The sequence below is a fragment of the Melanostigma gelatinosum genome, assembly GCF_949748355.1.
Source record: "Melanostigma gelatinosum genome assembly, chromosome: 5".
Lineage (NCBI taxonomy): Eukaryota > Metazoa > Chordata > Actinopteri > Perciformes > Zoarcidae > Melanostigma > Melanostigma gelatinosum.
The window spans coordinates 4,143,856-4,215,944 of NC_136638.1; the positions used below are offsets into that span (position 1 = coordinate 4,143,856).

Consider the following 72,089-nt stretch of genomic DNA (forward strand, 5'->3'; position numbering starts at 1 on the left):
TGGTTGAGCAGCATCCTTGCCAACCTCCAGACATCGAGTGGCGAAGAGCTGAGGGAGCTCAGGGGTTTTATAGTTTTGGGGGTATCCTGTTGTAAAACTGGAAGTCCCGCCTCGGCATCCCTGGGCTCGTCCAATGAGAACAGCGCTGCGTTTGGGTGCCGATTTCACAGGTGAGTGTGAAATCCTTTCAGGTGGGGGGGGGGGGGGGGGGGGGGCTTGCCTTGCCTGAGGAATCGGCAGGCCCAGATTCCTTTGTTTCAAAGCACATGGTCAGATCCCAACAACTGCCTCAGACCATGCACACACACACACACACACAAATGATAACGGCCCGGGCGGCTATGGTATTGTAAACACACACCTTTTAAATAAATGCCTCTCATATTAAAGCCGGATTCATTAATAACGGCTTCAATAGACAACATTTCAAACCGTTAGTTTACTTGCATCGGCCAAATGTATTAAATATCTATTCATCCTCGTCAAGTATTGTCATAATTCAAATATAATATATATTTCAAAGCTTCCATGTGTTTGAATGAAGCATTGAATATTTGTCGTCTTATTTTACTGTTATCACACAAAAAAAAAGAAGAAATCTGGACCCCAGCGACCCCCCCCCCCCCCCCCGTATTTCTCCCATTACTAATAATATTCCTGTATTCTGATCTTAATCTGTAATTATGCAGAAGTACAGAATTGGCAATAAGAATAGGTATGCATACAAAAAGCTGTGCTGCATTCAAATGTTGATTTAGAATTAAAATGTCAAGGTTATGAATGAAGCTTCTACTATTCGGTACAGCCCCAATACAATAATGAAATAAATGGCCTCTGGGTGAAAGTCCTTGCTGGAGGTCCTCTCTTTCAGCCTCATATCTCACTCTTATGGATGTTTCAACAATAACTGACTCGTCTCATCTCGACCTGAAAGATCAGGTGGTGCTCATCCTCCCCACCTGTTTCCTAATTCTTCTTATGGTCTTTTATTCTTTTTTTTCTTTCTTATTTTCCTGAACCACAGCCCATATCTCAGGGGACACGAGGACATTTCTGACATATCATTTTTACTTCCGTGGAAACAATTCAGAAAAGTCCGCTTTTTATGCCTTTCACTATTTTCTCAATTTCTTTAGTTGTGTTTTTTTGTTTGTTTGTCTCTTTCTTGGAAACACCTCTTTCTCAGTGATAAACTTCTCTGAAAACGTATTTCCTGACATAGAGAAATGGGGGCCTGGCAGTCATAGTTTATCCAGCATGTACATTTATTAAGGATTCTCATTCACGAACATACAAGCGGTGGGTAAAACTAAATTGGCTGGTGCCACATGTCATGAATCGGGTGGTAATTTTATGTCTGTGCACAAAAGAAGAACAATTCTACAGCCATAGTGAATGAGGCCGAATGTTTTTGGGGCCAACGAATAGGGAGTCTGTCCTTGAAGAGTACAAATCAAGCTCGAAACCTCCGTGTTATATTACAGTTCTAAATGTCACACGTAACATTCAGTCACTGACAGAATCAGCGTTGTACCGCCTTAACATACATAAGGATCAGAGACTTGATGTCAAAACGTGATCCAGAAAGACTTGTTCATGCTTTCATCTCCAGCAGGCTGGACTGTTCACAGGTCTGTCTAAGACAGCAATCAGACAGCTTCAGCTGATCCACAATACTGCTGCCAGGGTTCAAAAAGGCTCTGCATATATCTCCAGTTCTCAGATCCCTACATTCCTCATAGAATCAACTTCGAAATCCTTCTGCTTGTCCATAAATCACTCAAAGGTAGAGGTCCTGGATATGTATCAGAACTCCTGTCCCAGTATGAACCTTGCAGACCTCTCAGGTGGGCTGGCTCTGGATCACTGGCTGCTCCCCGAGTTAAAGCTCAACAAGTGTTCAAGCTTCTCAAATGTGGAAGAAATTGCCAGAAGAACTGAGACTTAGCTTAAGACCTCCCTGTTCTTTTGTGTGCTTTTATTGTATTTATTCCTTGTGATTTAGTTTGTTTGCTTTTATTGTTTTCATCATCTGTTTCTTGTGCAATCTATAAAGAACTAGGTTGCCTTCGGGTATGAAATGTGCTGTATCAACGCATTTCCCTTGCCTTTCATTATCAGAGACCGAACAGGGAGGGACTGACGGCTGATGGAAGCCAGACTGGAGACAGCGAGATGGGATGAGATGGAGTTCTAAACGGAGAGGACAGTGTCTACTGAGTCGAGGGACACCTTGCTGAGCTGTGAATGGTTGCTAAGATCTTTCTTAAACTGTTTTGCATTGCAACAGTGTGCTTTAAAAAAGCCTCTGCTGAATGCAAACAGCAAACAGTTTGCTTTGACACACTTTCAGACACACACATGTGACCAACATTTTACATGTTGGTCACATGTTTGAATGAGCACTCTGGTCATTTTTCAGTAAAAGTCAAGATGGTCAGACGCAACATTTCTGTAACATGTCAGGTCTGAATTGAATACCATCAGATTAATGTAAATTGTATATTTTGAGAAAAAAACTTACAATTTTGCTTGCAAAAAACTGTGTAAAATGGAATAAAGAGCTTGAATTCAGGTTTTTTTTCATACTTAAGATGAATTTAGTTGAATAAATTCTCAGAAACTGTCATTGAGTCAACTTCACCTTGTCGAGGAGATTTATTTCAGATGTAAAGAAATGTGTTTTCATCCATTCTTCTCCCTCACCCTGTGGAGCAAAGCAGGAACACCCCCACAGAAAAACAATGCAGTCATGTGTTCAATATCCTTTCATGCCAACTGTGCAGTAGGGATGTTAGACACACACTTAAATAAGAACTACAACCGTATGCCTTGTCATTTAACCTTTACATGAGTTCAAATACAATTGAAATGTGCTCTGTATAGTTCTTCTTCTTTGTATATTTGTAAGGGATTCATAAGGGAGGGCCGCAGACCCGCAGGACTCTCTGCAGTCCAGCTGCACACTGTGTAAACACTGTTGAGCAGGGAACCTGAGCAGTCGGGTCAGACTGGGTATTTATGTCTATTATGTGGTGCATTGACTTGTGTGCGAACAACCGAATCGGCAGAAGAAATTGTTGGCTATGTACGCTTCTGTAAACCACAGTGTACGTCATAGAAAATGCCACGTAGTTAAGGTTGTGAAACTATTGGTGAGCGACGGGCAACAGAACTGGTTAATGTTTGGAAAAACCTCATCTCCAACAGTTTCTGCATTGATATGCATTCACATGCAGAATCAGTGGAGTATTGATCAATCAAGTCCAATCAGGCTTTGGGTGAATGAAGGGCAACAGTCTGTGTGGAGAGTAAAAGAGGATAAACACATTCGCTGAAATCCAATCTTGGAGCCCACCATCTGCCATTTGACAATGATTTAACTTTTTATAGGTTTATATATTAGCTTGTCAACCGGCTGCTTGTGAAACAATACAGTTCTCTCAACTCCAGCAACGTTATGTGGAAAGACATCACATAGAAAAACATCAAGTAGAACGTTACGTAGAATAACATAATGTAGAACATTACGTGGAACAATGTTACGTAGAATAACATCACGTAGAACAATGTTACGTAGAATAACGTCAAGTAGAACAATGTTACGTAGAATAACGTCATGTAGAACAATGTTACGTAGAATAACGTCAAGTAGAACAATGTTACGTAGAATAACGTCATGTAGAACAATGTTACGTAGAATAACGTCATGTAGAACAATGTTACGTAGAATAACGTCACGTAGAACAATGTTACGTAGAATAACATCAAGTAGAACAATGTTACGTAGAATAACATCAAGTAGAACAATGTTACGTAGAATAGCGTCACATAGAACGTTATGTAGAATAACGTCACGTAGAACAATGTTACGTAGAACAACGTTACGTAGAACAACGTTATGCAAAATACATCATAAAACAACGTGACGTGAAACAACGTGACGTGAAACAACGTGACGTGAAACAACGTGACGTGAAACAACGTGACGTGAAACAACAAAGTAACTACCATGAGATAAACAACAACCGCCCTCAGCAGACTCATTTATGTAAGAAATGGGTCACAAAGAGGAGCAGCGGTGTCTCTGTGTTTGTTTGAAGCATCCCCACCATTTCCACCCGCCTTTGTGGACTGTCTTTCTTGTTACTCGTTATCACACCACATAGCTTTCAACAATGGTCACTCAATATACTACATCACTTGCTCTGCGTGCCGCTCATTCTACTACGTCATTTGCTCCGACCGCATCTGTGATTTACAGAAATGTTCACAACATTTCTTTCCTGACAACTGGGATGGTTTAATTTGGTATGAGACAGACCTCATACACCAAAAAAGAAGAATTCTTGGCAGTTATCCGGAATCTATTTGTGAACCCATTGAAATAAAGACAAACATAATGCTGACCAGTGTCTAATGTAGCATATCCAAACAAATTTTCAGCCAAATGCTGAAAATGAAATGATCCTTTTGAAGCTGAATAACCCCTTTCAAATCCCAATTGGATCGTCTCAGGAAGGCATTGTCATCGAGCTTAAGATCATCAACACTGATTGTCTTAGTTTGAGAGACGCTCAAATTGTACTTCAGCAAAGATCCCTGTGGATCTACGCAGAAGAGGGTCATTCAGGGAGCCACAGGTCACAAACTCCAAATGTTGGCCAAGCGTGTGAAGGGAAGCTTCTAGGTTGGTCCGATGTCTTGTTGAGAGGCAGGTATGAAATGGAACACTGGAATCACACGGGACAAGTTTGACGTCATACACAAATGCAAAAAAAAACAACTAATGTCTGTGAAAAGCGCTTTATAAATACATTTTACTTCTTACTTACAGTTAAGACAGAAAAATCGAAACTATTTTTGGTTATTGATTTGTCTTGCAGAAGCTCAAACGCTTCTGTGAATGAAACAAACCCTAACCCACTGCAGCCCAGAGCCAACAAACTCAATTAAAACCAAACTACAACATCAAGTCGTCCTTATCACTGATGTGTGTGTGCAGTCGGTGACACTAAGCAGCCTCCATGTGGGTGGCTCTGCTCTCCCACGCTCTCCCCCCTGAGGGCATGTGGGCTGGAGCCAGTGCAGACCGGGCATGTCGGGGCAGCAGGGAACACTCGGGGTCAGCGGAGAGAGTGTGTGTGGGTGTGTGTGTGTGTGTGTTTTCTTTTTAAGCTGGGGAGTGGGGAGGAGGGGTGGGAATGATCCACAGATATTATCAGCGCCGTGGGCTACAACTACTCTGGTCATCTGTACTGATTGCTGTGTGTGTGTGTGTGTGTGTGTGTGTGTGTGTGTGTGTGTGTGTGTGTGTGTGTGTGTGTGTGTGTGTGTGTGTGTGTGTGTGAGTGAGAGAGCTATGGCAGTTTCACAGATCCTCTTTTGTAACTTAGATGTTCAGATGGCAGCTGTGGAATGATGTATATATTTATAGGGAAAATGTATCATTGGTGGTCATTGATTGAGGTTTCAACAGCAAATACGTTTTAAATCCATCAGCAGCCGAAGAGAGAGAAGTGTTCCTCCTCTCTGTCAGAACATTCCTTCGTCTCTCTCTTTGCTGCACCAGGTGAGCGATGTCACACCAGCATCATGGTTCTTTCTGTAAATATCCTGTCATGTCCAAAGAGAATATGCCGTAAAGGCCACCCAATGACAGAGAGCCAACAATGAAGCCGTGTCACACCGTCTATCTATCTGAGATGGACTCTATAGAAGCTATTAGTTCAACGCCAGAAATAACAGAATTTAACTGCCAGCTGCACACATGTTTTTTTTAGAGAATGACAGGACTGTGAAAGGATCATTACCAATCTGCAAGACATTGACGACGATGAAAAAGAAAAATGAGGGAATTAGAACCCACTTTTCACTCTGGCTCCACCATGTAACATCTCTGATAACATCCTGCTTTTATTTTAGGCTCATCGGTTTATAATTTCCAATGACACAAACACACACACACACACACACACACACACACACACACACTGAGGAGCAAAGTAAACCCAGACCCAAGTGATAAGAGCCCAGGAGACAGGAGGTGGGGAGGGGGCAGCATGTGAGGAGAGGTCTGGGAGAATATCACATGTCTGACTCTTCAATTTTTCTGATATTTGAATCTTTTATCGGCCAGATTGTACTGCTGAAAAGGATAATAGAAGCTGCTCTGGATGATTTTGAACCAAAAACAAAAAGGTCCATTGAAGGGCTGCTGGTCATCAAAATGTTTAATAAGCAGCAACCTACGGAAGCCCTGCGAGGCAAGTGAGAGGAAACTAAATTCTGCTTCAGTCTGGTCTAAACTGTTTAGAACAGGGGGGACGGTTTTGCCAAGACAGTCTTTCTAAACTCGTGTGTTTTCATCTGTGAAAATCTGAAGAAGTTTGCCCAAGGCGTACAGAGTTACAGACAGACGGACAACCTGAAAACATAATGCCTCCTGCAGAGAAAACTATTGAGATCAGGAAATGTATCACCGGAATCAAAAGTGTTCCAACTTTCACCCCATCGCTCAGAGTGAGAAGGTGATGCAGAACGTTTGCTTTCAGGGACTTCAGGAAACCCGAATGACAGCAGAACAGTTTCCTGTCCTGTCTTTCTGAGATCTGTTCGAATCCCGTCACTCTTCATCGGAGGAGTCCAGAACCAGCCTCCACGCAGAGAGTCCACACCAGCAGCTGACTCTTCCAGTGTGCATCTGTAAAAGAGGAGAACTCTGACTCCTATAATCCGCTTTGCCTTTGTGAAGTGAGTGACTTTGAAAGTCACGATCACGGTCAGCCCCTCCCCCGGCTCCCCCGGCTCACCGCCAGTAGAACAAAAGACGCCGCGCTCTCCGTTTCACCGTCCGTCTCTCTTCAAATCCTCCCTTTTCTTTGTTCTTAAATAATCTTTCATTCTACTCTGTTGGTTTTTTTTCTCACTCGGAGCCTGGTGTGCATACATGGGAATGAAAACTTTTCGTTTCGTGACAGATATTAGCGTCGAGTGGAGGTCAAACGTAATGGCTTCCATTTAACAAGAAACCAGATATGATTGTTCTGCACTTCGCTCTCCGCTCCACTTTTTGTCCTCAATCTAAGCGGCGCTGCTCCGATAGGTCTGCCCTCATTACGCAGCAACAAAAGGACCACACCGCCGCGCCTCCCTGTTTGTCATCCTGAATTTTACATCACAATGACATTCTGAAGACAAACAGAGAAAGACTGAGACGTCTCCTCCCTCGCTGCTTGTAACGGTGTGCACCAACAACAGTGAGATAGTGTGCTTTTGTTGGCATCAGGTGAACAAATCAGAATGAATATCCAGCGTGTCCTGTGAGATTACGCAGGACTACAGATGGTTTAGCATGTGTATCTGAACTCCACGGCATTATTGGTTCACCAGCATGTGTAAATACCACAATCTACCTCGGATTACAGCCGCAGCATGGCTGTCAGACGGACGAGAACACACAACAAGAGTTCCTAAATGGACATGGCTGTTGTAAAGAGGAATGATTACAGATTACAGAATGTGTGTCGGTTATTTTTTTCTTCATTGGTGAATCACATACTGAACATATTGAGGTCACGTTTGCCGATCATCACATGTTTTTAGGGGATAGTAATCACAAGTGTTCATTTCATGGGCAGATTAGCGCGCCGGGAGCTTTTAATCACTCGGCACAATCAATACACTCTGGTGGCGCTGATGGAGAGAATAGAGTGTATTACTGGAGACCTCGTACGGGAAGCCGAAAGGCTCCTGACCTGCTGCTTGACAGGAAGGATACAAATATAATATCAATTTTAAAAACGTCTCGACAAGTCTGGGCCTGTAATAAAAGTCTGCCACGTGTTTGTCTCTCTGGTAAATGCTGCAGAACAGCACAATACCATCTGTAAATGAGGATCGGGGCATGAGGGAAGAAATGGAAGGAGGACTTTTTAAAGTCAAAATGTCAAGAATAAAGTAGATAAAGAGAAGAAATCATTTTCAAAGTAAAGTACAGGTTTGCCTCTTATGCCTGGCCCTAACACTCTGTAGTCATGCACATAGAGTGACTCACAGCCACCAAACTGCACACATTCCTCTGGTATCAGGAGTTCAGACTCACATAAAAGCTTTCTCCACATGACTGTCTGGGGAGTTGAACAGAGGAAGTCGGTGCTGTGCAGATTGGAAAGCCCTCCGAGCAGAATGTGTTAATTGTGATATTGGGCAAAACAAATCAAATGAGAAAATAGCACGAGTTACCGGCTGAAGAAGATACATCGAAGCGCTTGTGCTGAGATGCTGAAGAGTTTTCAAACTCAAACATCTAAAGGTCACACCGGCTGATGTGACCAGGACGGACAGTCCATTATAGAGACGAGGTGGTGAAGTGGAAACATGTCTGCGCTGGGCTGATCCAACTAATTAAAACACCTGACAACTTCCTCTTCATCACATTAATGGAAAAATCATTTCACGTATAAATGTGCTGCCCTTGAGCCGCCACAGGATTAACACGCTGCTTACGCGTTCATGCTTTTTATAAACATCAGAAAGAGAACTTTTCCTTCACCATGTCTGCATACATCCCTCACCACCAGTCTGCTTTCATGCATTATGTTTATTGAATGCTTGGCTGTAGAGTTTGGATTCTTACGTAAATACTTCATTTTCACTGATGCACAGTCCTCACAATGGAGTCTTAATCATGTTTTTAAACACTGAATATTGTATTGAAATCAATGAAAACTGCTGACGACACGAGATACTTTGTAGTATGTGCATCATGTTGGTCATTGTCCTGCCTGGGCCCGAGGCTGCCTCTGTGAGTCTCTTGGTAATCAGTTGCTTTATTTGCTTCTTAAACCGGTTCCCTCAATAGGATCACACAATTAGGTCACAATGCCTTCGTGATTATGCTTCAACCTCCCCGACAAATCTGCAAATAATCAAATGACTAAAAAGAAAAGATGGAAAGGAGAGTTCACGGGAAAAGACAGCAGAGCTCAAAGAGTCTGACTGTACTGACACTATGCAAAGGTGGACGTTTTTGAATCAACTTTATTTATAACACTTAGAAAACAACAAACTCCTTCCTGACTCATTCCATCCGAAACAGAGTCAGACCTCCAGTGTCCTTATCTCCTGTCCTTTCACAAAGGACGGGTCAGTGTCTCCTCTGCTAAAGGAGACAAGGCAGGAAGCGTGGAAGCACCTTTCCTTCGCCTTTAGAGGATTCCACCAGCTCTCACCACGCCTGACACTTCGATTCCTCCGGATCATTTCACGCAGTTAGGAGCCGTCCTTTTGACCGCAGCCGTCCTCTCTGGAGACATGCATCTCAATAAAAGCACACCAGACCCCACCGTTTCACCACTTCTCTTCAGTTTATTGTTGGCATTTTGGTGTGTTTGTGTTCGTAATGTGTGAGAAAGAAATGTGTGTATACTCCATTCCACTGCATTGTGTACAACACCACTTGCATTTAGCCATGTTTGAGTTGTTTCTTTATAAATGGACCCTTAAAGTTGGTTACAATGACACAGAATTACCATGGATTTCAATCTAAATTATTATTTCCTTTTTTATTTGTAGACATGGTCTTTATCGATATCCAAAAGTGGAAAAGAAATGGTGACATAATGTCGAACAATGAGAACTTGAGTTGAACATCTGCTAAGGCTGTTCTGTCTCTTTGTGTGGCTCCTCCTTCAGAGGCACTTCAACAAAACCTCTGAATCAGAATGTGGAACCCAGCAAACGATTAGAACGCCTTCAGAACAAGTAGATATAGATAGATTTATATATATAGAGTTTTATATTCAGCTCGGAACTTTAAAAGAGTACAGTAAACACTTCTCACACATGATAGAAAACTACTCCACGTCTCAGAATCAGAGTGCAGGTCAAAGGTTGTGAGGAACAAACCCAACCCAAAGCAAAAGGAAGAAAGAAAGTGAAAAGAAGTCATCAAATCAAACATATCCTGCCCACAATCTTTTCTTACAAATTTCCAAGTAGATCGGAATAGAGACACCTGACCGCACGAACAGAATAGAAAAGTCTAAAACAGTGGTATTGCATTTTGAAATGCACAAAGATTCTCCTGTACAATTCTGGCGTCTCTCTGCGAGTACAAACGCCTAAAGGGCTCAGTGGCGGGTGTCTGGGTGGCTCTGGTTTCGATTTGTCTCTCAGTACACGTATGTAGTCTTCATCTGGTTTTTCTTGCTCCGCTAAAGGCGCATCCATCAGTACTGTAAACAGGCACTCGCAGATTGGAAAAGGGTCGGAGAGATCAGTGTCCGCTTTGATCCCTTCCGTCACCGCTGTCCCCCCTCCTCCTCCGTCAGTTTCTCAGTCCCGCTGAGACAATGGGGTCCTCCCGGTAAGGCTTATCCGTCTACCTGCCTGCACCCATCCATCACCCCCCCCCCCCCCCTCCCACAACACACACTTGGTCGGACTGTCTCCTAATCCCGAGAGTGGGGCGCCCTCCAAAGCTCCAAAGAAATTCCATTGAGGCATTGAGGGGGTTGCTTCCTCCTTCTGTGTGTAGTGTAGTGTGTGTGTTTTTATATATTCTTGCCGGGTGAGGAGGGATGAGGGCGGGAGGGCAAATGGGTTGAAAAACATGATGCTCTTTTTGATATATATTTATATATATATATAGCCTTAGTCGTCGGGGGAGTGATTGTGCAAAGTCACGCCGTCTCCGGTACGTCCACGCGGAAGGAGCTAGCAAACCCTTTTCCTCGCTGCAAGAAGCAGAGAGAGACACACGGGGTGGTTAGCTGTGTGAGCCTGTGGCTTCTTCAAAAACAATGAAACAGAACATTTGCAGTAACATTCTGGAGAAACATGCTGGAAGTGGATTTGCTGTGTTTTTCTGTTTGTTGAAATGAGCGTAAGCAGAGGTTCATGTTAGTCTGAGAGGACAGCAGCGGCCTTTAAACAGCCTCATTCACACATTCAGGCTGTGAAATGGCTCATGGATAATGTGTGTGTGACTATGGATGTGAAGTGGGGGGGGGCGTTATGGGAATAGTGACATTGGAAGGGGGGGCAACAAAAAAAGAGGAATGCTCAGTCTAGCCTCTCAGTCATGCCCCACCTCCATGTTGTCTGAGTTCCATGATGGCTATCACCCCCCCCCCCCCCCCCCCTGACCCGACCCAGGCCTGACAAAAGAGTCTCTGTGTATCACTGGCTGACTTGATCAGATTAGGGAGCTTTAGCCTCTTGGCATGATCATTCCATCCCCTCCTCCCTCCCCTCCCAGCCTTCTCTCTGACTGTTGTTCCCTCTTTGCTATTATCCCCCCCCCCCCCCCCCCCCCCCCCTCCACCAGCTACACCCCCGGGCTCATCAGCATAAGGGCCACAGTGATCCACTTTGAGAGAGGAGTGAGCGGCGGCGTTGGTGGGAAAGGCAGCGCTGTATCGGGAGCCCTTCACCTTGGAGTGCAGCATCATCAGCGCATAACAAGCGCGTCCATGGAAAGGACCAGAAGCAGAGCGGCCACAGAGACCACCGGCTGACCAGCACAGACATCATCATCCTTTTCAAACTTCTTGGTTGTTGCTCGATGTTTGGTTGACATTATGTATTTCTTATATGCTGTATTTGAGCTGCTGCTCTCCGCTGTGGGAAACTGTTGGCAGTGTTCACACTGTTCTTTTCTTTGATGTTAAAAAACAGCCTTTTGTTGTCAAATATGCATGTTCTGTGCTTTTTACATTCCAGTTTTTGTCATTGCTGCATAAAGCTTTTTATCGCTTCTGTTGTATTTTTTTTTTACAGTTGTTTACAGTATTTGTTTTTTGACAGTTGATATTTGTGTTCTGTGTGAAAACGTTGCATATATATATATGTATATATATACACATATTTACATATATAGATATATATACATATACATATATATACGAATATATATACATATATATATATGTATACATATATATATGTATATATATATATACATATATATATGTATATATCTGTATGTACACAACTGTTCTGTAATACATGTATATGTTCAACAGTTCTAATAAATTGACATGTGAATTAATAGCAATAAAAGAATTGTCCCTGGTGTGTGAAGGACTCGTTGACAGATGAGGATCCCGATCGTTGGATCTGTGTTCTTACATTCTTTGGATATCGACATGATTTCTGAATTGCTTGGTCTTTATTCTACACGTGGTCGACACTGCTGAAGTACATTCCAGCTGTAATTCCTCATCGTAGTCACTCCAGTCTTCTTCAAACGAATTTAAATAAGCATCGCAAATGAATAAAACATGAATTAATTGGGGGGAAAAAGTATTTTCCCTGCTGTTTCCGAACATCACGCTGTGTTTGAAATGGTGGCGCTGTGGAAACAGCGGAGCTCTGACAGTTTGATAATTCCAGCTTGCTGTGTCGGAGGATGAGTGAGAGAGAGAGAGGGGCCTCTTCAGGCGCTGCTTGACAAAATTATAATTAAGCATTATCTCTAAATTGCAGTGATTGAGGATGTATCTCTTTGTGGCCTTTGAATGAGAGTTTAGAAACAGTAATTTGTTGGGAAAATATCTAAAAGTGGCTTTTGATCCGCGGCTCCGACACAAAGACGTCTGCCGAACGAGAGGAGACGTTAAGCTCTTCTTCGCTGATTGAAAACATCCACGGTTCACTGTGGGGGTCTTATATACAGCAGACCTTCTTTTTCTCCCGAACGAGACAGAGCTTCCTTCATGCTAACACCTCCACCCACATCAAAGACACCTTATAGATCATAATTGCTTTTGGCGTGTTTCATTTGGAAAGGCCCACAGGCCAATCGGTGCTGGAGGTTTGTAAATGTGTGTGTGTGTGTGTGTGTGTGAGAATGAATGGAAACGGAAGATAAGATCATCACAGTGGGAGATAATGGAGATGCCTGCGACAGAGGGAAGAGTGAGTTAAACAGTCTGACAGGAGCGCTTGGAGAACAGGGGTCAGACCTGAAATTCATTTTCTCACTTCCTTCCGCCAGCCAGTCCGGGGGGGGGGGGGGGATTTAATTTGGAATCACTTTTCTTTTTTCACCTAACTCGATCAGCGGTTCAGAGAAGCAGGACGGGCGCTGAGGCCGCAGCAATACTCACTTAAATAAGCCGGGTTATAAGGTGCTCGGGCAATGGGTGGAAATGCATCCAGCTCTTCCCTCTCTAGGCTGAGGTGATGGTGGTGCTGGTGGTTTTGGTGGAGGTGGAGATGTTGGTGACTGACAGGCGTCTCTTTGCCAAAGGTGGAGAATGACCTGTCGGCCGTTTGCTCGGGGGTTTCAAATACCTCTGTGTCCGGGACCGAGTCCATGCCGGGCACGTGGAGGTTGCTGCGGTAGTCCGGGCCCTGGCGCCCATCGGAGGCCACGAAGCTGGGCATCCAGCAGCGGTCGGAGTGGCCCAGGGCCTTGCACTCCTCCGTGCAGTTAGAGAAGAGATCGGCGCCTGTAGGCGGAGGGGGAGGGGGGGGGGGGGGTTTAGGTCTTGAGCGTTTCTTGAACAAGCAAGACAAACGGGAACCATGAGGCCCGTGCACGCACACATGCACACAAACGCACGCAACACCACCCGACGTACTTCTGCTCCTCTCTCACAATATGTATTTATGCATATTCCTCATGTCATATGCCCTTTCACCGTCGCTAGGATCAAAGACCCTCGGCTCAGATGAAACCTCGGGGAGAGCAGCAGAGCGATCCTCTCCCAGGATTTACATCCAACACAGGAACAACAGCAACACACAGTTCGAGTCCTGGTGACGAGAGGGGTGAGCCGTCAACACAGTCATCGGCATCGGATACCGACAAAGACCTTCGAGGTGTTTACAACACTAAAGCAGAGTACAACACATCGTTAAAGATACTGGTGACATGATCTGTTTTAATCAAAATACAATCTTTTATTTCCTAATCATTCGAAAGGATACAATATAAACAAAGTAAACATTTATCATATTTGATGGTTTCCTGACTTCAGAGCATTGAAATCATTTTTGGGATGGTGGCAGAAGAAAGCAAAGCATTGTAGAGCAGCTGCAACAACAAGAGGAACTGCATCCGCCAACACGCATCAGCGATCGACACCGAGTGTCGGTGGCAAAACAACGTGACCAGGGATCTCGAGGTGTGCTCCCCTTTCGTTTGTGCTGATCTGATCTGTGAGTTGTATGATCCGCTGCTGTGGTCTGGCATGGTAACGTACCAGTGCATCCTGCGTCATCTGACTTTGATTGGCTTTAACGTTAGACTGTTGGCACAGTCAGCCACCTAAAGCGCCGTTAGCCGCCATGTTGAGAGCCGTTGAAGAGGCAACAGATGTGCTCAGACTTCTGTATCGAGAAGCGTTAAGTAGAAAGCACGTAAGGATACTGCCCTCCTGTCTCCTGTGCCCTCCCTGTGTGTGTGTGTGTGTGTGTGCGTGTGTGTGCGTGCGGTCTAATCTAATCAACTGCTGAAGTAACCCTGGCTTTCCTCCCAGTCGAGGCCGTATCGTTCTGTCTACTGGCGTCGCTGAGTTCTCTCAGGCCGTAGAAGTGATTTTTTTTATTGTGTGTGTGTCGGGGGGGGGGGGGGGGGGGGGGGGGGGGGGGGGGGGGGGGTCCTGTATTTCTTGTCCTGAGTTGAAACTCTGCTTCCTTGTGCTGAGATCGGTCTCTGCCCGCCTGTGTGCCGTTGGGCTTGTATTGACCCTTTGAACCTGCTCTGAGTCCGTGTGTGCGCTCGGGGTTCCTGAACGCAGCACTGGAAGAGCAATGAGAGGTAATCCCTTCAGAGCCACAACCTTCCATTCCATATCAAAACCAGATTTTCTTTTCTTTTTCGATGATGCCAAAAAGGTGGTTAAAGAACAATGAAGAATGCAGTCATTCACTTTCATTTCATAAACCGTGATAAAGTAATTAAATCACACCTGCTGTGGGAACAGTGTGCATGCTGTGAGCGTGTGAGCAGTGAACACTATTTGATTATGCTTGTTGTATGGAATGGAGATGCTGTTTGTTTTATTGGGAGGAAAAACATAGCTTTAAGCGCTAAAATGCATCAGTATTGGAATCAGTCTGTTACACATAAATACAATTAACTTGTAAATTGTTGCCAACACATTTTCTGTCAGTGGATTAATGTACTCGTCCTTCAACCGTCACGATGCTTAGTTTGTGAAGTGATTGAAGTACAAAGCACGGAATAGCTCTGAGAGGTTGTGGACTAGAAGGAAACAACAAAGTAGGAATGCAGCCTTCAAAGCCCGGCCATTAGATTAACCACCAACTCAATAGTATTGGATTACCCAGCATGCCCCGGGCCGGGCCCTCAGCCTCGCCCCGATTGTCCCACATGAAAGGCATTGCTGCAGGTATGCCGCTGCAAGCTCGTCTCAGCGTGCTCGCTTTCATGTGGAGGAATTGTTTGCTTTTAAATCGCTGGAATTCTCCGTGACAAAATCACTTTTATTTCATTTAATTTATGAAGTTGTTTGTTGATGCACACCAATCAACAGTGCAACTGTAAGTGAGCCAGAGAGGCTGGTTTTCATCGGCCAGATGTTTGAAGGCAGCCTAAAATTACAAAAATCGAAATTAAAATGGAATTACAATTCATAGATGAACAGACAGTAACGTACAGACTAAACCGATACACGTACAAGCCAAAGACATGACGATGAGACACGAGAGCCGAGCAGACACCAGGCTGCAGCGTGCGGCGGTCACTTCTGTCAGAGAGCAAAAGGCTAACGTGAGCGAGCCGCTCGGCACAGCAGGCCGAGTGTAAGCCTTCAGCCAAAGTCTGTTCCATTGCCCCATATGCTTTTTTTTTCAGATCCCGTGTTTGCATGTATTTTCAAACCTAAATCCGCTTGTTGTGTGTGTGTGTGTGTGTGTGTGTGTGTGTGTGTGTGTGTGTGTGTGTGTGTGTGTGTGTGTGTGTGTGTCTGAGTCACTGTTTGGGGCTCCAATCTGAACTGTCCAGCTAGGACAATCTGCTACTAATCCCTCTGAATACAGACCGATTAGACCGAGGGCTGCTGCCGTCCCACTAAGCAGAGGGAGTGTGTGTGAGTGTGTGTGAGTGTGTGTGTGTGTGTGTGTGTGTGTGTGTGTCTAGCGGTCAGCAAAGGGGGAATTTGCTTTGTTAGTAAGCGGATTAATTTGGCCTGCCGTCACTAACAGCTTGGAAAAGTGCCCAGTCTCCAAACGACAGGGTTTCTTATTAAATATTAACCGCCGTGCCATAAATAACACAGCAGCACATTACGTTTTAATACGGCCGCTTACATGGCAGGCCAGGACCTGAACTGTGTCAGAGCACCTGGACATGCAGGGGAGCGCTGCATTGTGGGTACGGAAGCACCGATGCCGATATCAGGCCGACGCCGACAGCCTGATCGATGTCGGTTCAATTCAATATTCACACACTCTGAACGTTGTGAGGTGGACGTGTCTGTGTTGACCCGTTTGTTGCTGCATTAGAGAAGCTTTACACTGGTGCTGTGTACGCTGTATTATTGTAATGATGACGTTTATAGTTCAGCGTGTATTTCTTTTGAGGTAAAAAATAATACTGCTTCTCCAGTTGAGGGAAGGTGTTGCTATGAATCTGTGTGTCACAGATTCATTTCTGTATGCTGATCAGGCATCTGACGAACAGACTATTATTATGATCTAATATCTAATATGTTTCTTTATTTTTAAGAGACAATGACGACAAAACGTTTTGATATTCATGTTCGGTAAATGAATTGCTGAATTGATCAAGAATTAAAATAAAAAATGTCTAATTCTTACATTTGTTTTAAGATGATTGGATTAATATCCAAAAAGCCTTTACAGCTTATTGTTAAAGTCGCTGGAATCGGACTCCAGCAGATAGACTGATCCCAGGTATCAGTGTCGGACTGGAGAGGTGGATCAGTGCTTCCCTCAGTGTGGGCAGCAGAACAAACACGTGGAAGAGGACACAGAGCTCCGCTTCTATTACAAAATGGATGCTGTGTGGATTCTCAAAATGGGAACGGGAAATGTGGCATTTAGGCGCTCTCTCTCTCTCTCTGTCCCTCTCTCTCTCTCTCTCTCTCTGTCTCTCTCTCTCTCTCGCTCTCTCTCGCTCTCTCTCTGTCTGTATGTCTGTCTCTCTCTCTCTTACACACACACACACACACACACACACACACACAGACATTTCAGTCACCAGATTAAGACATCTTTCTTGACATTTTAGTAAAATGAGATGTTCCCCAGGTACATTAGACATTGTCCATTGAATCAAGAGGATAAGAACATTCCAGCAGTAAAATCAAACTCCTCACCACCCACCCATCCACACGCACACACACACACACACACGCACACACACACACGCACGCACGCACGCACGCACGCGCGCGCATGCACGCACACATGCACGCCCGCCCGCACACACACACACACACACACACACACACACGCACACTCCCACACACACACACGCACACACTCAGCCTGAGCTGTGTTTAAAATGTGAATACAAGTTGTGGGCGATGCCCTGATCTCTACCACTACGTAGCTCTCCAACAATCCTCAGAGCAAACATTCGCTGTGAATCGTGAGGCTCCGTCCAGGCGGAACGCAGTGCACCGCCCTCCACGCAGCGCGGCCAGCGAGGACTCGGGACAGAGGCCTTCTCGCAGCGCTCCGGCCCTCGTTACTGCCTCTTAGCATTCGGCACGCCGCTATGCGCAGGGCAAACGCAAAGTCTCCATAATAACCTTCATTTGGTAATTGCTATGCAGAGGTCTGAAAAATGAATTACTGATCAGCGAGCTGTTACCACGGCGATAACATGAACCGCAGGCCTAAGGAGGAATTCATCATGGCAGCGTTGGGGGGGTGTCGTGGATAAGAGCTATATTGATAATATGTACTTTACACATGTAGCCAGACTCAGAAGTGGTCCTGGAGGCCCATCCCGCACTTTAAAGAAGCGCCTTTAACTCGACACAAAGCCACAACCACAAGGGCCTGAAAGAGGTAAAGGAACAAGCTCCAGAGGGAGGTTTCACACTGAAACGTTGATCCATACCTTCTCCTGGGACTGAATGTGATTGAATCACATTTCATCAGACAGTTTTCATAATTAATCATTTCAATTGTTTAGTAAAAAAGGAGATTGTCGCAGTTCCTGCATGCTGTGTGAAGAGTTGCTGCTCATCTTTCATTAACTCTACTGCTGCTCTACTGCTCTCGTACTGCCACTCTACTTCATTACTGTACTTTTCAAATCGGCTGTGTATTGGCAAGAATACGTCTCATGATACAGGAATTACCATTCTATATACTGTATATATATATATATATATATATATGTAAAGCCCTCTGAGGCAAATTTGTGATTTTGGGCTATACAAAAATAAATTGAATTGAAATTGAATTGAATATATATATATATATATTAGTGCTGGACAACGATTTAAATATTTAATCGCGATTAATATTTGCATTGAAATCTTTTTGAGAATCAATACAGTATCGCAAAACATAACATTGCAACACTGAAAACATAATATCGCAATGCTAAAAACATAATATCGCAATACTGAACACATAATATCGCAATACTGAAAACATAATATCGCAACACCAAAAACATGATATCGTAATACTAAAAACATAATATTGCAATGCTAAAAACATAATATCGCAATACTGAACACATAATATCGCAATACTGAAAACATAATATCGCAACACCAAAAACATGATATCGTAATACTAAAAACATAATATTACAATGCTAAAAACATAATATTGCAACACTGAAAACATAATATCGTAATACTGAAAACATAATATCGTAATCCTAAAAACATAATATTGCAATGCTAAAAACATAATATCGCAATACTAAAAACATAATATCGCAATGCTAAAAACATAATATCGCAATACTAAAAACATAATATCGCAATACTAAAAACATAATATCGCAAAACTGAAAACACAATATCATAATACTGAAAACATAATATCGTAATCCTAAAAACATAATATTGCAATGCTAAAAACATAATATCACAATGCTAAAAACATAATATCGCAATACTAAAAACATAATATCGCAAAACTGAAAACACAATATCGTAATACTGAAAACATAATATCGCAATACTAAAAACATAATATCGTAATACTGAAAACATAATATCGCAATACTAAAAACATAATATCGTAATACTGAAAACATAATATCGCAATACTAAAAACACAATATCGTAATACTCAAGTGTGTCGATATTTTCTTCCACCCCTGCTTTGTACTCACTACAATTATATAATATATTATGATATATAATATTACATTTTATATTCTGCTGGTAGTGACATTGAGCGCCAATATTTTACATACTGGTGGAAACCTTGTAAATTCATATTTAGTCATTTAATTTTTCTTTCATAAATCAGTGCTATTGGTCACCCTTGACCTCTGTGTGTTCAAACACTGAACCAATGAACAGCATTAAGAAAGAGCTTGTGACTAGATCTCGTAACTCCATCGGATCTTTGCACAACCTCATATGTCCACCTCCTTCAGTTCACCTCAGTGGCTGAGCGGCTCTTCTAAATATATGATAAAATCATCAAATGAAACCTGCGAGTATGTGACCATATGTAAAGACACAATACCAACTGTGACGACGCCGTGTCAAAGTATTTCATTGGACATACATGGTTTCTGCACGACATAATTGCTATAAATCAAACTGATACACCAAAATGAGTTCCACTTCGACCAGCTACAAAATTAAAATGTTTACAATTCTGCTGCTCTGTTACGCATGTATGTTGTGTTATTTACAGATCATCCAATATATATGATGCAGAACCTCTCCCTGCTTCTTAGTCACTGACATCATACAGTTCATATACACTGTATATAAACAGAAAAGTGCTCTATATGAGATGGAACATAGTTCAAGTGAAAATATTTGCACATAAGGGTGAACATTCTGTAAAAGAAAAATAATATGCATAAAATACGGATTCATAATACTTTCTTTGGCATCCATATATTCATGCATGCATGCGTACATCTTCCATCCATATATTCTTCAGGCTATAAAGTCAGTGTGTCTGAAAGCAGGAACACGACAGTCAAAATCTATGTAAGTAATGAAAGATGTATGAATATATGTAAGAGGCCCTGAATAAGTGAGAAGAGTGGGTCGTCCTCAAACCACAAGGTTGACGGTTCGACTACCGTCTCCTGTCTACATGTCAAAGTGTTCCTGAGTGAGACACTGAACTGATTTCACTGCTTGTGGAGCATTTATACAATATGATATTTCTATTCTTACAAAAACTGATCTGAGTTTTTCCATTTCGGTCATTCATTAAAGTTTCTTTCTTTGGTTATGCAATTGGGAAGACACAACAACTAGTACTTGTGGCACAATTAACAAAATGACTAACTCAATAATCAATAACCTGCCCCCAGAATGCACCTGTGAAAATCACCAAGTAGATCACTTAGACATCCCAGCCTGGAGCCTATAAACAGGAGTTCAGGGTTGCTCTTTTTGATGTGAACAATGGAGGCCGAGTGAGAGGACTGTAAACACAATACACTGTATTGTGTTTACAGTAAAATACAGTTCCTATGTTCATATTGTCTTCAGTTAAAACACATTCCCTCTTTATTGATTTATACGAGTTATTTAGGAAAACTTGGAGCAATCTCCAATTTTCTTGTACTTTGTATTTTCTCACGATGCCTGATTGGTCCAGAAGTCGTAGCAGTCATGTGACATGACTCTGCTGTTATCCATCCTACGTGTTTTACTCACGGATTGTGTCATTACTTTGAGTTTGCGCTCTCATGTCCCCGGTCCTTTGTCTCCAGCAGGTCCCTCCACTCTGCTGCTGGCGCTGTTAAAACTTCCCTTCATGGATCTCTGAAGACAGGACTTCAATACGGGACACATGGGGCAGGACACGTTGCCTTGTACGGTGTTATTGGAGCGTTAATTATGCAAATGTTCAGTTCACATGAACGCACAGGTGTCATTCATCATTTTATCTCTGCTCGTTCACACGGTTATCAGAAGCCAGCAGCGTTTGCTGGATCTGACGTGGCTCACTCGTACGAAAAAAGAAAAGTTCAGATAAGAAAACCAGAATGTTCTATATTTACAGCGCGCTACGAAGGAAATGCCAAAAAACACCAGATAATGCCGTTTGGGATGACGTGCATGCTCTTGTTGGAGGTTTGAGATATTTTGTGTATGTGTCTTTGTGTTCCGACTGAGAGGGCCCGAGCTCCAGGAGTGTAAAGCGGATCGCTGTGGGCTGTTTTCCACAGATGTGTTGTGAAGTAGCACATTATGCATACATGACAACAGTATGTTACAGTAGGAGAGGCAGTTAGTATGTCTCATACCAAAGTACAACAGGCATCACAGCATCACCACATCATCACCACATCATCACCACATCATCACCACATCATCACCACATCATCACCACATCATCACCACATCATCACCACCGCGCCAACCCCACACATATCTGCACACGGCACTGTGTAATGACACCTAATGTGCAGTAATTGTTCATTTGATTCCTGCTTTTGACCTTTACTGCAAATCCTCCCCCCCCCCCCCCCTCTCTCTCTCTCGCTCCCTCTCTGTCACTCTCCAGCACACACTGAAAAGCCTGCACTATAATCTCGGCATCTTTGTCGAGTCTGTGTTATGTGTGTGTGTGTGTGTGTGTGTGTGTGTGTGTGTGTGTGTGTGTTTCATCCCGGTCATATGTCCTTAACAGCAGATTTTCTTCTGACTCTTTAAGTGCGTCCTTGAAGGATAAAAAACGGTTGGCACCACAACGCCGCCAGCTTCAGGAACAAGAACACAAACGGCTGCGTCGACAATCTCGTAGTGGTTGCTTGTCAAACACACTGTACCAACACCAACACGGTAAGAAAAAGAACGGGTGAACAGCAGCATCCTCCATCCAGCTGAAGTCAATGGGATATGTCAGTGTGTGATGCTCATGCTTTAATTCAACATATACAGCCCAAGATGAAAAAAAACAATCTGCTCCTATGAATCTGATTAAATGGACAAATACAACACCTCAGCACTAAAACAGATTGTTTCCCTTTCGAGCCGAGAGACGAGTGACATGGACACGTGTTTACTTAACATTAACATCGATTACACAGTGACGTGGCTGCAGCGGACCCTCGCCGCTGACAAAGCGCATTCGCACACGGAGCACAAGCCTGTGTTCACTCCGTCAGCATTGGTGGGACGCTATCAATTGTCCTCATCAAACAAAGACTCAATGCAGAGCAAATAATCTGTTTAAAAGCACGAAGCCCGGCTGATAACTCGGCGACAAAATAACCGTCTGCCATCGCCACACCAAGGGTACTGAAGGTCAGCAGTGAAGTGCTGGCGGGCCTGGACACAGCACACAGATACGCAGTGAGGCTGTGAAGAGGAAGAGCTTACGCACTCCAAATAGGACATCAAGCAGCTGGCTGCCTCAGAGTGAACATATGTGTCCAAAGCAACAAAGCCTCTCAAACTGTGCCAAATGTGGCGTTCGATTTTTATTCTTTCATCATCTTTGATAAGATACTTCCTCATGAGAGTTGCTGATGTCACTCGTTAACACTTCTTGTACGCTGCTCGTGTTTCGACGACATTAAAGGAAAGATATATTGTTGCTCTGCTTCCATGTCTTCTTTCAGACTCGTGGAAAGGAGACATTCTGTCTCTTTGTCGATTTGACGGGTAGATTTCTCCTGAAGCCACCAACAGTTACATCATGCCTCATTTGCATATTTAAACGTGCCATTCATTTTTATCCTATTCACCAATAATGTCCTGATATGAAAGATATCTTTAAAGGCTGTTTGTATGTTTTTATTCCTCTCTTTATTCTGAAGGTTTGTACTGATGTCATTCAGAGGCTGATTTATACAACATGTTATGACTGAAAACATGGAGAAAATATTGTCTGTTTTTGATTCATGGAGTGATACAAAGATTATTTTATATACATACATATATATATATATATATATATATATTCCCTTAGTAGAAATATGTGACTGTAATGTGTTAACACAACGAAAGAAGAATTTTAAACCTCGCTTCATCCAATGTTCAGATTTATGTTCTGAAATCACATTTAAAGTAAGTAATTAACCAGTGAAGTTTTGCGGTTCCATCTTTTAGTTCCGGTCTGCAGTGAAGAGGCTCTCTGTGCAGGTCTTGGTTTTGGACTGCAGGTTCTGAGACCTCCACAGACCGGTGAGTGTGGGGAGAGCTGGGACTCATGTGTGGACTTCCTGCAGCCCCGACACCACAGGTGCATATGGTAATGGCCTCATTTGCATATGATTCCAGAACATAAATCTGAACATTGGATTAAGGTCTGTCATAGTGTTAACACATTAAAGTCAAAGGTGTTTACTGGGGGAATATATATCTACATTATATATGTATATATAAATCACTCCATGAATCAAAAGCAGACAATATTTTCTCCATGTTGTTAGTAATAACATGTTGCATAAATCAGGCTCTGAATGAGATCTGAGCAAACCCTCAGTACAAACCTTCAGAATAAGTGGAGACTTTCGTGAATGTAAGAGCTCCTGAGTCTGAGAAGATAAAAACAGCCTTTAAAGATACGTTTTAACAAATGACAATGTTGGGGAATATGATCAAAATGAATGTGACGTTTAAATATGCAAATGAGGCATTATGTAATGGTAACTTTCGGTGAATTTCGTAGAAAGCTACAGGTCAAACAGACAGAGAGATCCATGTGTTCTTTCCACGAGTCTGAAACAAGACTGAAGCAGAGCACAAACCTCTGAAGTGATCATTTGAAATAACAATGTGTTTTGTCTAAAAAGGGTTAATATTCCTCAAAGTAAGCCGTCCATGAAGTCTCCCTTTGGCATCGACACCGGAAGCAGAAGCTGACGGCGCGCACATGAAATGCTGATGCACTCAAAATAGGACGAGTCCCTCCACACGGAGCAGCTGGGTGATTCGGGCCCACAGGAGGAGTGACAGTCTTCCACAGTGGGGAAAATAAAGACTCAAAGCTGAAGCGGTTGCGAGGGTTCTGACTCTGAGCTGGCTAGAGCTAATACATGGGGGCTGTTTCAGCTCACTGGGGTCTGTGTGAAGCCAGCCGGGGCCCAATGTGACCGGACACCACGACACACTCCTTTCCACAGAGGGCCCGAGGAGTCAGCGGGTCGCTTTAGGAAGGACGGGTGTGGAAGAATGTGGTCGGAGAAGGAGAGAGAGTAGCTGCACGAGTGAGCGCGTTAATTGTTCGAATGAACGGCTGAATCGTCTGTTTTGTTTCTGACGACGGAGCAGCGACCTATTTGGTCCGCTGCCCAGCGCCTCATTAAGAAGCCCGGCACGTCAAGCGGTCTGCAGCAAGCGAGTGAAGTGACCGAGCTCATGGGGAGTGGGCTCCTCATTAACACCACCACGTATTTACAAACTGCAGCGCCGGGGGGGGGGGGGCGCCCATCAGGGCTCACAGGGACCAGGATCAGGTTGTCAATAGCCAGGCTGAGCTTCTTCTTCTTCACCAGAGGGAAACCAGGAAGCCTCAGACGTACAACAGCACCGAGCTCAGATGAGCTTTCCCTTCCTCAGTGCATTTCACTGACGCTCATGCTGTTTCTCTTCTTTTTAAATCTCATATTTAAAAAGATTATTAAGGGAACGCATGTTTCACTTTACACTTCATCTCATTGAGCTTGACTTTGTCACGATGTTCCTACAGGCACAGCTGTGCAACGCCCTTTATTTAGTGATTAAAAACCATTCAAGTTGGCATTCTTTATGTCACATATTTTAGAAATCTAAAAACCTTGGAAAAATACAATTTGTTTCACTTTGAATTGTGAAATGAAATACATATCTCAGTTTATTAATGTCCATTACCCTGCAACTAAAAAAAGCTTTGTCCCAAAAACCCTGTGACTTACCCTGTGGTTAAGTTTTTAAATGATTTCAAATGATATTTCAAACATATGCTTTAATTCACCACCCTACCAACTGTCAGCTATGTTACCCAGAGTACTGGGATCACTGGGAAAAGTTCTTCATGTTTAAACTCTGCAACAATGGATACATGTACATACAGACTCCCATGTGCTGCAGCCCAGCAGGACAGACCCCCCCCCCCAATCAGCTAACTCCAGTCCGACAGAAGCCAGAGATCATCCATGTGTCCCGTTGACCCGAGTAAACCCAGCAAGCGGAGAAAGAGGCCGATCACGCACACTTCTGCAGCAGAAGCCGCTCCTTACCGGAGGAATGGCCTCTGTTGGTGGCGTCGTGGTCGCTGTCTCCCTGCTCGCTGTCTCCGTGGCCGCTGTCTTTGGAGCTCACCATGTCCGCCTCCTGGAACGCCGAGCTGAAAGACAAAAGAGAGCGTGAAATCGAAGCCGATATAGCAGTTTCTGGATGTTTTCATCCCCATCCTCATCCTCCGCAGCATCATCATCACAGTGACGAGACTTATCAACGGATGGAGCGGAGCAGTAGGCCCACGAGAGGTTCAATAAACATGGGGGGGTCAAGAGTGTCTTTCCATATTTACCTGTTGACACGTCTCGGCCTGTCAACCAGGTAGCTGAGTTCAGTTCGCTGGTGTTTGGTCTGAAAGAGAAGGGCCAGTTGTTAGTGTGACCACCTGGTGTTACATGATCACACACGCACACACACACGCACACACACACACACACACACACACACACACACACACACACACACACACACACACACACACACACAGCAACCAGCAGCCTCTGAGCCACCATACATGAATATACACAGATTTGATTGTATATTAACATCAAACATGCAGCCTGAATGTTTCAGCTCCCCCTCAGGGAGTCTCCTCTTAAGAAGTCAGTGCATGTTGTGTTGTTTAGCAGCCATGTAGTAGAGCAGACATGTCAGTGAGCTGAGGGTAAATGTTGAACTCTTGTATGAAAACACGTCTGTGGTGTAACAGAATGAGACCGGGTCTCCGCTGTGTGCGAGTGGCTTCAGACATGCTGAGGGTTTAAACTGTAGGTATGAGAGGGACTCTTACCTCGTTTGACAAAATGCTGCCGTTTGATATGATGTCGGGCTGCTGGTCTGTGTACCCTGTCACTATGGCCCCGCACGGCTTGTGATCGGTGTCTGTGCTCCGAGACGGACTACACGGCTTTAGGAACATGAGGTCGGTTTTGGCGGACTCCGGAGTCAGACATACCTGGTAGCAATAGTTCTGGTTTTGGTGGTGGGAGCCGAAGCTCCCCGACTCCTCCACAGGGACTTGAGCCGTGCCAGCGCCGCCGACGCTGCCGGCGCTCTGCACCAGCATGATATCCGACTTGCTGAGCTTTTTCTTGCGCGCCCGGCCCTGCCGCGAGCAGCAGGCGCTGCAGCCCAGGCAACACTCGCTGGTCAGGCAGGAGTAAATGTTGAGCTTTTTGTCCTTCTGGCAGCGCACGGCCAGCACGATCATGACCAGGAGGAAGATGAAGGAGACGGAGCCCAGGGCGATGATGAGGATGAGCGTGAGGTCCAGGGTCCCGTCTTTGGCCTTGGCAGTGCCTCCCCGGTCCCCGGCGCCGCGGCCCTCGGCCACGCTGTCCACCAGCACCACCAGCACGCTGGCGCTGGAGGAAAGCGGCGGCTGGCCGTGGTCCCTCACCTCGATCAGCAGGTCGTACAGCTGGTGGGGGTCGCGCTTGACCGACACCCGCCTCGCCGTGCGGAGCTCACCCGTCCTCCAGTCCATCCGGAACATGCCGTTCTCGTTCCCCCTCTGGATGCTGTATGACAGCCGGGCGTTCTCGCCGTCGTCCGCATCCATGGCCACGATGCGGGTCACCAGGTATCCCGGCTCGGCGGAGCGGGGCAGGGGCTCCTTGGCGGTGCCGTTCTTCCCCAGTGGGGCCAGCACCACGGGGGTGTTGTCGTTCTGGTCCACGATGATGACTTTGACCGTGGCGTTGGAAGAGAGCTCCAGGGCGCCCGCGTCTTCGGCCTGGACCATGAAGGTGAAATCCTTCAGCTGCTCATAATCAAAGGACCTGAGCGCGTACAGGTAGCCTGTCTCCTCGTTGATGGACACGTAGGTTTTGACCGACATGCCCTGGATGTCACACTCTAATATGGAGTAGCTGATGAGCGCGTTCTGCCCGACGTCCGGGTCCAGAGCGGTGACCGCGTGTATGTACGCCCCCGGCACGTTGTTCTCTGTCACATACACATCATATATGACCTGCGTAAACGTGGGCGCGTTGTCGTTTTCATCCGACACCCGGACTCGGATGGACTTACTGGCAGCGAGCGAGGGCGTCCCTTTATCCCGCGCGACCACGGTGACGGAGTAGGAGTCCGCCTGCTCCCGGTTCAGCGGGCCGTCGGTCAGGATGGTGAAATAATTCCTAAAGGACGTTTTTAATTTGAACGGCACGTCGCCGAGGATCTCCACGTGGATCTGCCCGTTCTCCTCCGCGTCCCGGTCCGTCACGCTCAGCAGCGCGATGACGGTACCGGGAGCCGCGTTTTCGCTCACCGACTCGGTGACGGTGCTGAAGGTAATCTCCGGTGCGTTGTCGTTCAGGTCGGTGACTTTGACGAGCACTTTGCAGTGCGCGGGCACGGCGTTCGGCCCCATATCCTTGGCCTGGACGAATATCTGATAGAGGCTGCTCTCCTCGAAATCCACCTCTGCGCGCACCTCGATGCGCCCGGTGCGCGGGTCGATGCTGAACAGGTCCTTTACGCGGTTGGATATGTGGTTACTGAAGGAATAAACGATCTCCCCGTTCAGCCCCTCGTCCAGGTCAGTGGCGTTCAGCTGTAGGACCAGCATGCCCACCGGCGCGTTCTCCGACAGGCTCACCGTGTACACGGGCTGGTCAAACACCGGCACGTTGTCATTAGAGTCCAGCACTTTGACCACCAGCAGCGCGGTGCCAGTCCGGGGAGGCTGACCACCGTCCACCGCGGTCAGCACGTACCTGTGCGCCGCTTGCTGCTCCCGGTCCAGCGGCTTTTCCAGGACCAGCTCGGCGAACTTGTTTCCGTCCGTTTGGGTCTGCACATCCAGGTAAAAGTAGTTGTTGGTGGTGATATCGTAAGTGCGCAAAGCGTTAGAGCCCACGTCCGGATCGAACGCGCTCTCCAGGGGGAAACGGGTGCCGGGAGTGGCGCTCTCCGAGATCTCCACCGTGATGTCTGTATCCGGGAAGCTGGGCGGGTTGTCGTTAATGTCCACCACCTCGATCTCGACCCGAAACAGCTCCAGCGGGTTCTCCAAGAACACCTCCATGTTGAGATGGCAGCTGGCGCTCTGCCTGCAGATCTGCTCCCGGTCGATTTTCTCGCTAACAAACAGGACGCCGTTCTCCAGGTTCACCTCCAGGTACGGCGTGCGAGAGCTGGGCACCACCTGGAAACGGCGTGAGGCCAGTTTGGTAAGGTCCAGTCCCAGGTCCTCGGCGATATTCCCCACCAAGGTGCCATGGTCCGCCTCCTCCGGCACAGAGTAGCGTATCTGAGAGAGCACCCCATCCGCGATGCACAGGACAATCAAAAGCACAATCATCGCAGGGAAACAAGTGCACTTAGGTAGAGAATATTATCAACCGTATTATCCTCTGTTAATAATGGGCAAAATATCCTGTCCCATCACCCATTTCCTTCGGCTGACAAAGTCTCCAAAAATGCGTAAAGGTCTCCTGGAATGTACAAGACGTCCGGAAAAAAATCTGTCCCATCAGAAGAGAGGCATTTATATTTCTGAAAGGAGTTTTAAAGACCGCGGAGCCTCTTTTCCTGTCCCTGCTCTGCTGTGTCGCTTCTCAGACGTGTCCGGAGAAGCTGCCGCGCGCATTCCAATGAAGCGCAGTGGAACCAGTCAGGAGCGCAGTTTGAAAACGAGGAAATCAAAATCCACATAAAAACAATAACTGATCTGTCTTGTGTTCTGTGATTGTCCTTATGATGGTAAATGTCCGACTTGTCCTCTCGCTTTCGGGCTCGGTTTCTCTCCTCTTGGCACTCTGCTCCCTCACTGCGGTCCCTTCCACTCCACTCTCCACTGACGCTGTTCACTCAACTCTTTTCTTTTTTCCTTCTCCCCCCCCCCCCCCCCCCCTCTTTGGCATCGCACCGCCCCCTCCCAGCCCCCGCGGCTGGAAATCACGCTGAGAGCTCTCTTCTGATTGGATAGCGGGGTTGCCCGTCAACGCCCCGCTCGGCCCCTTGGTCTCCCTCACTGCCGCTCTATCTCGCTCTGCCTTTCTCGGAGCGATTCGAGTGGCTTCTCATCTATCTCATCCCTGACGCCAAAGAGAAGAGGGGATGGAGGACGACAAGGCTGGACCACCCCCCCCCCCCCCCCCCCACACACACACACCTATCCGTAAAGTGCGTCCCATAATGAACCAACGTGTGATGAGCGCGAGTGGAGGACTTGTTGACTTGGTGGCCCCGGCCCGTCTGAGCCTGAGGACAGACCGGGTAATGCATGCAAATGCTGTGATATGTATGCAGGGAATCATCCGCCATTCGCGCGCTGTTTCTTAAGGCTGCGCGTTATAATTACAGCCGGTAGTTGAAACGATATTAACTCTCCTCCAGCCAGCCACACAAGCAGCGGGGCCGGAGAGGCAGGGAGAGCGGCTCTCATGCGCGGACCTCATACGACCCCTAGCGGAGTGCGCGCAAACCAGAGTGAGATTCAGAGCCGGCAGAAAAATGATGTTCAGCATCGTCTCTAGTGGACCAGCCCATGGAGTTGGAAGGGAAAACTGGACGATGTTTTCCTTCAACACACTCTGAGTATGAGTCTATTCCCTCTGTTACAAATATGTATTTGTATGTCACCTAATATCTTATTGTGTGTCTACTGTGGATCTTTGGACTGAGGCGGTGTGTTTACGTGTGATACACGTGGGGAGAGCAACATTGGCTCAGGCTGGACACCAACCACAGCAGTGGGGGCAGTATTGTCAAAAGGAGAGCATCTTATTGAAGCACAACAATAGACATATGCTTGTGTATGCGTATTATTTCACCTGAAAAGAAACCTGTTTTGCAAGGACAGCTGGCCGAACACTGCAGCGGCATACACGCTGGCAGAGAAAACAATAGAAAGTTGCATGAAACGAAATGAAAAGCATTCGGCACTGAAAGTAGGAACAGACGGGATTACTGAGAGGAGTCGTGCACTAAAGGCTCTCGTCTTGAATTGAGTCAGAGAATCACGTTCAGCTTTTTACATTTTCTTTGCAGACTCTTCTAAGCGGAGCAGGAAACATGACGTGCATTCGATCATGAGTGTTGCACAAAGGAAGGAAATGCACATGACATCAAAGGCATCGTCCTCTGACCCTGGTTATTCATAATCAGTTCATCACAAATGATGAAATGGGAACTAGTTGTGCAAGTTAGGGTTAGGATAACTCACTGTAACTACAAAGCTCAAATTAATCCTCTGATTGTGAATACTCTGAATGTTGCTGAAGAACTAAGACGACTCCTGCCCTCATCTTCCCTTCTTGTTCATGTAGCCAAACCCCACGCCCACGTATCAGCCACGCTGTGGAGCAGAAGTGTTTTTTTATTCATTTTGAATTATTGCTGGCCTCCATAAGATAAGTCATCCCCCCCACCCGCCCCTCCCCCTCTCCTCTCATTTCTGCGAACTGATCTTGACCTTTTCCGTAACAGGACATCTCCCGTGCCTTCAGTGTGAGATCAGTACTGTGTGTGAGTTCAGAGGAGTGGAAGGAGGAGAGCAGTAGAGCGAGTGCTCCCCCTAGTGAACCACTGCACTGCTGCACCCTGTAAGCGTGGTCCACAATGCCCACACGCTCACATCCACGAGCTGCACCCATAAAACACACACACACACATACACACGGCAGCGTAAGTGCATGTCTGCAAGCTGTCAGATGCTACACAGAACAGGCCACTGGAGGAGAAACATGAAGTGGCTCCGAGAAGAGATTTTCCGAAATCAAGCTCCATCAAGTCATCGGTGCAGTCACACATAGAGCGACATGAACAATCACTGATGCAACTGCATGAATATGATTATAGTGCTCTTCACCACTCGCACACCGAGATGGCAGCACACCGCCTTCTCGTCCTGATTAACGTGGTCATGACATTTTATTCTCAACTCGTTTTAAGGGATAAAAACAATAGAGCGACCAGTAATTGCTGGCTTTTTGTGGGTAAAAATAATGTCCGTCTCGTACATCACAAAGTGTCCACATTGTAGCGGTAAAATAGATTACACAAACATAAAAATAAAAAGGTGCCTTAAAGCAGCGCCATCCAGAAGATAATTAGAGCAGCAGAAAACAGCATCAAGTGTTATAGAGCTACAGGGACCAGAGAGCGCCGTCTAATGGGAAACCAAGCGCTGTCTCTCCTCCTGTTAGCTTTAACAAGCGCACCATCAATTACCGCGCAAGTGGAGTCTCTCCCGCCGTGTCACGTTTAGGCGTTGGGGAGGACAAACGACATTTAGCCGCGTTAAGGGACAAGAAAGTCTGCCAGAAGCCTCTGCACTGCTGTGGCAAATACACAAACTGGAAAGCGTCTGTGAGATCTGACATTTACCGCCGACTAACGGGCCTTTGGATAGGACAGGACTCTGACTCACCCACAGCACCTGCACATTTAGAGTTGTGGACTGCATCTCATAACTTGAACTCAACAAGCTCCACATGTCCCTGATGTGTATGTGCTTCATGTGTCTCATGGCAGCCTGTTACATTTCACAAGGAGGCAAAGGTTTGCTAATGCAGGCCGGCAAACTGATGATAGATCAGATCATCACATTTGATTGTTAAGGCTCTGCTGTGGTCACCGACATAAACAGCATTCTAAGACATGAGCGATGATTGATGCGGAATTATTTATGGCAAATGCAGCGAGGTGATGACAAACCTTGTGTTTGTTTCAGATCCTTTATACAAAACAATGTCCCTGACGGAAACTGCTGTAGAAGTACGATAATATTAACTAGAAAATGCATTTCCTGCTGAAAATGCGTTGGAATGCTGAAAGCTGAAATGAATCTCAAAAACATTGCTGAAAATAGATATCCAATTAAAAAAAATTGCAAAAAGCTGAATAATTCAAAAAGTTGAAAGATTACAAATATGAAGTTATGTCACCCCTCTCCTGAAAGAGCTGAACATTTTGATATTCGAACGGTTTCTGTAGCTTAAAAGAATTCCAGCAGTAGTGATATTTGTTGTAGTAGTAGTAGAAGTATTATTTGCAGTATAAGTATGAGTAGCATTTGAATAAGTACTAGTTGTAGCAGTAGTGATATTTGTAGTAGCAGTAGTAGTAGAAGTTGTCGTCGAAGTATTTGTAATTAGAAGAAGTAGTAGAAGTAGTAGTATCAGCAGTCGTACTAATAGCTGTAGTAGTATTAGTACTGGTTATTAGTACTGGTAGTAGCAGGAATAGCAGTATTAGCAGTTGTGGTATCAGTAATAATAGCAGTGGTAGTGGTAGTAATAGCAGTAGTGGTAGTAATAATATTTATGGTAGCAGTAATAGCAGTAGTAGTAATAGTAGCAACAGCAAAAGTTGTAGTAGTAGTGGTAATACTATAAATATTAGCAGTAGTAGTAGTTGTCGCAGTATTAGTAAGAGCATTCATTATTTCAACAAAAAAGCCTAATTTTGAGCGAAATGTTTAAATACAGTTAATCCATGAGGCTTTTATTTTGAAAGGGTGGGACTGGGTGGGGGAGGGAGGGGAGAGGAGACATAATCATCATGTTTGACACATAAACAGAGGTTATTAAATGACAGGCTTCATCATAAGCAGTTCAGTTAGAATTCACTCTCTGGGGCTTTTATTTTGAAATGGGGTGTGGGGTGTGGGGGAGAAGGGGAGAGGAGACAGAATCATAATGTTAGATAAACACAAACCGGTTATTAAATGACAGGCTCATCACAAGCATTTCAGTTAGGATTCATTCTGTGGGGCTTTTATTTTAAAACGGCGTGTGTGTGTATGTGTGTGTGTGTGTGGGGGGGGGAGGAGGGGGGAAAGACCTCTAAACATCCCTAAGACCTGAATGACTGTATGAGAGACACAGAGAGAGAGAGGGAGAGGAGTGAAAAGTCATTTCAACAAAAAAGCCAAATTTTGAGCTTGTTTAAATACAGTTAATTCATGGGGCTTTCATTTTGAAAGGGTGGTGCTGGGTGGGGGGGAGAGGGGGAGAGGAGACATAATCATCATGTTTGACACACAAACAGAGGTTATTAAATGCCTGACTTCATCACAAGCATTTCAATTAGAATTCACTCTTTGGGGCTTTTATTTTGAAATGGGGTGTGGTCCTCTAAAAGTCTCTAAGACCTGAATGACTGTATGAGAGAGAGCCATAGACAGGGAGAGAGAGAGAGAGAAGAAAGAATTAGTGAGAGAGAGAGAGAGAGAAGAAAGAAGTTGTGTGAGAGAGAGAGGGAGGGGAAAGAATTAGTGAGTGAGAAGGAAGAAAGAAAGAATGAGCGAGCGGCTCTGATATCTCTGGCAAACGTTCTCATTTGGAGATTGTCCGATGTTTTATCTTTTACAGCTTACATGAGTGTTGTCCTGCTCTGCCATGTCTTTCCTCACCTCTCCCTCTTGTGTCGCGGTGTGTGTAAATGTCACTCGAATCAGGAAACTTATCAGAATACTCATGTCTGATTGGCCGAGATGCAACACGTAACAGCTCATGTGTGTGCAATCATGTGTGTGCGGCTTTTATTTTCAAATGGGGTGGGTGTGTGTGTGTGTGTGGGGGGGGGGGTAGAGGAGGGGGAAAGACCTCTAAAGATCCCTAAGACCTGAATGACTGTATGAGAGACACAGAGAGAGAGAGGGAGAGGAGTGTATGTGCGCGTGTGTCTGTGAGTCTGTGTGTTTATCAACATCACTAATTGGCTCAATCGCGAACACCTGTGTGCCTGAAGCCATTTCATGGAGATAAAACAGGGAAACACCTCTCAAACAAATCCTCAAAACTCCCATAACCGTAGCTCCTATTGCTCCGATATTAATAATTGAGGGGAAGAATGAGTTGAAGAACAGATCCTGTAAAAATTGTGTCTGTAGTGTAAAAAATGTGGCTTAACTGGCGATCTAGAAATGGGGTACCGTGTTCTGTGGAAGATGTTTTTGAAGCAAAATTTAACATTGGTCTCTATGGAGCAGAAAGTTGGTTTTCCTCTCAATTAACGGCTTCCGTGTCAAATGTGGAAATCTGTGGGATTCCACAGTAACTTTTCTACGAAAAGGACAATATTAGCTACTTCTACATCCAGAAATTATGCATGAAGAGTGAAGATTGTGGACACAGTGACAAAATACAAATGTTTTTTTCACAAGAATCTCAAGCTGCTCTTCACTCTAGCGGTGACATCACGCACTCTAATGGTGCGTTCACACCGGTCGCGCTGATTTTTTGACGCGCGTCGAGATTACATACAAAGTCTATGCACAGACGCGATGAGACTGGCGCGCCTCGATTTTGCGATCCCGCGGCGCGTTGGACGCGTTATTGCAGTGCGGTGGACGCGGTGGACGCGTTGCACGCCGCAAAATCGCCAACGCGCGAGTTGAAATTTTTCAACTTCAGCGACATAATCGGGTGACGCTGTGGCGCGATAGCCTATCAGCGTTGAGTTGCTGCCCCCGTCATCAGTGCCGTAGCTCCTGCCGGTGCTGAACAATGGAGGACAAATTAATTGTGGCGGTTTGTGGCTTCCCCGAGCTCTACGATACGTCGTCATATCACTACCGCGACCGAACTATGAAAGATATGGCATGGAGGAAAGTAGGTGAGGACGTCGGACAACCTGGTAAGTTATTATGTCTTTGTTACTTGATTCTAGCTATCGGTTGTAATTTACTAACTAGCTATATGAACCATGTTAGCATGAAAGCTAGCCCAACCACCGGCTTTCACACTAAATACGTTATGCGTTCCTTGTCAGATGAGATTTGCCGACGGAAGTGGAAGACTCTCAGGGACACGTATTTGAGAAAGAGGAGAGAGGAGACAGAGAAAAAGAGTGGCTCAGGAGCAGGGCCATCAAAGAAGTGGAAGTACTCTGCGGTTATGTCTTTCCTCAACCCCTTCGTGACTCCCAGGAAGAGTAGCGGTAACATGGGGAGGGTCGAGGGAGACAGTACCGCAGAGTACTTCACAGATGCAGGACCAGACCAGGACGACATGTCAGAGGCAGCAGCAGGGCCATCTGAGATTGACAGGAGAGGTTTGTTGAAGTGAAGACACAAAAGCACAGCATAGTTAAGTCATACAGAAAATATTACTACAGCTGAAGTAGTAACGACAGGCCAAAGCAGTGCAAGAGGTTTGTTTTTTTCATTTGGCAAAGCCTGGGTCTGTATAGTCTTCATACTTATTAAAAAAAATGTTTCATGAGCAAAAATAAGTTATAATAAAGGAGCTTTGAACCCTGGGCTCCGGATCTTAAACCACTATACTGTCATAGCTTTGAAGGCAAATTACTATTTAATTAAAGCAGCACTTTTGAGTAATAAAATTGTTTTATTGTTCATGTTCAAAGATGAAACAGATTGGTCATCAGAGGACGGTGAGGAAGAACCTCAAGGTGCTGCTGCTCCTCCTCCTCCTGCTGCTCCTCCCGCTCCTGCTCCACCCATGGGTATGTACATCACAAAAGTTGGATTGCATTTTTTTGTATGAATACAATTTATGCATTCATGGTATGTTTTTCACAATTACAAATATTTACTTTACAAGCTATTGTAGTGATGGGATGCAATAGTTTCACGAAATATGTTGTTTCCATGTCATACAGGAAAAAGAAGGGCCCCAAAAACAGGGATCGAGAAGCAGCAGGAGATAGAGGAGCGCCTTCTGCAGGCATTGGAGAGAGACACCCCTGCTCCACCAGCTCCACCAGCTCCACAATCTGAGGATGAACTCTTCATGAGGAGCCTGGTTCCTTCCCTGGAAAGATTGCCACGCCAGCAAAAGGAATACATAAAATTGCAATTTCACAAAATACTTTATGATGCCAGCACTGTGGTGCTGAATTTGGAACATTTGGAACAGTTGGATTAGACATCTGGGGGACAATCTTTCCAGGGAACGAACCAGGAATTTAAAAAAAAACAATTAGTTTGTATTTTGTAAAAATTAGTTTGTTTTTTGTATATGTTTTTTGTATACGTTTTCTATACATTTGCAATAAATAAATGCACTTCATTTCATGTTACTTTGTCCATGTTCTTTATTGTAGTTTTACAAGAAATAAAGAAAGGATACAACTTTTATATATATATATATAGATATATATATATATAGATATATATCGATATAGATATATATAGATATAGATATATAGATAGATAGATATCTGTCTATCTATCTATATATCTATCTATATATAGATATATCTATCTATATATAGATATATATATAGTTATATAGTGAAGGACACACTGCTACAACATATATTAAGTAACATTGCAGGAAGTTTGCTCAGTAGTAATGTGTGGGTGGCTCTTAAAAGAGCCGTTTTGGATGTGCTTGGGCATTACACGGTGTCTTGCCATGGGACCGTTCCCTCAGCAGAGAAGTAGGATGTGAAGGCCTCCCTCACCCTGATGGCCTCTCTTGCAGAGTTGTTGGCAGCAATTCTTCCCAGATCTGGCAGTGGCTCCACCTCTCCAACCGGTATGGTCACTGCAGTTGTTGGGGTGGTTTTCCGCAGGAAGTTATGCAGAACACATGTAGCCTTCACACACTTCTCTGCAACTTCTGGGTGGACCTCAATGGCTCGCCTGTACATCCTCCACTGAGAAGAAAGGATCCCAAAGGCATTCTCCACAACCAACCGAGCTCGGGAGAGACGGTAATTGAAGATCCGGCGGTCCCTTGGAAGGATGCGGCCGGGGAATGGCCTCATGAGATTTTTCCTCAGTGGAAAGGCCTCGTCAGCAACAAAGACGTGCGGCTGAAGTCCTTGGTGGTCAGCTCCTGGTAGTGGCAGGTCAGCAGGCAGTTGGAGGGTGCCAGATTTAAGAGCTTGACCAAAAGCTGAGTTGGCCAGACTCCCACCATCGCTGGTTCTTCCGTAGCCTCCGACATCAATCAGCCGGAAACAACATTTCGCATCCACAACTGCCAGGAGAACTAATGAGAATGTTCCCTTGTAGTTGTAGAACTGAGATCCGGAATTAGCAGGGGCTTTGAGGACAACATGCTTTCCATCGAGTGCTCCACAGCAGAGAGGGAAATTCCACCGCTCCTCAAACTGCACAGCAATTGATCTCCACTCCTCTGTGGTGGGCACAGCCATGAACTCCTCCACAAGGCAGTCCCAAATAGCTGTGGCAACATCTGGGACAATACCGGCGACAGTGGAGACCCCGACACGGAAGCTGTTTGCGATGGTCCTAAAGGAGTCACCAGTAGCAAGATATCTGCAGCACAGAAGAACATTCAATTTAACAGAGTTATTGAACATACTGTAGCTGCTAATAGAAGTCGTTTTTTATTGATATGACTGCACAGCTGCTGTCATGAATAATAAACATCTTAAATGCTGGTGATTTTCGTAAGATTACGTTATTTTGAGTATTGTCGGACTTCGGATCAATCATGGATCCAAACTCCATTCAGAAAAACTATGTTAAAGTGGCTTCCTTGCCCTGTTGTGGACCGACAAAGCCTGAACTTATTTCATTCTTTCATTAATTCATTTTATGGAACTGCCACTCACCGGAGACAGACGGACAGGCGCTCCGCAGCTGAGATGGAACGCCTGTAGTAGGTGTCCAGACGACAAATCCTGGGACCGACCCGAGCCAACAGGTCATCAAACTGGCTAATGGTTAGCCTCATGTAGCGCTGGAAGCGGGAGTCATCCAGACGTAGTTCCTGGAGAAGTCGGTGAAATTCACCGAGCTGTGTTCGCCTACGGATGCTGTTATGGACCCAGAGACGACTGCGTTTGGCATTCCGACGTTTGAGGGACTTCCACAACACGTACAGAGCCGCAATTGTCCTTATTCCTGTCATGGTTGACGGCGGAAAACAATGGCGGCCAGATGGAGGCTTCCAGGACGATAAACCACGCCCCCTCTCCGGCGCTACGAGATTTTGCGGCGAGCGGTGTGAACACAACCGGCGGCGCGTTGGACGCTTTTTTGCAGTGCGTTGGACGCTTTTTTGCAGTGCGTCAAAAAATCAACGCGACCGGTGTGAACGCAGCATAAGCTGCGCAATACACACCCATTATAAAGTCAGAAAAGGGCTGAAAAATCATAAAAGTTCAATTGCTGCAGTTCAAAACGTTTAAAAGATATCAAAAAGCTGAATCATGTTGGCAATAGTTGAGGGTTTTCTCAACATTTGAAATGGTGTCTGTAGCTGAAAGTATGAGGAAGTTGAAGGATTTGAAAGTTGAAGAAGTTTAAGAGGATTTGAAAATCTTCTCCATTCAAAAAAAAGTTGCTAAAAGCTTAATAATTCAAAAAGTTTAAAGGTTAGAAATAGAAAAAGTCATAGCAGACATGAGCTGAAGACATGAGCTTAACAGCATTCCAACAATAAAGAAACAGGATAACAATAGTTATAATTTATTATTGTTGGAATGCTTAACAGCATTCCAAGAATAATATGTTCCACTTCCACCGAGGAACCAACAGTCCTGATCATAAATACATAATATTTATTCATGTAACCCTTTAAAAATCCCAGTTTTTGAGATGATGCCACAATGTTCTTAAATGGAAAGCCCCACAAAATCTGGATTATTTTTTGTATACTAAATAAAATTTAATTAAAATTTTTTTGTCGTCTGACATGTGTCCGTGATTTATTTTGTACTTTTATGTTCTGTGCAGAATTAGGTTCAAGAATCTCACCTGTTGATAGTGTAAAATGTCCATTATCCAAATCATCCAAATCCATTGTTACTTTTTTTATTTCTCCTATTAAACGTCAACGTTTTTAACCTGCTAATTATCATTACCATGTGTTTAATCTTCTAATGGCCTATTGCCTTTTTGTGCTCCAGAACAGAGCAGACGTAGCACACAAGATGACTTTGAACACGGCCATGAGAGCTCACATGGCCGTGTTCAACGATCACCAGCCTGTCCTGTCACTCACATACGGACGTGTACATTCTCCTCTGTTCTGTTGAGCTTGAAGGCCTGCGTGTGCATGTGTGTGTGAGAGAGACAGAGAAAGGGAGAGAGACAGGGAGGGTGGGGGAGTGTGACCTGAAAAACAAAATAATCCCTTCAGTTGCATATGCTAAATGAGCCTGCAGTGCTGCATAATACAGCAGCAACTTGTTCTTGGCTGGAGACCTGCTGGTTTCATTTGGACTTGGCTTTGAATTAGTTTGTCTTGACTTGACATGGTAAATGGACTTGTACTTGTGTTGTTCCTTCCTAGTCTTCACCCATTCAGCCATTCATACACTGATGACAGGGGCTACCATGCAAGGGGCCACCTGCACTTCCAAACTGTAGACACATCTACATGGACTAACGGAACCGGGGGTCTAACCTGAAGGACGACCCGCTCTACCGCTGAGCCACAACGACCAAACAAATCTGCAGTGCCAGCAAGTTAGCTTGAGAAAAAGGCGGGAATCTGGAGCTGGATGACCATTGTTTTTAGGAATGGCAATGTGGGTCAGCACGTTTGGAGTCAGACTGAAGTATCTCAACAACTATGTGTGATATGAAACTTTGGTGAAACTTGTCATGTAGTGCCATCATCAAGTCAAAAATTTGTATTTTGGCCAAATACCTGCAAAACTAATACAAATCGCTACTCTATGTTTATCGGTGACCAGGAAATGTTCTAATGTGTGCTAAACTGACACATTGTAAACATGATACCCACTAAACCTCGTCATGTTAGCATTGAATGCACGCTAGCACGATAGCCTTTGTTAGCCTTTAGCTGCAGCATGCTGGAGTTGTTCATCTAGTTGGAAGTCTGATATCGTATCATAAATATCGCAAGGTTCTTTCAACAGTCCCACTTCAGCCATGCTAATTCATTTCATGCTCGCAGTCACTATCATACAAACAGAACTAAACCGGCTGGAATTGTTTTGGGAACATTCAGTTTTGCCTCCGAAACATCGCAAGCAGACTTCAGTTGGAACTGAAGAATAAACTTCACACAGAGAATAGAAACAGCAGAGTAGTGTCTCTTTGGATGTCATCAGTTTACCCTCTCTCCATTTGCAGGGAATTTCACCCTTTCTCCACAACAGGTGTGTGTGTGTGTGTGTGTGTGTGTGTGTGTGTGTGTGTGCGTGCGTGCGTGTGTGTGTGTGTGTGTGCGGGTGTGTGTGTGTGTGTGTGTGTGTGTGTGTGTGTGTGCGTGCGTGCGTGCGTGCGTACGTGTGTGTGTGTGTGTGTTCGTGCGTGCGTGCGTGCGTGCATGCGTGTGTGTGTGTGTGACCTCCAGTCATTTCCAGAGAAGCTGGTAAGTTGAAGCGAGTCCAAGTAATCGCATAAAAAGCCCAGAGAGGAGCGAGGGCCAAAGTAATTCACACTTCAACCGACAGCCCGTTCTGAAGGTCTGAACAATTGAACAAATACCCGGGCAGCGTGTTGACACCTCTTGGATGTGTGCAGAGGTAAACAGGTGCTAACGTTCATCCGACTGACGGGTTTTAAAGCTGGAACACGGAGCCGCAGTCTGACAGCATCGTCTGGAAACGTTCACACATTTACCCCAATCAGCTGCTTTCATTTTAAAACAACGCAGACGCCAACGCCTCATATACACATATGTGCTGACTTTGCAAAAAAAAACTTCCCTTCATGCCTGCACACACACACACACACACACACACACACACACGCACACACACAGTGTCCAGAATGAAGCTATCATGGTGGTATCACTCAAGCAGAAGGAGCTTCAGTCAGGTGGCGAGAGGCAGACGGTGTGAGGCCAACACGAGCCTCCCTACAGCGACAGGGAGGAGTGGAAGAGACAGGGAGGAGTGGAGGAGACAGGGAGGAGTGGAGGAGAGACAGACAGGGAGGAGTGGAGGAGAGACAGACAGGGAGGAGTGGAGGAGAGACAGACAGGGAGGAGTGGAGGAGAGACAGACAGGGAGGAGTGGAGGAGAGACAGACAGGGAGGAGTGGAGGAGAGACAGACAGGGAGGAGTGGAGGAGAGACAGACAGGGAGGAGTTGAGGAGAGATAGACAGGGAGGAGTGGAGGAGAGACAGACAAGGAGGAGTGGAGGAAACACAGACATGTAGGAGTGGAGGAGAGACAGACAGGGAGGAGTGGAGGAGAGACAGACAGGGAGGAGTGGAGGAGAGATAGACAGGGAGGAGTGGAGGAGAGACAGACAAGGAGGAGTGGAGGAAACACAGACATGTAGGAGTGGAGGAGAGACAGACAGGGAGGAGTGGAGGAGAGACAGATATAGAGGAGTGGAGGAGAGACAGACAGGGAGGAGTGGAGGAGAGATAGACAGGGAGGAGTGGAGGAGAGACAGACAAGGAGGAGTGGAGGAAACACAGACATGGAGGAGTGGAGGAGAGACAGACAGGGAGGAGTGGAGGAGAGACAGACATGGAGGAGTGGAGGAGAGACAGACAGGGAGGAGTGGAGGAGAGACAGACAATGAGGAGTGGAGGAGAGATAGATATGGAGGAGTGGAGGAGAGACAGACAGGGAGGAGTGGAGGAGAGACAGACAGGGAGGAGTGGAGGAGAGACAGACATGGAGGAGTGGAGGAGAGACAGACAGGGAGGAGTGGAGGAGAGACAGACAATGAGGAGTGGAGGAGAGATAGATATGGAGGAGTGGAGGAGAGACAGACAGGGAGGAGTGGAGGAGAGACAGACAGGGAGGAGTGGAGGAGAGACAGACAGGGAGGAGTGGAGGAAACACAGACAAGGAGGAGTGGAGGAAACACAGACATGGAGGAGTGGAGGAGAGACAGACAGGGAGGAGTGGAGGAGAGACAGACATGGAGGAGTGGAGGAGAGACAGACAGGGAGGAGTGGAGGAGAGACAGACAAGGAGGAGTGGAGGAAACACAGACAAGGAGGAGTGGAGGAAACACAGACATGGAGGAGTGGAGGAGAGACAGACAGGGAGGAGTGGAGGAGAGACAGACATGGAGGAGTGGAGGAGAGACAGACATGGAGGAGTGGAGGAGAGACAGACAGGGAGGAGTGGAGGAGAGATAGACAGGGAGGAGTGGAGGAGAGACAGACAAGGAGGAGTGGAGGAAACACAGACATGTAGGAGTGGAGGAGAGACAGACAGGGAGGAGTGGAGGAGAGACAGATATAGAGGAGTGGAGGAGAGACAGACAGGGAGGAGTGGAGGAGAGATAGACAGGGAGGAGTGGAGGAGAGACAGACAAGGAGGAGTGGAGGAAACACAGACATGGAGGAGTGGAGGAGAGACAGACAGGGAGGAGTGGAGGAGAGACAGACATGGAGGAGTGGAGGAGAGACAGACAGGGAGGAGTGGAGGAGAGACAGACAATGAGGAGTGGAGGAGAGATAGATATGGAGGAGTGGAGGAGAGACAGACAGGGAGGAGTGGAGGAGAGACAGACAGGGAGGAGTGGAGGAGAGACAGACAGGGAGGAGTGGAGGAAACACAGACAAGGAGGAGTGGAGGAAACACAGACATGGAGGAGTGGAGGAGAGACAGATATGGAGGAGTGGAGGAGAGACTGACAGGGAGGAGTGGAGGAGAGACAGACAAGGAGGAGTGGAGGAAACACAGACAAGGAGGAGTGGAGGAAACACAGACATGGAGGAGTGGAGGAGAGACAGACAGGGAGGAGTGGAGGAGAGACAGACAAGGAGGAGTGGAGGAGAGACAGACAGGGAGGAGTGGAGGAGAGACAGACAGGGAGGAGTGGAGGAGAGACAGACATGGAGGAGTGGAGGAGAGACAGACATGGAGGAGTGGAGGAGAGACAGACAGGGAGGAGTGGAGGAGAGACAGACAGGGAGGAGTGGAGGAGAGACAGACAGGGAGGAGTGGAGGAGAGACAGACATGGAGGAGTGGAGGAGAGACAGACATGGAGGAGTGGAGGAGAGACAGACAGGGAGGAGTGGAGGAGAGACAGACAGGGAGGAGTGGAGGAGAGACAGACAGGGAGGAGTGGAGGAGAGACAGACAGGGAGGAGTGGAGGAGAGACAGACAGGGAGGAGTGGAGGAGAGACAGACATGGAGGAGTGGAGGAGAGACAGACAGGGAGGAGTGGAGGAGAGACAGACAGGGAGGAGTGGAGGAGAGACAGACAAGGAGGAGTGGAGGAGAGATAGATATGGACACAGATGGACTACTTTCACTTTACTCACCTCAGAGAGTTTAATCTGTGGGTGGGAGCTTCATGCGATGGGAGTCGTTGGGTTCCCACATTGAGACCCAACTCAAACTGCTCCAACACGTGATCTGGAATATGATCGTGGTTGAGTTTGGGATGAGATCAGAGTTTGGGTTCAATGTATGTTTGGTGCTTGCTCTATGTCATATATGTGTCTAATCATGTACATTTGGCACTTATCTGGGATCATTTCTGATATTTCAGCTGTTGTTGTGTTGTAACATACTGATATCTTTTGCTAGATATACAGTGAATTGTTCACATTCCCGGTGGTGTGGGATGGATACCAGATTGATTGATTTGTTGGTTATTACTATTCCCATCTAAAATAGATAGATATCCATGAACACAGAGCAGACGGGGCTTTCATGTGGAACACAGTGAATGTATGCGAGTGTCTGTGGACAGACAGAAGAGACAGACAGCTCACTGCTGAGCATCACAGTACACTGACGCTGCTGTGTCTCTCTTTAGAAGACACAACAATGTGATTGCAGTGACGTCTGCACAGCATGGAGGCACATTCAGATTGGTCGAAATTCCGTTTGAAACCAGCCAGGTATATATGAGCGGACGGGCATCTGCAGTGAGTCACACAAATAGAGTGACCTGCTGGAAGACTCCATCTGTGAGGCCTCATTATTTAAAGAAAACAAGACACGTGTGTGTGTGTGTGTGTGTGTGTGTGTGTGTGTGTGTGTGTGTGTGTGTTAAAGTCATTACTGGGAATGTCTTTCTGCGACAACATTTGATTCTATTCCGATCTCCGACGTTGAACAGGATGGTTTCATTTGTCATAATAAGCAGGTCCTGAAGCATCACTGTGTCCTCTCTCTTTAAATGCACACTTGTGTCTGCCTCCGTGTTCCATTTGTCCTCTGACACCATTGCAAGTGGCTTCACTTGCTCTAGTTCTTTCAGGGCAAGAGGGGTGGGTGGAAATTGCCTCCTTAATTGAGTTACCTTGCATATCTATTCCCTATTCCCAGCCGGTGTGATCACCCTCCCTCTCTCTCTCTCTCTCTCTCTCTCTCTCTCTCTCTCTCTCTCTCTCCACTCTCTCACTCCATCTCATTATCATTTGGCTTGTCAACAGATTTTGGAGGTGAAGCTGCCTTCTCCTCTCCTCATTTTCACTTGGACTCATGGTCTGCAAGAATAAACCTTCCGTGTCCATCAGCTGAGTCTCCAAAGGTCCAAATGAAGACCAGTTACCAGCAGCACACATCACATGAAACCTCTTCATTAAGGTGCATCTTCTCACGTGATGCTATTTGGGTCAGACTTGCCATATCAAGCTTTAAAAAACTAAAAACGAAATTCAACATTACATTGACTTTGAGACGAGGAAACAGGAAGTGTAAAAACGATGACTCATTTCTGCAGCACTGTGCATTGTACTTGTATTCATCAGGAGGACACAGACACAACAAGTGAATGATGATGTTGCTCAATAATGTTGAGCTGTAAAGAGCAACCGTAATCAACTTGAAAGGTGCTGATTCGTCAACGTTCACAGCTGGTCTCTGCTGCCTCCAAACGGGCCAATCAAACCAACCATTGCAGGTTTAAGGTGCTTTTAGTGAAGCTCTGTGTTTATTACTTGGTTTATTTAATACTCTGTGTTGTTGTTTTGTGCTTTGTGGACGGTGAAGTGGTCCTGTGTAGTATCTCATTCTGGAGGTCACAAGCCAGCCCGGCTTTCAATGGTGCGAAGATGTGGCCTCAGACTCTTCTGGTTCCTCGTGTCCTTGATGTTGAGAGAACGGCAGAAGTGTGTCTGCTCTCATTGTAATTATCAGCAGAAGTCCAGTGTTAACCAGTGAGTCAGTGCTCTGATGAGGAGCAGGTGAGCGGGGGGGGCAGAGGGTGGGCAGAGGGGCGAGACCGATCAATAGGAACTCATTAGTAAGATCACTGAGCACAGTCAACAGCTGAGGAGCAAGCAGTCTCTGAACAAGGCTTCTGAATACCCCCCCCCCCCTCCTCTGTCTCCCCCTGTCTCTCCATCCATCGTCCTCCATCTCTTTTTGGTCGCAGCCTGCGGATGACTTGAACAGCCACATGACAGCTCTGGCATCCTGTCTTTACATCATTATCATCATCATCATCATCACCTCGCTCCAAATCCTAACCTAATTACCAACACATTGAACATGTATCTTAATTATCCCCACACCCCCTCTTGCCCCCTCTGACTTAATTAATCCAATCAATAATTAATTTAAATATCAGATTTTTAATTAATTATTGTTGCATTGCGGCTAATTAGCCATGCTAATTACTCAAATGTGTCCGTATCCCCTCTGCGTATGTCACAGATCAAATTCATAAAGTGTTTCATTGTTTATAGGAGAGTCCTCATTGCCGACTCTCAGACTTCCTTCGTTTGTTTGTCGGGATGGAAACATTCGACGTTCCTGTCGCTCAGCTGCTCATCAGTTAGGAGCTTCAACCCCCCCGCGTGTCCAACTTCTTTATTATTTATAGGTCGCCACAGTTCGCACTGGCATTTCTTCATCATTCCTCTCACTTTTCTGTTTCATCCCATCATTCATTCCCTTTTGCATCATCTCACAGTTCTCTCTCTCTCCTCGAGTACTTCTTCCTCTGTTTCTCTCTCTGTCTTGACATTTAGCCATTCCACATTGAGAGCTGTTGCCTGCTTGTGTTCCATGGTATGATGGTATGATGGTATGAGGACAAGAGAAGAGTGTGCTGCTAAAGAGCCTGCCGTGGCCTGAGATGAAGTGAGAAAAGAAATGGTGATTCATCTAAGTCTGATATAAATGTCCTCTCCTGTGTTTATGAGCTAAGAACAGCCCACTACCCGTGTTATTGACATTTATTTCTTCCAGGTGAGTTTAAATTCATCCACTCTACATATATATATATATAGTGTGTAGTTATATAACATTGCTGTGAAAAGGTGTGCAGCCTAGCTGTGTCACCGATACCCCCTCCCAGTGAGTAAAGCACTGGAAGACGGCTTGTTCAATAACCTCTGACCTAGGTAACGAACGTACCTCCCAAAATCTACATGCGAGACCGTCTTAGTCTGCTGAGGGAGGCCAGGATAACTTGATAACACTAGCCACCGTCGTATCACTTATTTCAGGCTAAAAAACCGGCGTCCCCGACAGCCGGATATCAACGGATTCATGTGTGTGAGGACTGGAAGTACCCCAGGATGGACCCGCTCTAAAGGGCCACCGCTGGAGGAGGAACCCCGTGTGTTTGGGAACCTCACTCGGTTATTTAGGGCAGCTTTAAGACCCCGGCCCTAACACCCCCAATTTAGATGCCAGTCTGATCCCTATTGCGTCCTAATACACAACAGCTCATGTCTAAGCATTATAATCACACTGTGCAACATCACGTGATCAAAATCAATCTGAGCCAACCAAGTTAGTAAATCACATCATACTGAAGAACACCTTCTTAACCTCAGCTTGTAAGAGGAATGTCTAATTCATTTACGACTGTCAGCCTATCCCAGGGGAAGAGCACCTTCACCTCTAGGAGACTACGAAGGCCCCACCAGAGACCAGCAACACTGGACTTTAGTTGGAATGCACAAAATAAAAACCAGTTTTATTTGTTTTTTACAAAAAGTAAAGAAAAGCTTACAAAAATGAATAAAAGATGATACAAAATGTCAAATGCACCAACTTCCCAAAGAACCTAGTTTCCTAAAGAGCAAGAACCCCCCAGAAGCCCCGATCCTTTGTTGTCTCCATATATGTACCCTTCTCCTCCGTGCTTTCTGCCACCTCCGGCTCCATATAAGGTAGACAACAGATCATTCCTAAATCATTGGTCAGTTCTCATCGTCTTGTCACTTCTGACAGACATACACGTATTTGTTTAACCACTCAGAGTTCAGGGTTAACAAACAGTCTGAGAATAAGCCTTGAACGAATGGAAACTGTATGTTTCCTGTGTTATTATGCAAAGCTACAAATGACGGTGTCCAGTTTGGCATTTAACTCTACAAATAGCATAAGCTGCACAGTATGGTAAATTAATATTCATAAAAGATAACTTCAGTATTCCACAACATAGACACACAGGAATATCCTGGATAATGCAGTTTACATTTATTAACGACTGCCCTGATTTTCATGAAACCTGTTGGGAGGGTGTAGCATTGAGTAAAGGAGAATGCATTCGGATGAATGGCCTTAAAAGAGGTCTGCGCTTTTAGTTTGATCTCGTTTTACTTTCACCAATCAGCAGCATGATACATAACTGCCCCGCCATATGTTTACATTTCACACAGAAGGTGGTAGCAGCTGCTGAGAGCAGTTAAGACAAGTTCTTTACATCAGTCGAAGAAATAGTTCAGTTTGAGACCTGTTGTCTGTAAATTCACTTACAACAATCTGTACTGTTGCATCCATCTCATCCATGTTCATCAGTCACCATTTTCCTTTGCTGTTCTGTGAGGCTGCAGCTATGCCTTAACACACAGACACACAAGGCCAGAGCATGCAGATATCAGTGGCTGTGGACCCTTCCACATGAAGCCTGTGAAGCGCAGCCAAAAGCAGGCTGAATCTAATGACATGGAGGGCAATTATTGTGCATCCCGTGGAGACCGACACTAATTTAATAAGTTATGCGTTTGAGCGGTGTGCCTACCCTCCAGCCTCATCAGCGAGAGGCTTTCAGAGGGACCAGACTCCAGCAGACTCCATTTGTTTCTCTCTCCATCCCTCCATCATCACAAGCTGGGGCTTAATTAATTTAATAGGGTCAGGAGTTACTAACACCTCCACTGCACACACTTTGTAACCAGGAAGCATCACCTGCATTAGGAATTTTGCTTTTTCAGTGCACATTATGGAATACTTTGCTCTCGAGCCTCTTGAGGTCCACAGTGAGATGATGTCATATTATGTGTACAGTATGTACATGTATACTTGCCATAGGCTCAGACTGTGCATGTATGTATGTGTGTATGTGTTTAGGTGTGTGAGTATATATGCATATATCTATGTATGTGTGGATGTACGTGTGTGTGTGTATGTATGTATTTTGTATGTATGTATGTGTATATGTATGTGTTTAGGTGTGTGTGTAAGTGGAGCAGGGCTGTCCTTCAATCAGAGGATCGGCGGTTCGATCCCCGGCTCTGCTAGTTGCATGTCGATGTGTCCTTGAGCAAGACACTGAACCCCTAAATTGCTCGCGTAGCTGTGCCTACGGTGTGATAGAATCTGAATTGTAAGTCTCTTTGGATGAAAGTGTCTGCTAAATGACTGTTGTGTGGATAAGTAAAGGGATTTGTTTTGCTAAAGCAGCATTTATAGATACAGGTGTTTTAATTTTTAGTCTTCTTCCACTCTCTTCCTCTCTTCTGTTTTGTGTTTTGTTTAAGTGACAGTCAGTCAACTTTTTTTCAACTTTTCTCGTGGCTTATCTGCTCAGTTAAAGACGAAGAGGAGGAAATACAAACCTTCGGTATCGGCGATTTTAATGGGGAACATGAGGTCATTGGCCAATGAGACGGATGAGCTCGGCGCGCTGGTAAAGACCCAGAGGGAGAACAGAGAGTGTAGCATCATCTGTTTCACGGAGACTTGGCTGCACGCGGATTTCCCGGACCGCAGTGTGTCGGCTTCAGGACTGTTCGGGCGGACAGAGACGTTGTTCAGAGCGGGAAGAAGAAAGGTGGTGGGATTGCAATGTATGTGAACGAGAGGTGGTGCAATCCCGACCCTGTGTGTGTGAAGGAACGCTTCTGTAGCCCGGACGTTGGACTGTTAGCCGTGGGGATGCGTCCTTATTATTTGCCGAGGGTGTTCTCATCCGCCATTGTTGTCGCTGTGTACGTTCTTCCATCAGCTGACGCAGAGGCAGCACTGGACACCATCCACTCCACTGTGTCTGGACCGCTGAGTCAACATCCTGGTGCATTTCTGGCAATTACTGGTGACTTTAACCACACCACCCTGGATAAAGCTCTGCCAACTTTCCACCAATATGTTAACTGCCCCACACGGAACAATACAACTCTGGACCTACTGTATACTAAAGCCATGGATGCATGCAGTGACTCCAACTGTAGCAGCTAAAAATGGCGTCCACCAGACCACTGAAAGCCGCCGGGGCACTTCTGCCTCAGCACAATGATCGAGACCATGTGCATTCCTAACAGCAGACCGTAGAAAAGGGATAGGTCACACAAAATGTCCATGTGGACCTCTCCATAACCCCTTATGTGGACCATCTCCCGTGTGTTTAATAGATCACCTCTTCAGCTAGACTGTCTTTTCATGCACGTCAGCTTCTTCCTGTGCCATTGTCAGGGAAGACAGGGTTGTTAGGGGGTCGCACTCTTTGGCTACCAATAGTTGGCCTATAGTTTTTGCTGCAGCCACATGTTTTGCAGCCTCATCTGCTGAACTGTTGCCTCCACCAATTAACGGCTCAGTTTTCTGATGGACATTTAATGATGACTACAGCTGTGGGAAGACGCATAGCGTCTAACAACGCAGCAACAGCGCTCCCATGTCTTACAGAGGTGCCATCTGCTCTGAGGAAGCCTCTGCTTCCAAATGTTGCCATGACAAACGCCATATGCACATGCTGAATATGTATGGACGTTAAGGCGCTTTCCCCATGCTAATTGACATGCCGCTGTTAGGGCTTTGGTTTCAGCAAGTCGTGCTGAGCACGGTTGGGGTATTTTAGTTGCTTGTACATCCATGAAGGAGTTATCCATCTGTAACTGTACTACAGCATGACCTGCATGGTTACCTTTTGCATCCTTAAAGCACAACCCATCCACAAACAAATCCGCAGTGATTGGTTGATTACGTCATATCTTTACATGCTCACATGAAGGTGTCTGTTACTTGGACACAGTCATGTGGAGTTCCATCTACTGGCAGCACCAGCCTGGTAGCAGGGTTCACTGTGCTGCATCAGCGGATTGTGAGTTCAGGTGCCGTCAGTATAACTGGTGAGACGTGTACAGCACCACTGGGTGGCCCATTGTTCAAACTGAAGCTTTTTGGAACGCAAAAGCTGCTGCTGCCCATCGCTTACTGCATATCCCAATCTTTCAGAAACGTAGAGGTGAAAGGGCTTTGAATAATCTGGAGTTCCGAGTGCTGGGGCAGATCACAAGTCACTTGTAGTGCCTCAAATGTTAGCTCCGCCTCCTCCGTCCATTGCAGCTGGGTTGAGCTGTGCGTGTCCTGCTGCTCCTGCCATGGCTCGCAGGACTTTCCCCTCGCACCTTGCACGCACCCGTAGGTTTTGAGACTAAAAATAAAAAAACACCATAGCAGCCGACCAGTTGAAACAACAACAACAACAATGGAAATGAAGGTGAACTGAATGTGAAGATGTTGATTTTCAGGAACTGTGAACCTTGTTGAAAAGTGAACATTGTGAACTATGAACGCGAACAAGCTCATTTTAATCTGTGCGAGCTGAACTTTGAGCTCGTTCTTTTCTGAAGCATGGTGGACGAGCGGCCACCCCTATCGATTTCCACTCGGCTGGTAGCGGAGTGAAGTTTCCCTCCATGACTTGAATGCAGATTGAGTAGCTAGCTTAGGATCCCTTCATTCAGCCCTCGACTGTAGACGTGTCTAATCACAGCTGTAAGCTGATGCGCAGCCTATACGCACAGCCAGGTAACACAGGATGAGTGCACACTGTGTGCCTCTCCTCTCCTCTGTCTCCTGCTCACTGCAACATCTTAATCCTCTTAGCGTTCAACCTGCCGCTGTGCGGTGACACGACGTCAATACGCAGAGAGAAAATGCAAAGCAGGCTTCATACAACAGCTGTCGGAAGACCTGCGCTCACCACACAGCAAACGGTTCAATTAAAGAGTTGACGGCATTCATCCGGAAGCTTTAAAACACATAGAAGTGTCTGATCAATACGGCACATAATGGATTCTCCCTTTTATCTCGACACGCTCCATGAGGGGGGAAGAAAGTACACGTTCACCACTGAAGATTGCAGCGGCTTTCCAACAGTGGAGCATGCCATTATTTATTTCCAGCATCAATCGCTCAGAGAGTCCTCTGTTTCTCACCCGGTTACTTGTCCTTTGATGATACTCACAAGTCTCTCTTCTACACATGCACACATCTTTCAGCATGGGGTTCATGTTTTCCATGCTTGGTTCCCGGAAGTGAAAGCTCCATTCAATTTTCCCATTGATTACATGACATGACTTACAGTCCTGTCCTCACTCCTGGGTGAATGAGCATACACAAGATGAACGACTGTTTTCATAAAAGCTGAAGGAGAAACTTTGAGCAGCATTTTAGCAAGAAACATCTAATTGCTGAGCTTATGACTCTATCACATTCACAGCGGCCAGCGGAAGCTGACAGTTACAGCAGCTTATATTATTAAAGACGAAGATCACAAAATATTGAATACATATTGATGATGAGCAAAAAAAACCCTGTTCAATACTACACAACAATCGAAACAATGACAAATACAAAAAGTGGGAGAATGTTTTAATGTGCTTACAGTGCATATAAACATGTGTGGACACAGTGTACGGTAAAGTATAATGTAAAGATGTTGTGGATGAAGTGAAGATGATGGCGTATGAGTCCAGGGAGAGTGTATGAATCGAGCTCACACAGAATCCTGATGAAGTAGAGCCTGCTCTGTCCTTCCTGTGCACAGCCTCAGCGTTACACATCCAGTCCAGTCTGTGGTCAAGATCAACTCAAAGTACTTCTCCACCTCTTCGCCCACAATGTCGATGGGATCAGCAGCAGTGCTTGTTCTCCTGCAGTCTATTACCATCTCCTCGGTTTTGGTCACATCCATGAGAAGGTGGTTCCCTCTGCACCACTCAGTGAAGCGGGCCGCCATTTTCCCATTCCTGTCCATCTTTATTAATACAGCCAACTACTGCAAGGGTTATCAGAGAATGTCTGCAGACGAATGGACTCTGAGGCCACACTGTCCACACTACTACGTTTCCATTTGAAAACGCATATCTTTTGCTGCGTCTACACTGAGCGTCCAGACCATGCCGGAGTTTCAGAGCACCGAAAATGGAGAGTTAAAAAAACGCTCCCGAGGACAGAGAAGTTTGAAAACTTGTGGGTTTACCTCATACTGTGGACGAGTGCAAACGCATACGTTTGAAACGATGACGTAGAAACATCATTGGGTCTTAGCAATCACGTGAAGGAAACAAACAGCCTTTATTACCCATCAACTACCAGGCTAATTCAACATGGAAAACACATTACAGTCATTACTGACCTTGCTTTCTATACTAGCTGCTGTTGTTCAGTTAAATTCAGCATTTTATAATTCTACTACTGCCGACATAAGAAGGAAGCAGCTGTTATTGCAGCGATTAGCGAGCGGCGTGTCCCAAGTGGACGTCTGAAGTCACAGCTTTGAGGAGGACGGACACAAAACGGAGGACTTTCCTTTTCTTATTAATGCTAATTTTGTTCTGTACAACTTTTGTGAAGTCCACACAGAAACTGTAAATGAACAAAAGCAGTAATTGCCGTCATGTGCGAGAGAAACTTCACCCACCCGGCAGAGCTACGAGTGAGAAAACAGAAACCGAGGAAAAGAGTGAGAGATGTATTGATCCATAATCTACTAAACCTTGTTCATTTTGAAGTAAATTAAGAGAGCGCTAGAGCAAGCACGACCTTTCATGATGAAAGACTACTTCATTACTTTGCCCTATGTCTGTTTTTTTCTCCATTTCAACCAAGACCACAACTCTCTGACTGTCACCATTCAGTTTAACCTCCTGTGTGTGTGTGTGTGTGTGTGTGTGTGTGTGTGTGTGTGTGTGTGTGTGTGTGTGTGTGTGTGTGTGTGTGTGTGTGTGTGTGTGTGTGTGTTCCCAGTCAACCCAGCTGCCTCCCATCTACTAATCACCCAACAGTATATCTACCCCGGTTCCACATCAGCTCTCTGTCAGGTCATTCTTGCATTCACAGTGTTAGTTTGCTCGTTCTTGGCCACGCAGTGTCCGTGTCTTTCTTTTTGTCTGCCTGAACTTACCCTGTCTTCCTGTGGCCACACTGGATCATCCTCTCTGGTTCCCCAGCCTGCCTGTCTCGACAACGCTATCTATTCCCTGCCACGCTTACACCCCGATCTGGCTGCCCTGCCGTGCTCTGCCCGGGATCACCAGCCTTATTCCCTGGAAAATAAACCGTTTCACTTTATTTGAACCTTGTTCGTGTCTGCGTTTGGGTCCGCCACACCACCCCGTGACACTGACGTGTTACACCAGTAGGATCGCAACATTATCTGGTAGAGTCTTAGGTTTCTATGTTAAGTAAGATTGAGGATGTCCTCACCTGCTTCAGCTTTCTCTTTTTATTTCTTTAGGGTTGGATGCAATCACACGGTATAAATGACAACCTTTGGTGTTTCAGGAGACGCTATTACTTGTAATGTCATTATAATGACAAGTAAAATCATTCACTGTTCATTTGCTGAGGTGGAACAATCAATACCTCCGAGAAAACTCCCTGAGCTGTAATGGAGAGTCTGAAAGTGTGCACCGTTCTCCACATTTAAACATCCAACCTCACCATTGACACTCACTGTAGGACAATGGCTAAATAAGAGTGAAGAATGGGTTTGGATGTGCCCTTGCCATTCTCGGGTCATACATTTCCATCTTTCAGTGGCAGCCGGGGGATTGCTATGCATGCTACTCATGCATCAATGATTAGTAGCTTCAAGGTGCTCAGACTGAGGGCTATAGGATAAGAGAGGAAGTGCACACTACAAGAGAGAAGCCTTCTTTTTCTTTCTCCCTTCTTTGATTTTGCTTTAATTGCACATTTACTGATGATTTAAATGTTCAACACGACTCCTTACTCCCTTTCTCTTCGCCCTTTGCTCTCAAACATTAGTAAACATAAACTGCCGCAAACAATAAAACCTGAATCTGCATAACTGCTGTTTAATCATTGTGGCTTGGAGCTACTACTCTCTGCAAGAGCTTTATTCTCCTCTCCAGAGACTGTAAAGGTCCACATGAAATAAACGTATAACTCGGTTTGAAACCACAGACCAGTCCCTGGGCACCAGCTGCAAATTTTCCACCCAAATGGCAGCCCCACAAAAGCCACAGCCCTGGCTCCATCACCGCTGATTTGAATGGTATTTGACTAGGACCTTGATGGGTAGCCTTGTAGATCAGACAGCAGAGTGACCCAGAACTTTTGGAAAGAGAGAGAGAACCAACAACTCTCATAACACTCTCTGGTCTCAGGACATTCGAAGTGGAAGGACATACTTTCCCATACAACACAACTGCATCGTAAATTATCTCCCAGATTCATTTTTTCAAGTACTTTTGTTGCATTTTAGTTCAGTTTCAATTCACAGCGTTAAAACTGTGACTTAATCAGGAAGAGAATACATAATGAGCTGACGGCAAGAGCTAAATGATACTTGTCTCAGAATGTCTTTTATTCTTTACAGATATCCGCTCAGAAGTGCAATAGACCGGAATATTTTCAACCAATCCAGTGTGGGGTTGCCCTTGAAAAATACACTACATTTTGTCAGAAATGCGTTTTATGCTTTGATACATCTCTCAAGAGTGACAGAACATATGTTTTGGGCAGTGGGAACCACCGGTACTGTATCAGAAGCAGACAGGCCCGATGATACAGCATCCCTTTACACGGTGGCCAGCCTTATCACCAGTGTCTGTAGAGCAGACGGGGGCTTTGCAGTTTCTCCCCCGCTCCACTTGATCTTCATTGGTGAGAGCAGCTCAAAGGAATTTGTGAAGGCTGTGTTAGTCTTTGTTTTCCAGCTGGGACAGGTGGAAGTGGCTAGGGACAGGACCTGTCACTGGATCCATTAGCAGGCTGACATTAAGCAGAGGACTTCAGGCCTGGGAGGCCATCATGGCCCTCTCCCCCTGTCAGCTCTGCTTTTCTACCAACTTCATGACAGCCCACACTCACACACAACAAATAAACCCTGACACCAGGGCATGCTCTCCTTCTCTGTCCTGTGCGCGCGCACACACACACACACACACACACACACACAATCCCGAGCCCACAGTTTCTGCCATCCCACTGATGGACTGTGAATTTGTTCTTAGTTGGACACATATTAGGACAGATGGATGACCTTGGCCTTATACACAACAATAACTCTGCCTCCTGGACTGTGTGTGCGTGTGTGTGTGTGTGTGTGTGTGTGTGTGTGTGTGTGTGTGTGTGTGTGTGTGTGTTGTCAGCGGCAATCACAGCACACTCTAATGACACCCCAGCTGTGTGGACACAAGATGGGAGGCCACACACAAACAAATACACACACTGGCTTTTGTGGTGGTTGCTAATGACTTAAAGCTACCTGTCACAGGGGAGATTGGGAAACACGTGTCACTGTCGGTGCAACATTTGCATCAGTGCTGCGTAATGATGCGGGTATTGTGGATTTAACACACTCAGAAGATTGATAGATGTGGATACAAAGCGATGCTCTGATCATCCAAGCCGGGGTGTCAAACCTATTTTAGTTCATGTGGGCCACACACAGCCAAATCCCACGTATGCTTCCCACATACCTCTGTGAAGAAATAGGACCTGGTCCGTTTTGTCTTGGGAAACCCCACACTCTGTGTTCACTTCTCCCCTTTTGACCGAAACACTTTCCATCAGCGGCTGCTGCATGAACACCAGGCCACGCTTGACAGCGTTGTGTCTTGTAGCCTTTATGTAAGCAGGTGGGTTCTAGAATACTGTATCCAGTACTCTTATTAGGACAATGCAACTAGTGGACAAATACGATCAGCACTGCATTTTATTGAATGATTGGAATCAGTAAATATATTTTCACACTTTGCAGCTTCATCCAGTGGGCCGGAGTGGACCCTATGGCGTAAGTGGAGAAGAGGCCATTGCACAGTGGACGGCCGAGCACTGCGCTCTGAAGCTGCACTTCTACAATCAGTCTTCAGATTCATCAACATCTGTGTCCTGCTGCCTTCCACCGGCTGCAGGGATTTAATGAACTTCTTATACATTGTAAAGCAGCTGTTGACAACAGATACTGTAACAATCACTCATGTTCATTTTGGGAGAAACGTGGACTGATTCACCAACATTCCTGCTTTGACCCAACCGAACGCACCAGATGGTTTGTTACACAGAACCTTCGGAGTAGTCGTCATTGTAAAAGAGCAGACACTTTCAAAAAGTACTTGGCAGGTGATTGGTTGAAGCATCTGTGAGTCAAACTTCCTGAAATCCTCTCCAGTTGTGATAGAACTGATGCTATTGTAGCGTCTAAGCTCTTTAGGAGCCGCCATTGTTGTTTAGAACCATGTCATAACACACACCTGAACCACGATGGATTTTTCAGTGATCCTTGTGCGATAGAATGAACTCTAGCAATACGACCGTTGTTGTCTCCAGTATTGTGTACTGAGTGCCCTAACTGCACATGGGGCGACTGTAACACATCAGGGTTTTCCTTCAATCAGAGGATCGGTGGATCGATCCCCGGCTCCGCTAGTCCATAGACAATTGACCCCAAATGTATGAATGGGTATGAGTGGGTTGGGTAGAGTCCTGATGGACAGGTGGCACCTAGCATGGTAGCCCCTGCCATCAGTGTATGAATGGGGGTGAATCCAAGAACATGAGTCCTTTCCTTGTTTTACAGCCTCTGCTCAATGAATCTTACAAATGGACAGATTATTTCTAGCATCTTTGAGTTAGTCACTGGAAAGATGCAAAGAGCTGCAGGACATGTAGTCCAAGCTGGGGACAACAGGTCAGGAAACCTTGGCTCCTGCTTTTGTGTCCCGACTTCATGAAAATGCAGCGAGAGCTACCTACATGTGTCTGCTATCATAAACTACTTCAAGTGTTTCACTAGAGAGAACAAGTCGTGAGGAATTGAACTGAAAGTGGATGCTGTCCAGTGCTACTATTGGAGTCTCAACTGTATCAGTGTGAGTTATGCTTCTAACGGTCAAGCAACAATGTTACGTATGTTCTTCGGTGACATTGCCGTTGGGACACAAACAGCATTCTCTTGGGTGAAAGTCTTGTTTGTTTGATCCATCAATCCACCCTGAACTCCTCACTACATGGACTCTGTCGCTCTTCATACTACGTCACCTGACACCTTCCGTTGCTCCAGTCAGAATTACAGTGGATTACAAAATGGATTGTAATAAGCTGCTGCTGCAAATACTCCCCAACAGTTACATACAGCGGGAAGTAATGTCATGTGAGGCATATTGAGAGGTAAGTCTTTTGAAACAACCAATGCTGTCATTTTTAATACAGAGGTGCTTCTCTTTCCATCAACTCCCGATTCCAATACAGAGGCCGGCGTGTTCGCTAAATCACTGTTCCCCATATGGCAGAGATGAAGGAGGCTGAGAGAAAAGCAGCAGCCTTGTGATACGTTTAAACCTTGAAGGACATGCACAGAATCAACCCCACTTAAATCACAGTGCTGGTGAGAAATATAATTTCCTGCTTCACAAAGTTTGTGTGAGATGTGCGTGGAATAATAAAACGTGTGTGTGTGTGTGTGTGTGTGTGTGTGTGTGTGTAGTAAGCTGCAGGGAGAAGAAACACGGAGCCATAAGTAAAAAAACACCTATCCACCCATTCATGATCAGCCACACTCGTGCTTCTGCAACAGTCCCAAAACAGTTTTCTTTCTTCTTTCAGTCAAGAAGCAACATAATGAAAGCGAGATATTCAAGTCAAAACAGATTGTTTGGCTCCATTATTGGTTCCAGTCAAGCTAACATATTCGTGATATTCAATGGCATTTTAAATTAAATAAAAAGCCAAAGTCAGAGAATGAAAAGAATGATCAATGCTCAATTTACAAGACAGGACGCATTTTTACTTTTTCAGTGTATGAAATAAGAATCATGGTTGCTGATGTCAAAATCTAAATGTGGTTTATCTGGCCGCATGGAGGACCTGACATCCTCCATGCGACTTGCAGTATAACCTAAGATGCAGCTGGCTGCGTCGCACTACATCACTGTCAAGTCAGGGCGACTGTGTCTAAGTGGAGAGCAGGGCCGTCCTGCAATCAGAGGATCGTCTCCCGGCTCTGCTAGTCGCATGCCGATCTGTCCTTGAGCAAGACACTTAACCCCAAAGTTGCTCCCGTAGCTGTGACTACGGTGTAGAAATGTGATAGAATCTGAATTGTAATGAATAAAAGCGTCTGCTAAATGACTAATGTAATGTAAGTCTCCTTTACAGTTCAATGTCCCGTGGATGTCTTTCAAGCAGTTTTTGTTTCTTTCTTATCGACTTCTGAGGAAATGAATTTTGGTCCCTTGTATTCACAATCTCATTATTGCGGCCGCTTCCCAAAAGCTCCTTGCCACAGTTGAAGAGCAATTACACATGCTCCTTCCAACTGCCCCCATTAAGGAAGTAAAGACAAGGACACCGAGAGTTTGACCTACATCAAACTTCATTTCCATACTCACTCACTGTTTTCAGAGCGTAGTCAAACGGTGCTCCGTGGAATGACAGATCAGTTGCTGATGGTGTAAGAAGCAGCCGTATCTGACCAGCTGCTCATCCAAACTAACCCAGACTGTCCCGCCCCAACAACAACCACAACAGCTCTACTTTACAAGCAGCGTATTGTGTTCGGTACATGATGTAGGTTAACCTACGTACCACCGCTACGTAACCAAGCTACTTATCTAACCCAAACCGCGATCTTGTCTTAAACATAACCAAACTGTGACTGTTTCACAACTCACATTTAGATAAGTGTCCTGTGGTCGTACCTGCAGTGCGCCAGTTTGTTTTGTATGTTTGAGAGAGCCGTGCCCCTCACATGAAGCTTAGCTGTAAATATTTCAGAGGGAACCATGACTCCAGCCTTATATCCACCACGAAGAGCCTTAAATCAGCAGCATTTTGGATTTACAAAGTCATGTGAAACGACAGATTGAGACTTGAACTGTCGTTCGTCATCGGCTGATATTCAGTAACAAATATGCAATCTGGAGATGGACATTGATGCTTTGTTGTCGCTAGTCTGATAATGAAACGTGAACACATATTTGCTGAGCTCGTCTGGAAGAGAGCTCGTAACGACAGTAAAGCGCCGTACGGAGGTTCCATTGAGCTACAGCGCGGTGCGTTCAAACTACATTCAGAAAGAATAAGTATGAGACAAAAGTAAATTATAACGGTGTCATGATGTCTTCAAATGTAATGTAAATGATGACATTTTAATTACTCATGCAAATATTGTTTTATCAATAAAAATACTACTTTTTATTTCTAAATCATTTAAACTGTATTGTTTATGCACCACCATCGATGACTTAAACAAAGAAAAAGGAAATAGTTCATGATGATGAATACCAGTTCATTCATAGGTCTGTTAGAAATGAACTGAAGTGAGATGAACCAAGGGAAAAAACAGATGTTGACAAACTGCATCATTTGCAAATTAACATATACAGTATACCAGTACTTCCAATTATATTGTATCGTGATGATATTTTATTGTGTGGCCTCTGGTGATGAGACATTAGGATTAATGAGAAAAGTATTCCTCGTCCGTCATCACATTCTTTTTTTACTTCCAAATGAGAAGTTTGAAAATAATGCACATGTGATTCATAAATGTCACACAAGGATCATACTTTGCCATTTCTGTGTTGGCAGGCAGAGAGTTGCCTGGATGCGCTTCCTTGAGTCGCTGTGAGTCATCGCAACAACTGATCAAGTAGAGATGTCGTTAAATGGAAAGTAAAGCTCCAACACAACAAGCATTGTCGTGATGAGTCAGATACGGGCCTCTGCTGTGTGCAGCTGACGAGGAGCAGCTCATCTGGCAGCAGGAAGAATTCGGCGGATGCTGAAGCTCTCTGTTAAAGAGAAGAGTCCACACCTGACAGGATCAATGGGTGCTGGTGCCTGAGTGATAACATAATCACAGAGCACCTTTCACACCCGAGCTTCAGCAATTATTAAGAATTATTAATCTCTCATGCCATTCACAGGTGTGTGGTTGTTCTTTGAGAGGTACTCGTGTGTATTCATGGCAACCAGCTGCAGCTTGCATCGTCTTAGTGTTCACACTATGTCTTGTTGCCCAGTGTTATTCGCATGAATATAACTGCTGGCTTTTTTTGTGGTCAATATATTTGCCTGTCTGGAACCTGTTAGATCCTGGGATACTTCTGGCCCGATACGGGGCTACTTACTGACTCAGCTCTCTATTAAAAGATTGTCGAGCTGGTGTTCTTGCGAGGGAACTCGCCTGGCTCTTCTAACTGCCGTTACTCCCGACGTCTACCCTGCTTCCTCCGGTCTGAGTGCACTCGGTCGAGGGGCCACCCTGACCCCGGGCGCTCCTACCGGTCGCGTCGGTTATGGCAGCTTCCCTCTTATGGATCCGTGCTCTTGGTAAATGCCAGGTTAGGTTTTAACGGCTAGGATTACTTCTTGCTAAAACCGTAAGGGGTTGTTAAGTGGATTCGGTCTCTAGGATAACCTTTCAGAACTCAGTTGTTAGACATACAATGGCTTTAACTTTTTACTGCCACGAGGAACTTTTTACTACTTGAGCAAATGAATGCACTTGAGAAATTTACTTTAAATGCAGATTAGATATTTATTGCAGGTTATATTTGGTTAGTTTGCAAGGGTTAAAGCTACAGCTCACATAAAATGTCACTACACTTGATTCGTTAATTTAATTTTCTTCTCAGGTTATACTCATTAGTTTTAGTTGCCGAGACGGCTCGGTTGGAGCTGGATTTTCAAAGGTGCGATGAAAAGGTTATTTTGGAGTTGTTAGGAGCGAAGGTCTGGCCAGACCCTCGGTCCTCCTGCTCTGCAGCGGAGTCCGTTCAACAGTCCTCAAAACTCAGTACAAAGTCTTTCTCGGGCTGCTGCGTCTTCTCCGTTGTCCAGTTGGTAAAGGCGAGCAGGGGGGAGAGGTGATTCTCCGTCTTTTAATTTTTGTCCACGAACGGTGGTCTTCTTTCCGTGAACAGAGACGAAGTCCTCGGACGCGGCTGTCGAACGAGGTCCAGTGTTTCTCCATGGATGGCTCGGTCGGCGTCCCATCGTGAATTCCCGTCTTGCTGTTTGCAAGTTACTTCTTTTATAACACTTTTGGGCTGCCTCTCGCGTCTCTCCCCCCTCTTCCTCAACACGGGGTCCCTCAGCCCGTGATTAACATGACATCATTGATCTGGTGCCTGTGCTTCGAAAATGACCTAACTTTTGTGTGTGTGTGCATGAGGAAATCACCCCAACTTCCCTGTCTGGGTGTTCAACATCTGTTGCACTTCCCCTTTCTCTTTTTGCCAACTCATCCTGACAAAACACTTTTCTTACATCGCAGCTCCGGTCACACAGAACATTTGTTAATCAGTTTTTACATTTGTTAAATCGGTTTGGTTAGTACACATTTGCTTATAAAATGATTATTGATCTCATCCTTCATCATTATTGTGCTTTGTGTCTTTTCTTCTCAACCATCATTATTTCCCCATCCCTTGAAGCCAACACCCTGCTTACTTCCTCTTTCTCCGTACTTTCTACACTCAGACTGCACTATACTCAGATACACATATTATTATTATCAGGTTTACATTTGTTAAATCACTCTATGTATTAAACATTTGTTATGTAACGATCATACACTTTATCTTTAGATTACACTTTAACTATTGATTTCTGATTATATGCTTTTTATATCCTGACCTTCCCCTGATCGTGTATGCATGTTTTCGAGGCAGCTCTGTGGGCTCAACTCTTCTTGACAAACCTAAATGATTTAATTCTCACTGTTATATTTGTTCAAACTGAATTGTCTCCCAAATACACATTTACTGCCTAGCATGTGTTTGTTGAATGATTATTGGTCAAAGAACAGCTTTTCTCTTGTATATCAACGGCATATTGATATCACTCATGTGCCATAGACAGTTCCAAATAAACATGGATAAGAATGTGTTGGGAGTTTTGGGTCCTTTTTTTCGAACATTTGTTTCTGACCTTGAATCTCTTTGGAAATGGCAAGAGTTGGTTGTTGGAGTTCTCTCAGCCCAATCTGACCTTTGACCTCTTTCCTACTTTGAACCTGTTTTTCAGATTGTATGACTATTATCAAGTCTGAGACCTGAGCAAGTGTGGTTTAATGGCTCCTGGTCATGATTATAGTCCCCTAACCTAACCAGTCTCATTGCTCATGCCAGAACCTAACCAACCCAACCAACGAAGGCAACAAGTACGAGCCAATCAGAGACAGAGTTGGGCGGGTAGTGTCTTCGCCATAGTTGTAAAAATTATTGAGGGTGCAATGACATCATTTTGCAAAATAATTAGCATTTGCTTGTGTTTGTTGCAGGGAGAGGGTGTATTTTCAGAGCAAAGAGAAAAATGTGCTTTCCAACCCAATTGACATTTAACAACGTTTCTGTATGTCATAAGTACACTTTTTAGGCTCTTTGAGTGGCATCTTTAAATCACACAGATAATGTTGGGAAACTTAACGCCTCTCCGATACTGTGAAACTGTTTCCGTTCGGTTTAGGCAACAAAACCAGTAAGTCAGGATGAGGGAAAACATCATGGTTGAGGGGTTCATTGTCGTGTCATCCTCTGCCATTTGGCGAGAGCGGTCGAGGGCCTTCAGTCCAATTGAACATTTTTTGTACTGTTGGGGTTTTTGGAAGAATGGGCCGTTGGAACAATGTGCACTCCCATTTGTCACATTAGTTGTAGCTTAACATTAAGCATTGACTGTTTGCTTGTGTAACAGCTCAGACATAGAGACAAATATTTGCCACAATTCACACCAGTCACGGTAGATTGACTTTAGTTTTCTAAAATCCCTTTGGCTCAAGCCCCACTCATCTGGGTTGAAGCAGGTACTGCTCAGTAAGAAAGGAAGGGGAAGAGAAGAAATGTGAATGAACGTGAAAAGCTGTAGAGAAAGGCGGGGGAAAGGAGGACAATTAGAAAGGAAAAGAGAGATGAGAAGAATATGGAGGAGCTTCAGAGAGACAAAGAGAGACAAACAAAAGGCAGAGACAGACAAAAACACCTCTCCATCCACTTCTCTGCTCTCTTTCTCTCTCCGTCATTCCCTCTTTTCTCTTTCATTGCCAACAAATTGGGCTGTGCAGCAGGGATAGGGAGACTGATGGCTTCCTTATCTCCACTTCATACACCTAAATAAAGCAGACAAAAGCCCTGTGGAGAAAAACACACAATTCATTCCTTTTAGTTATGATTTATGAGATCCATTTGACCTGTGTGTGGAGGAAAAGAACACTTTATGTATGGATTTGCCTGCCTCTCAGCTGAAAACACACGCGGCAGTGGTGGCGGTCGGCTGAACCTGCTGGGACCATTTCATTTTTCTCTTCATTTTGTTTCTCTTTCCGATGAAGGTGACCTATTGATGGGCAATCTGTTGCTAGGGCGACCACTGCTGCAGCTTCAGGTGGATATTACATTTTAGGACACACTTATAATTCAGTCCATGTTTGTGTATATTTGTATTTTTTGCATTTCTTTCAGCATTTTATTCTTCCTCTTGAAATGCATTACGAAGGCTGTTTCCTAACTCACAACCTGAAATAGAGTCATTTAGACCGAGTGTTGGGTCGATGCAAACAGCTTCCCCAAGCCTTCATTGTTTATTGAATAATGAATGGTTGTTTGGCTGATTCATGTACTGTGAAGAGAGATGCATTTAAGTAAACAATTACAATGAAAGGTCAGAGAAAATGTGCTTGTTAATCTTTAAAAGTGAACTTTTGTGCTTGGATGGAACACAAACTCATAACATCAATAATAATAACTCAAACTTGTTTTAGTACTTGTCAGAAATAATCGATTTACATGCATGTTCTATTAAAAGTCGACTTCAGCGATATAGAATTGCCCTTCCATAGAGTTGGGGGAGTCAAAAAAGACACATTTTAAATAAGAATGGTTGAAAATGAAGCTGAAGAAATGCGTTTAAGCGACAGCTCAGTGAGGATCGGGGTTCTGGGCTGACTTGTGGTTCCACCCTCATGTCCATAGTCCCTTCTGGCTCCAAAAAAACAAGATGGCGACAGCCAACCTGCCAATCTTAAGGCTTTAAAAACGGTAGTACACACACCAATGGGTGACATCATGGTGTCTGCGTCCACTTCTTTCATACAGTCTGTGGTCCTGGGCTGAATGAGTAAAATATCACTTCATCCTAATGAGCATCCACAGCTGAACAAACTCCAGTCTGCCAATGACAACAATCGGACATGGTCAAAAGCTGCAATGAGCCAGTCAGTGTTGAGGTGAACAGTCTGAGCAGTACATCCGGCACTACAGCAGCTCTGATGATGGACGGTGTGCTGGGCTCTGTGTGATGCTCGTGTCTGGCCTCAGGGATCAACAGTTTGTATTTCACTCTGAGTGCCGATGTCTTGACCTCAGCTTTGGAGGAAGGTGAGTGTTAAGTCAAATACGAATGTGCTCAACTGTTGGCCAGTGCTGGCGGGGACCTGATGTAAATGCTTTGTGTTCATGCATGAAGCCTGCAAAACCACCAGCCACCTTCATTTGCATGTGTGTGTGCACTTGCATGCGATGGCCTGCCCATGCTGTATTATGCTTACACAATCCCCACAGGTTTACAGCACCTCCACATGGAACAACTGATCATCAACATTACTTTCATAATGATATAGTTATTGTCAATCAACCCCATTTGTTGCTTCTTGTTTTCACTGTAATATACACTCTAATATACTAATATATTATCTGTAATATATATTGTACATGCTGCCTCATGGCCAGCTTATCCAAAATGATGAGTTTTTAAAGAAAGCTTTGTAAAAGTGTATTAAGTACATTTTCACATGTTTTCCATAAAGCCCACTTTAGAACACATTCCAGTGAGTATTTAAATACAACATGTGACAGGACATCTAGAATTATCAAAGTGTAAGGACTCTAAGTCTGTGTTCCCATCACACACACAGATCACATCCAGGTCTCTCCAAACACATGAAGACAATAGAATTAAAGAAGAATGTCTCATATCAGATGACTCATGCAGGCTCATTAGGAGATAATGACCAGTGTTCACCAACGCAGCACACTGAACAATGTGCTGATAATTGGTAAATATTAGCTGCTGCAGACGACTTTGTTTATGCTAGCGCATCGCACCGTGGCGAGAGATCAGCAGCACTCAAGCTACCTTTCTCGTTACAGTATTCTCCAACATGCCAAAGTAAACTATTTCATATTCATGACTACTTTATTGCCGTTATACAAATCCTTCAAAAACATTCGTCAAGTATTAAATGCCTTATTGGAAAGGAAGACCTGTCTCATTAGACAAGGTTGATTCTCCTGTGAAAATCCTGGAAACAATTTGATTTGTTGTTAGATCTTTACTCAAATTAAGATTTTTAAGACCGTTTCTAAAGCATTGAATAAAAATGACGTGAATGAAATCCTCCAACATGTTAATAGTGCTTTTATCAGTAAAATATTTGTGACGGTCGCGTCTGAAAAGCAGCTAGCACCCAGTTACATCGATTCAGAGGTACAAAACCAAGCACCACGACCACGACGTGCACCCGTCACGCGGTGGGGACCTACCTGAGGAGAGCAGTTGGTGGTTTGTGGTCTCTGGTGGAGAACCAACACAGCAACCTCATCCAACGACAGGCAATGTTCTTAGTCCTAGAGCACTTAAGAAATCGGATACGAGGGAAGCACTTGATGGTGAGGACCGGCAACCGCACCATGGTGGCCATGGTAGGGCGAAGTTCAGCTGCCCTTTTGAGGACGGCCTCAGAGCACCTGTTGTCTCTGACAACTCTTCACGTTCCAGGACTAAAGAACAGGGAAGTCGACCTCATGTCAAGAGGCTGATCCCTAGCAGATGAGTGGAGGCTTCATCCCGAGGTGGACCTGGTTTGGGAAAGCAGAAGTCGATCTGTTTGCCAACCGACGCAGCACCAACTGCCTGCTATGGTTCATCCCGGCACAGCAGGACGATGCGTCCCTGCGCGTGGACACATTTGCACACCTGCCATGATCAAGAAAGCTGAATTATGCCTTTCTGCCGCTCTGCCTCGTCCCTCAGCTGGTGTAGGGAGTGAGGCAGAAGCAGTTGTTGGTCATTCAGGTATAGCTCCAGATTGCTGCTTGCTTACTGAGATGATGGCCGCCCAGCCTTGGACCATAGGACATCTACTTATATATTCTTTTGGCAGGACCCAGCAGCAGGGACACAACTGGGAATTGTTGGCAATATTGTGTTCACTAAGCAGATATATTCATTATGATGCAATTCAATTCATTTTGTATAGCCTCAGAGGGCTTTACAATCTGTACACATACGACATCCTCTGTCCCAGGACCCTCATATACCATGATATTTATACTGTATATCAAAAAGTGGTATTATTATTTATTATTTGTATTATAAAAACCTGAAATGTCTGTCAGACAGTCTTGAATGTCGTACTGTTAACTGTTAAGAACAAAACAAGTGGTATAGAAATGAAATGTATTATAATTATTGGCTGTCAAGGCCAGTATCTGTAGCGGAAGTGATGATGAAGGACAGAATGACCACAGTCATGGTGGTGAGGAGGAGGAAAAGGACAAGGAGAAGCAGAAGGAGGAGTATGGAACAAACAAACAGTGGTAGGTTCAGGTGCAGTGTATAGAGCTGGGTAAGCAAGTTGTAGGCTTCTTAAGAAGCTCACTCTTGATCCAGAGGTGTTGGATAGACCGATCTCTAACCTTCCATTCCGCTCTGAGATCCTTGAGAAAGCAGACGCGAATCAGTTGTGTGACTTTCTACAAAACAATACTTTATTTGAGGATTTTCAGTCAGGATTTAGAAAGCATCATAGCACAGAGACAGCTCTGGTGAAAATAACTAATGACCTTCTAATTGCATCAGACAAAGGACTCGTCTCTGTTCTTGTCCTGTTAGACCTTAGTGCTGCGTTCAACACCATTGACCATTACATCCTGTTGCAGAGACTAGAACATTTGATTGGCATTAAAGGAATCGTACTAAACTGGTTTAAGTCCTATTTCTCTGATCGATCTCAGTTTGTATGTAAACAATGAATCCACCATGCACATCAAAGTTAGTCATGGAGTTCCACAAGGTTCTGTGCTTGGACCAATTATATTCACCTTATATATATCCCATTGACATGATTTTTACACAATGTGGTTTACACTTGATATAAAGTGTTCTGTAGTGCCTTTTAAAGCGCTATATAAATAAAATGTATTATTATTATTATTCCACTCCTGCTGTTATTATTAGTAGTCATAATGTTTCCATCATTATTATACTTACTACTCATATAATATCTGATATGCATTGAATGTGTTGTAACTCTGTTATGTTGTTCATTCTGTACACATGACATCGATCACACTTCTGTTCATCCTGATAGAGGATCCTTCTCTGTTGCCCTCTCTGAGGTTTCTTCCTGTTTTCTCCCCGTTAAAGGTTTTTTGGGGGAGTTTTTCCTGCTCTGATGTGAGGGTCCTGGGACAGAGGATGTCGTAAGTGTACATATTGTAAAGCCCTTTGAATCGCAAAATTGAATTGAATAGAATTGTCTTGAAGGTCTTCAGCATTTGTTGTATGGTGTTAAAATGACTGCCAACGACATTCTACCCGCACCCTTCAGGAGCTCTCATAAAAGGCCTCTCCATCTCCATGTCCCAGCTGAAATTAGACCCAGTATATCGCAGGTTATTGTGAATATTCATTTCTGACATAAGCAATTATTTCCCCTAGTTTATTTTCTCTTGTACATTTTAGACAAAGAAAAGGCTGTCTCTGCCTTTCTTACCCCCAAATTGCAGTGCTTGCAAACCTTCTTTCTCAGCTGCTGTCTGTATTCTCTGTATGTCTCCGACTCTTTCTGTCTTTGTTGTCTCGTATTCCCCGGAGTCCAACACTTCCCTCCCCTTGTCCCCTCCATCCCACAAGTCATGTAGATCCTTGCTCTGCTCGTCCTTCTCCTCCTTGTTTCTTTCTGCTGAAGAGGAGAAAGGGTAACGTTTGGATTAGTTCAAACCGTATATCTGAGAAAAGGCCAGCCTGACATTTTACACAGCTGTTACATTTAGTGTGTGTGTGTGTGTGTGTAGGTGTGTGTGTGTGTGTGTGTGTGTGTGTGTGTGTGTGTGTGTGTGTGTGTGTGTGTGTGAGGTCTGGAGGGACAAGTGGGCATAATGAAAGAGGATACGCGGGAGGAAGAGAGATGAAGATATGGTTTATAGATTGAAGCACCCCTCTCCCTCCATCTGCACCCTCTTCACTTCCGCGTCCTCTTTCTTTATTAACCTTATTCATTCTTTTCTTTTTTCCCATCATTCTTTGAGTTTCTGTGGCTCATTCCGTAGTGATATCTTGTCTCGTGGAATATTGATTTGAATTGAGAATGCAGATTTCATGTCTGATGGCAGTTCACTCCCTTCACTCCTGTTTTCTCCCAAACAAGAACAGAAAAAAAAGTCCAGAGTAAAAAGCCCCGCGGGTCTGTGCTTTGACACATTCCTTCACTTTTACTGCAGTCTATACGGCAGCTGTTTGATGAATGATGACTTTCTTATATGGAGTTAATTGAGACACTCATTTTGCTCCATGTGTAATCATTCACTCATCTATTCATTGTTCTGTATGCTGCTTCTTTCATCAGGCCATCTTTCCATAATATATATTCAATAATGGCAGCCATGCACATAAAAAATAAATCTTTAAATTTTCTTGTGTTGTGTCGCACAGAGATGGGACCATTGCACAATCAGCATGACTGGTCAACATTACATTATTCAAAAGAAGCAGCCCTGATTATTTCTACTTGGTAAAATGAAGTAAAAACGACGGAGTTTTTCAATTGTTCAAATTCCCAAATTTCGATTTTATGTTGGGAGAAAATTGTGAATAATCATTTCTCCATTGAATTGGACGTCATCCATCACTGGATATATTTCTACAATTCAAACTATGTCTGGGACTAGAAAATAAAGATGGTGAACTATGCAGATGAAACACATCGGTGTTGAGAGAGCCACGGACGATATGTTCCTGTTACAGTTCAACAGGGAGGAGGAGGAGGAGGAGGAGGAGGAGGAAAGTTTAACATTTTTGTATTGCATTGAACAGTATTAGTTTGTTAAAATATGTTCACATAATATCTCATTTGTTTATTGGTTTGTTGAACACATTTTAAAGTTGAAAACTCAAACCCATGACTTGACTGGACGTGAGAATCAGTGTAAGAAAAGAGGAATAAAAGCACGTAGGAAACAAATGTAATTTATACATGAAAGGGTTAGAAAAGGGGTACATTCATTATTATTAATGGATTCTACGCTTCAGGATAGTCTAAAATAAATTATTTTTGAACATTGAAATAACTAATATGTGAAAAGGCAATTTAAAAAATGACAATCTGAAATGAATGACAGAGAGCTTAGTTCGATTGAGACATTACATTAGAGGCTAGATGCTGTATGAAAACAATGACCCCCTTATATGACATACAATATTGTAACTGTAGTCTATATGACTGCTCTGGCAGTCCGAGGAATGACTTTCAGAAATATTGTGTTTTATTTTAGAACCTTCAAGGCTTCAGACAGCAATCAAAAACACCTTTAGTAAAAGTGGTGGGTTGAAAGGCTTGTAGTTTGTAATTCGACAGACTTTTGTGCATTATGAAAACCCAGAGGGTCCGTCAGATGGTCTTGGCGGTGGCAGTGCTGAACACATTAATAACCGATTCAGTGCGGATGCTACAGTCTCTTGTCTTGTACAGTCAGTGAAGGGAGACTGGGTGCAGCTGTTTGCCGTGGACACAGAGAAAACATCCGATCTGTGCCACACTAGAGAGATGAAACCAGAATTAGGACACATGTTGTGATCTGTGGAGGCGTCTTCATACACATTTATACATCAGTGCTTTTATCATGTATTGTTTGATTTATTGGGGTTTCAGACCCCATAAGGAAATGTAAATATCATTGATGTGACTGTCAGCATTCTGTGGGTGTAGACGCCATGGTAGGACACTGTACATGGAGCCAACGGGCCGTGTAGGCATCAGACCACAATGTGAATGGGAGAACGATCCAACTCTGTGGGGACGGGAAGACACCATTTATGAGAGAAAAGCAGTGATTTCTCCAGACAGAACAAAGCATAAAAAAGGCTTTCTTTGTGTGTGAATATGGAAATAGGGCAGTGCAGTGCAAGGGTCCTCCGAGACACGTTAATTATGAATAGAAAATGAGAGCGACAGAGCAGAGAGGAGGATTTTTTTGTCTGTTTCCTCTCACTGATGTGTGCGACAATGACATATGACATGTTTTTTGTATAAAGCGATGTGTTTCGGGATGTCTGATGAAAGTACAATGAAGTGTATAGGTCACAACGCCACCGTTCCCAGCGTGCCGACCACCCGACGAGTGAGAGGATTTGTACACAACACATTCAGAGCAACACATGTCTTTGTTGCAGGTCAGTGTGAAGTCTTTGCATGTGATGTGACAGGAGGAGCCGTGTTATTTCAGTCGCTCACCCCAGCAGCCCACATTTTAAGAGGCTTTAGAGACACATGCTTTGTTTTGCTTTTTTTCGACCACACTGTTAGTTCCATAAACACCAGAGAAACAAAATCACTGAAAGATGTGACACGGCGCAGTCGTTCTTTTAACAAAGACTGCATTCTTCTAAGTTGAATGCATGCTGCATGATAAAAGGCGGAATCACAGAGGGATTGTGCAGCTTTTGTGTCCACTGAACCTGCAGGAATAAGAGAAATAACTGCTGCTTGGAAAGAAGTGTCTCTGTGCCCCTCTGCTGTTTGCCTGTATCTGTATTGGGTTATATGCAGACACTGGGTGCAATATTGGCCTCGTTCTTTGCAAATGAGCCTTATTGCAAAAACATTTTGTAACAAATAAATGAGTAAAGCTCATATTTTAAAAAGGAGATTTAAATAACTGCAGCCCTGCCTGAAAACTCCATTTAGACATCAGGATGTAAATAGTTTTCCAAAAACAAGTTAAAAGTGTAGAAGTACGGTTAAAAATAGATATGGATGGATGAAATGTGTAAAAATAAGAGTCATAATCTTTGCAGTTCAAAGGTTGTTTCAGGCGTGGGCTCTTTGGCTGTCGCAGACCGGCCTGCGGGACGTCAACGGGAAACTAGGAATAGAACGTAAATAAGTGTACAACATGCACAGAATACAGCTGCACTGCTTTTATTTTGAAGGCGACTGCTACTGTCTTTTTTCTCAATTAGATAGATAGATAGATAGATATGTACTTTATTTATCCCCAGGGGTAAATTTGTATGTTATAGCAGCAAGACACACCAAGAAGCAAAGTAGCAGAGTAACCAAAAATATTAAGTATTAGAAAATGCACAATAGAATAACAGAGTAGGACAAATTAAATATCAGAATATAGAATGCACAGTATATACAATGAAATAGAAGTGTTAAATGAACTAACTAGGTGAAGAAGAGTAGAATTAGTACGTTGGTGAATGTGTGCGAGCAGCAGCGTC

The 72,089-nt window shown here is 44.9% G+C and overlaps 1 protein-coding gene across 2 annotated transcripts; it reads right to left on the reverse strand.

Moving 5' to 3' along the window:
- Nucleotides 1-10,475: 10,475 nt before the first annotated feature.
- Nucleotides 10,476-28,650, reverse strand: pcdh10b (protocadherin 10b; the record flags this gene model as incomplete). Of its 2 annotated transcripts, none has more annotated exons than XM_079268035.1 (5): nt 10,476-10,739; nt 13,303-13,460; nt 25,346-25,452; nt 25,639-25,697; nt 26,137-28,650. In XM_079268035.1, 5 exons carry the CDS (start codon nt 28,648-28,650, stop codon nt 10,686-10,688), a joined length of 2,892 nt encoding a protein of 963 aa, XP_079124161.1. In that variant the 3' UTR covers nt 10,476-10,685. The 2 variants fall into 2 exon arrangements, with proteins under 2 accessions (XP_079124161.1, XP_079124160.1); XM_079268034.1 differs by having other exon boundaries at nt 13,116-13,460.
- Nucleotides 28,651-72,089: the final 43,439 nt, after the last annotated feature.